Genomic DNA, 70,650 nt, shown 5'->3' on the forward strand with positions numbered 1-70,650 from the left:
AGTCCCTTCAGAGCCTTTTTTTTTTTTTTTTTTGGCTGCGTTGGGTCTTCGTTGCTGCGTGTGGGTTTCCTCTAATTGTGGCACATGGGCTCAGTAGTTGTGGCTCGTGGGCTGTAGAGCACACGCTCAGTAGTTGTGGCACAGGGGCTTAGCTGCTCCTTGGCGTGTGGGATCTTCCCAGACCAGGGCTCAAACCTGTGTCCCCTGCATTGGCAGGCGGATTCTTAACCACTGCGCCACCAGGGAAGCCTGTCATTTGTTTTGAATCTCAAAATTTCCCAGATTTGAGTCCATGGGAGTTCCCTTATGCTGGTTTGTCCCATTTTCATGTCACCATCACATTTTGTGCACTTAGCTCTGATATAAAAGATATTACAGTTTCATCCTGCAAATTTCCTTTCTCTGCCAGGAATCAGTCTTTTCTCTAAGGAGATTTTCTTCTTGGTTGAGAAAGGTATTGAGAAATCAAGAACTGGGTCTTGGATGTGCTCAAGGACATAGGTGAACCGCTGCTTCCGGGTCTTCTTTGACTACACTGCATTTAGGTTCACAAACACTACCCATGCCATGGCAAGATCCAAGCCATTAACTAAAGTTCAGGAAGTGTTTTAAACTTTTTCAATGTAAAGTTTATTTGAGGGGAATACACGAACATCAACTGTACAATCTGATGACTGATAAATGCATTTATCCATGAAAAAACTTCCCAATTTGGTATAGAACAATTCTATGATGATGAAAAATGCCCACTTGCCTGATTCCGTGAGTCTCTGAGAGTCATTCACTTTCTGATTTTTTTCAATGTTGTTGTTTTGCCTATTCTTTCATTGGCATCTAAATTTAGCCTGTACTGGGGAATTCCCTGGCAGTCCAGTGGTTAGGACTGGGTGCTTTCACTGCTAAGGTTCAATCCCTGGTCGGGGAACTAAGATCCCACAAGTTCTGCAGAGTGGAAAAAAAAAAAAAAATTTAGCCTGTACTAGTTTTATGAAATAGAAGTATTTTATTGGAAATGTTAAATATATTTATCAGTTTTAATTAAGGTTTTTATTGATACTTTTCCTGGGTTTTTAAATTAATTACCCAGGCATAACAAAATTATGCATACCATCTAGTCAGTTCATGGCTGTCCTTGTGTACACATACTTTGGTCTCCTTATTCAGGAACATGGTTTGCACCTTCATCTTACAGCGTTAGGCATCTCTTCCTGTGGGCCTTGCACTAAAGGATTCTATTTTGGGTTTTCCTCACAGCCTCCCCATGAAGCAGGTGCCTGACAGGCATCATTTTCCATAAGAGGAAATCGAGGCTCAGGGAGATAAATGTACTTGCTGAAAGGCAGGGAACTGATGAGCAGCTGAACCAAGCTGGAGACCCAGTTTGGCTGTACGTGGTGTTTGTGCTGTATAACCATAAAGCTATGTCACATGGCTCCAGAATGGGCCAAGATCTGGCACGATGGTGACCATGATGATGATGGTGATGGTGATGACAATGACGTTGATGATGGCAGCTGGAATTGTAACCATCAACAGACCCATTCATTAGGGAGCACCAGGTGCTGCCCTATGCACTTTTCATACATTAACCAATAGACCCTCCTACAGCCCTGAGCAGTAGCTACAACATTATCCTATTTTACCACGGAGGAAATTGACACACAAACAGCTCATTGACTACCACAGGGTCACACAGCGCATAAGCAGTGAAGCTGGAATTTGACGCATCATTCGGCCTCCAGAACTGGATTCTTGGGTGCTACACAAAGGAGGAAAGGACATGCAGCAGGAAGGGGAAAGTACAGGTGAGGGGGTAGTGGGATAGGGAGAATTTAATGGGATAACAGAGGGAGCCTATGGGGGGGGGGATAATTTGGTGATTCCCAGATGTTAGCAGTTCACGAACCACTAAAAAATTTTTTTTAACTAGAAAGCTCACACAGATTTGGTTAAAAAAAGGACATTTCACACCCACATTTCAAAAAATAAAGGACTTTTACTGGGAAAGAAGGCAGAGGATAGCATCTCACAATGGAGGGGCATCTTCTAATGTAAGTTGAGCTTAATGAGAGACTTACTGCATTAGCTGTATTTTCCTGACTTTGAGAGCACGGGGGTGTCAGAATTAAACGTGTGGTAATCGACAGTGCCTGGAACAGGCCTGACATGTGCTCAGTGTCAGTGGACATTAGTGATGGCCATTGATACCAGTGCTTTCAATTTAAATGGATGTACCTTTTATTTAACTTAAGTAGATTTATTCCAAGAGGGAAACATGCATTACTCTGGTAAATTGGAAAACCAGTTTGATTGGCTACAAATGGAGACTTGCCCTCAAAACACAAAAATGAAATTGAAATAATGAAATCAAGTCCCAGGGAGCTCATGCTGCCTTCTAAAGCCTGTGAGTATAAAATTGTTCTCTCATAAAAAAGGGAAATTATTCACAGTCAGAGGAGTATCAACAACCAAGCACGAATGGAGACTTCCTTTTGAAAACGTTAAGGCAGAAAAAAGGGAAAACGTTCGTCTTCTCAGTGTGTCCATCATGGCATGTGAAGAGGGTAATTATAATCCAGGCAAACAATCAGAAATATAATACATGTTAGCAGAAAGAAAAAAAAAATCCAATTGACCGTGCGTCCACTGCCGGGGGCCCGGGTTCGATCCCTGGTCAGGGAGCTAAGATCCCCAACCCACGCTGTGCGGCCACAACAAACATACAAACAAACAAAATCCAATTGAATAGTAACATACAAGGATAAGTAGACGATGTTAAAATAGCTTTTACAAATATCCTACATTTGTTCTTGGAAGTCTACAAAAGAAAGGTCTTGATAAAGGTAATCCATGTACCTCAGTCTGAGCAATCAACACTTTATTTTATTTTTTCATATTTATATATTTATTTAAGTCCCCACACACAGTTCTTTATGTCAGAGAAAAAAATGCAGTAGAAAAGATGACTTAGGAAAAATGCTCTTTGTTTTTGGTTAAGGGTAAGGATTATTTAAAAACACAAAGGTGGGACTTCCCTGGTGGCACAGTGGTTAAGAATCCACCTGCCAATGCAGGGGACAAAGGTTCGATCCCCGGGAAGATCCTACATGCCGCGGAGCAACTAAGCCTGTGTGCCACAAGTACTGAGCCTGCACTCTAGAGCCCGGTAGCCACAACTACTCAGCCCTCACGCCTCCAGTCCGTGCTCCGCAACAAGAGAAGCCACCGCAATGAGAAGCCTGCGCGCCGCAAGGAAGAGTAGCCCCTGCTCTCCACAGCTAGAAATAGCCCCCGCACAGCAACGAAGACCCAATGCAGCCAAAAATAAATTAATTTATAAAAAGAAATTAAAGAAATAAAAACACAAAGGTCATTAACCAAAGAAAAGAAATTAATTGAAGCTTAATCAAAATTAAAGCTTTACTTTTCAAGAGATAGTTAAGAAAGTGAAAACTCAAGTCACAACCTAGAGAAAGATATTTGTAAGAACTATCTCTGAAAAATGACTGTGATTCTCAATATGTAAATGGTTCTTATAACAATAACGAAAAATAACGCAATTCAAAATATTCGCAAAACTTCTGAAGGCATGTGTCACCAAAGAAGTATAAATGGTAAATAAGAAAATGAAAATATGCTTCTCCTTATTACTCAGCATTGTAAACACATTTTAAAGCCACAGTGAGGGACTACTACATACTCATTGGAATGACTAAAATTCAAGCACTGACAATTTCAAATTAATGAAGAGATGAAACAGCTACAACTCATATATTTCTTGAGGGAACACAAATTGATAAATAACTTTAGAAAATACTGTTGTACTCTCTTGTAATGCTATACATACACATATCATACGACACGGTAATCTCAATTGTAGGATATCCTTAAGAAAAATTAAGTCTTATGACTCAGGAATACTTCGGTGGAAATATTCACAGTAACAGCAGCTTTATTCATAAAAGCCAAAAAACAATATAACGTTTGTGATTTTACTTTTTTTTCCCCCCGTCATGTGTTAAAATATCTAAACTAGTACCAAGACAGAGTGGCTCATGCTATGACCCAAATCTGAATGCTGAAACTTACTTCAATATCTATTTCTTGCAAATATCTGGCTCTTTCAGGAGCAGATACCTAAGGCCAGCCAATCAGAATATGCCTGGTCAGCTTTAGTTTTTCACAACCTTGTTCCAAAACTTCCCTGTGCCCCACATAAAGAAAATTAACCTTGCTATGACCAATCAGCTATTGCCTAGTATGAATTCCTTGTTCTCAAGTATTTTTGTCTATGTAATCTGTGCATTCTGAATAGCTCTTCAGAGCTCCTCTCTATTTTCTAGACCGGATGCTTTCTAGTTCATGAGTCACTACGTAAAAGCAAACTATATCCCAAAATTAAAGTCTGTGAAATTTTAACACATGTATTAAGTTTTTTTTTCATAATTGTATAGGTTTGCATGGTCTGAATTTTTAAAACTTATTTATTTTTGGCTGCTTTGGGTCTTCATTGCTGCACGCGGGCTTTTCTCTAGTTGCGGCGAGCAGGAGCTACTCTTCGTTATGGTGCTCAGGCTTCTCATTGCGGTGGCTTCTCTTGTTGCGGAGCACGGGCTCTAGGTGCGTGGGCTTCAGTAGTTGTGGCACGTGGGCTCAGTAGTTGTGGCTCCCGGGCTCTAGAGAGCAGGCTCAGTAGTTGTGGTGCATGGGCTTAGTTGCTCTGCGGCATTGAATTTTTTTAATTCAATTTTACATTCATATCTTGAAATCTTTCTTTGCTTCTTTTTTTTCATGCTTTTGGCAGGTATAGCAGTGCTACTTAGAGATATCTGACATGTTTTCTTATTGATACACTGGTTTATGTAGTGCATGTATCAATAGAAAGTATTTTTTGCACAAAGGGGCAGAGGTTTAAAGTAACTGCATAATGCTAAACACTTCTGCAAAGTAATTTTAATAGATACCCAATGGCTGTTTGTGATATTTACTAATTTCTTTAGTTTTACCAACATTTGGTAATGTCATACTTCCTTAGGCTCATCAGTCTGATTGGTTTCATTTTCATTTTCCTAATGGAAAATAAGACTATTTTTTAAAAAATGTTGTTTGCTTTCATAACTCTAATCTGAAGTGGCATAGAAGAATTTTGCCTTCTCAGGTTTTAAATCTTTCATTTGCAGTACTTATCGAATTTATTATTTATATATTAAATCTTTAATAATTTATAGATGTCTCAATATCTTCCTAAGTGTTTTCTTGTCATTTCAATTTTTACGTTTTTTTTAAAGAAGTCTGCTATTATCATATAGTTTGTGTATATGCTGTGATAATTTTTATATTTGCTTTGAGAAGTCCTGCAAGGCATGCCAAATTAATAGTGTTGTGAAATGTGAAATAAAAAGGAGTCACTTCTGTCAAGGGATTTTTTTTTTAATTATATATTTATTTATTTATGGCTGCATTGGGTCTTCGTTGCTGTGCGCGGGCTTTCTCTAGTTGCGGCGAGCGGAGGCTACTCTTCGTTGTGGTGCACGGGCTTCTCATTGCGGTGGCTTCTCTTGCTGTGGAGCACGGGCTCTAGGTGCGCGGGCTTCAGTAGTTGTGGCACGTGGGCTTCAGTAGTTGTGGCTCCCGGGCTCTAGAGCGCAGGCTCAGTAGTTGTGGCGCACGGGTTTAGTTGCTCAGCGGCATGTGGGATCTTCCCGGACCAGGGCTCGAACCCGCGTCCCCTGCATTGGCAGGTGGATTCTTAACCACTGCGCCACAAGGGAAGTCCCCTGTCAAGAGATTTTTAACATGGAGCTGGGAGGCTATTAATTAGTGGACCTCCTGCACTTCCCCATCTTGTGAAACCATGAACTTTTGATCTGGGTGAACCTGCAAATATTCCAAGGATTCTGCCAGAACACCTGCAACTTGTCACACTAATGGACTATTACTTCCCTGTAGTGATAGCCTTAGCACTCAGTCCTGTTCGGCCGAGACTAGCTTCTGCCTCCAACTCCAATTAAAATCCTTTGTAATGCAAACCTCTCTTTGTCTTTAAAAGCTCCTTACTTTTATTCCCCAGCCCACCCCCGCGCCCCACCCCCACCCATCCCCCCCCACCCCAGTGAAAAATTGTCTTCCACGAAACCGGTCCCCGGTGCCAAAAGTGTTGGGGGCCGATGTCCTAGCCCGACATCTTTTTTGTTGCTACTTAAATGTGTGCCCCGAATTGCAATTCTTTGATCCCAAGGTAACGCGTTGTGCTTGATTATTGCCTCTCAGGTTAATTTAGGTTGACAGTATCCACTATACAGTTATGTTTTCTAATTTCATGTATTTTTTTTAGCCAATAATCAACATACTTTATTGCACATAATTCCCTTTTTTATTCCAAAATCTTATTAACTTGGTTTTTCCTATTTGAAAATACTTCCAAGGTTTTCATAAAAAACAAAAACAACAAATAAGGACTCTGGCTACTCTCAGTCTTTACACAACTGGAATGCTTTTTTTCTAATCTTGTATCAACTTTTATGTTGAGAAATGAGAGTTAAATAAGAATTTTAAAAAGATTATACATACAGGGTTTGATGGGTCTGCTTTGATGTGTTGTTCTTCCCGCACGGACTTGGCCCATTATTGTCCCGGAGTTTGGGGGAGGGTCTCCTCCGCACCCGACTCGGTGGACCGAGGGGAACTACATTACCCAGGAGACTGTGTGCGGACCGGCCTTGTTCTCCACACCAGTGAAGGCCCCGAACAGGGGCTCTTCCAGGATTGTGAACTAGGAGTGGGCGGGACTTCCAGCTCTTTCCTGATGGAGGTCGTTTGGCTGCTTTTGCTGCCGTCTGCAGGACTCGGGGCTCAGGATCACTCCGTGGAACCGAGCTTAGAGAAACTGGAAAGAGCCCGAGGGGCGCCGTCGACACTGCCCAGGAGTGAGCGGGTTGCGGAACCCGCTTCCGGGATTTTCGGCCTAGGTCTCCGCCATTATCCTGCGCGTCTCCTGGCACCACCGCGCCAACGGGGTCCTATGTCAACCAACGCGGTGCAGGACCCGGCCCAGGTGACTCTTCCGCCCCCCCCCCCCCCCGCCCACACACCCCCGATCCTGACCCAAATCCTCAAGCCCCCAGGGAGGGTCTCCTGCTCAGGGCACTGGGGTTCAGTCCCCTGCTTCCAGAACTTTAGGTGTGCGTGTGTGGTGGTCCCATTTCTGACAGGCTGTGTGACGCAGTGTGGAGCGTGTTAAAGGCTGTGGGCTTGGCCCGTGCAAAGCCTTGGAGGTGCTCAAGAGCCGGGAGCATTTGGGAAACCTGGAGTTCGAGTCATTTCTGCAGGGGACAGAGAATTTAGGGAGGAGTCAACAGTCTGGGTCAACTGTCAGCATTCTGGGAGCTGTGGAGGGTTGTGAATAAATCAGGAACACGGTCTGAGTTAGAGTTTTAAAGTATTCCAAAGGCTGCTCAGGGGAGAACAGACTGGAACAGACTGGGTTCTGAGGGTGGAGGCAGGGAGACCTGGGAGAGCCCAGTGCATTCCACTCTAGAGAGTAAGGTGGCTTCTGGACCAGAGTGGTGCCTATGGAAGTTGTTAACCTGAAACAAATAGACTGATGGCTATTTCTCTTGCAAAGATGGTTCCCCCCTCTCCGCCCCTGTCCTCCCCCCCACATCCTCCCCACCCACCATCATTAGGGAATTGCAATTGGGGTGTGCAGCCATGGTGAGCTATCACTTTTATGGAGATTAAAGAAGGAAGTTAGAAGGGCTGTAGCCACCAAAGAGTCCATGGTTTTTTGTTTTTAAAGAGTCCATGGCTTCTCATTGGCTGAGTCCTTTCCAGGAAAGAAGGAGTCTTCATCCTTTTGGATTCCGTTATTGTTTCAGGTTAGTGAGGGCTGACCCCTTCTGGTGTGCCAACTCTAATTGAGGTTTCTGTTTACTAATTTTTTTACGAAGGAATATAAGTAATAAGATTCTCAGTAATTCTTAAAGATAATTGGCAGGATTTCCTGGTGCAGTGAATGTGGCTCTGACCTAAGGACAGAGTAAAGGACAATAAACACTTTCTTTTGGCTGAGCATCTGGAAGACGAGACCAGCAACTGATGTGAGAAGTCAGTTTTAGGGGAGAGATTAAAAGTTAGATTTGGGACATGCTGCTTCTGAGATTCCAAAGTTGAGGTAACATAGGGGCTGGTGGAATCTGTAGTCTGGAATTGAAGGAGGAGGTCTGTGGCTCACTGATGTCCATGTGGTTACAGACTAAGTCCTGGACTCCAGCCAAGTCAGAATCTCAAATTTAGGAGGGAAAGTTTGGTCACTTTTTTGGGAAAGGGGACCTGAGATGAAAGAAGAGAGACCTGGGGCTGGCGGGCAAGGCAGAGTAGGTGAGACTTTCTGAGGCTACCTGAAGATGGGAGGGTCCTGTAGTTCCAGAGCTTTCTGGGGAAGCAAAAGTATAAGGAGTAAGGAGTCTTGCCTGGGATGGAGATGGAGAAGGAGGTGTGAGGTTATGTAGATTCACTCCTCTGAACACTTAGCCAACTGTGCATTCATTTTTGAGCCAGCAAAAAGTGGGTAATGTTGACCAGTCATTGAAGCCCAGGCCCAGTCAAGGGCAGAGGTGCCTCAGCTCTCCCAGGAAACTACAAAGTTAAAAAGGTATAGATTTAACAAGTTAATCTTGTGTAAGCAAATAATAACTGCTTAATATGTCTGTGTATAATAATAATAATTAATAAATACATATATATATATAATTTAGTTTTTGCCTTGGGCTCTTTGCATAGACCTCTGAACCCCTTGGAATTTCCTGGGGGTTAGGACTTTTTTTCACAACTAGCCCCTTTTGTCACACAGGAGTTTATTACGATGAGGTGACTTAGGGCAGGGCCCCTAGGTAGACTCAGGATGGGACTGGTCACCAGAAAAACCAAGCAATTAGAAGTTTATACACTCCCCCACCCCCCCAACCCTGGGGCCTCCCAAGGATCAGAAGGAAATTAGAGATTAGGTATAAAAACTGCTGAAGAATGAATTTCAAGGTTCCTTCAGATTGGTGAACACATTGAAATTGTGGAAGTGCTGGGAGGGTGGCATGTACTGAAAGGGCCTGGAAACACCCTGGTGCCCTCCAGCACCCCACCCCCCCAGACCTAGATATCTCTTCCATTGGGCTGTTCCTAAGTTGTATCCATTATAATAAACCAGAAAAATAAGAAAACTGTTTTCCTAACTTTTGTGGGTCCTTTTAGCAAATTATCATAACTTAGGAAAGGTTCATGGGAAATCCTGAATTTGTAGTTAAGTAGAACAGAAGTACCGTTAACCTGGGAACCAGAGATTGGAACTGGCCTCTCTAAAGAGGGCAGTCTTGTGGGACTGAGTCCTTAAACCTTCAAATTCTGTCCCTAACCTCAGGTAGTGTTAGAATATGATTAAATGTCGGTCACCCAGTTGATATCACAGAATCAGATCATTGGTGGTGGAAGAGACATCATATATTTGGTGTCAGATAGGGAATCACAGAAATCTCAAGGTATTGATTAAAAGTCACATTTATATAATGACTTGAAAGACATGTAGGAAATACCCAGTTTTCAAAAACATTTACAGAAATGTTAATCCTGTGTTCTGTAATAGCTCAGTCTTAGCATCAGATATGCACTAATGCATTTGATGTCTACACTAACATCATGAGATAGGCACCATAAATGTTACCATTTTACGCATAAAGACACTGAGTCTCAGGGAGGTTGAGTCTTTTTGTTCAGGACCATAGAGTTGTCAAGTTATATCTCTGAAGACTGAGGATCCGAGGTCAGAGGTCAGCCTGAGATCACTCATCTCCAGGAAAAGGAAGGGAGGAAACAGTTCAGCCTTTACATCCACCCCATGATCACCTTTATCTCAGATACTCCCTCTTTTCACAGGTTCGCATGGTAGCAGCAGCATTTATGGTCCCTGGACAGGTAAGTGGAAGAAACCCCAGTACCTACCCAGACGTCATCCCTACCCCTGGTCCTGACTTACAGATATAGGAGACAGTGTTGTCCTGGGATTGTGGGCCCTTAGGTCTGGGCCCTGGCATCATCTCAGGCACAGGACCATTAATCAAAGCCAGAAGTTGTACAGAGGTGTTCCCATGTGTCCAGTGGAGAAGGTCAAGTGGTGACGTGTCCTTGGGCACAGCCTGGAGATGAGACTGAGAGGGGAGTGTTCAGGGAACTGCAGGACCCATGACGTGGGCTGATAAAGACTGAGGGCATGAGTCATTCCTGGGATGGCAGCCTGAGGAGCTGGGTCTCTCCTGAGGGGGCGGGTCCATGCCACGTTGGCCGCAGAGGAGGGAAGTGATCTGACGCTGGGTCTGAAGAGGCTGCTCTGCCTGCCAAGAGGAGGGAGACTGGGGATGAGGGTGGAGCCGGGGGCCCAGTGGAGGGCACAGTCCTGGTAAATGTCGATTGTGACTGGATCCTGGCAATGGCTCTGTAGCAGGAGAGGAGGCGAGTCTCTCATTCTCGTTTGTGGTAGAGCTGATTTTCTGCTGTACAGGATGAGAGAGAGTAGTCTGACATGACCCCAGGATGTTTGCCTCTAGGTGACGGTGGAGACTCCATGTCTGAGACGGGAAGTCAGAAGTAGGAGTAATGGACAGAAGGACTGTCCAGAGTTCCATGTCCCCATGCTGAGTCTGAGATATTGCCGGGGTGTCTTGCCAGAGGTGTCAAGTGGGCCACTGGAAACACACACCTGGAGTTCAGGGAAGGTGGGGTTCAGAACTGAAGATACCCCTGAGCAGGTGGATGGCATGTGGACCAGGTCAGATTCCAGGCCCTCAGGTCATGTGTGGGTGCCATGAAATTTGTAGGCTGGGGAGGGTGTTCTCCGTGGACTGGCTCACCTCCCTGGGCACAGGGACAGGGGTGACTGTCATCACTAAGATGGATGAGGCAGTGCAGTGACCATGAGTGTGTGGGGGGTGGGAGTGGCCTCGGGGGAGGTCCTGGTCATGGCACAGGATTCGAAGGGGTGGATAAGGTATGGATTGAGAGGCAAAGCAGGAATGGAGGTGAGATGACAGGGAGGTAAGGCCTGGGGCATTGTTTCCCCTCCACAGGCTCAGAGTCTTGTGATGACTGCGGTTGGAGCGTGAAGAGAGTGAGACTGGACGACAGACCAGCTGAGGGCAGATGACCGCAGCTGGGACAGGGTCTTGGGCTGGGGGGCTGGGTGGCTGGGCTTGGAATGAGAGGAGCAGAGAGAGGAAGGGGTGAGTGGTGTGGGGTCAGCACGTGGGACACTGTGGAGGACGAGGGCTCTGGGCATCTGACCCTGCACAAGGTCTGGGTGCTGACTTGGGAACAGGGATCAAGGCCAGGTTGGGGGACGGAAAGCAGTGCTGGGACCGCCTGTAGCAGCGGGTCCCACAGAGGCCTGGGGAAGCACCGCGTGCTGGGTGGCACGTGGGGAACACGGTGAGGTGCTAAAGGCCTGAGGCCGAGGTGGTGGCCTGGGGTGGGGTGGGTGTCACGGTCTGGCACGTGAGGGAGCTGTGACCCTGCAGGGCTGGGCAATGGAGAGGGAGCGAGTGTGAGCACAGACTCAGGGCCCTTGTCCCCAGGCTTTACTCCAGGGGGCTGAGCACAAGTGTCATCTTATGTGGGGTGGTCTGTGTGATCTCAGGAGAGTCGACTCTGAGGAGAGTGGCTGGGGGTCTGTGTGGCAACCACAGAGCGTCTGTGAGACTGCTTGTCTCCCTCTCTGTTTTCACGGAATGATGTAACGCTAGCAGGTTCCTGTGGCATCAGGACCTGATGTGTCCTCTGAGCTGGGTCACTGGGGTGGACGACCATGACCTGGGGGTCCTGGTTGCAGAAGCTGCTGTGAACTCACTTGTCCCCCTCATGACAGGGCCATGTGATCTTTGAGGATGTGGCTGTGTCCTTCTCCCAGGAGGAGTGGGGTCTCCTTAACGATGCTCAGAGACTCCTCTACTGTGACGTGATGCTGGAGAACCTGTCACTTATAGCCTCCCTGGGTAAGGACCCATGTTCCCACACCATCGCCCCATACGGGACTCTGCCCTTCTTTTTGCATGGCTCAGTCTGTCCTTCCCAGCCTGGACCTTGGACACTGCTTACTTCCCTGATTTCCTGGCACTTGAGCTGCGTTCCCCCACCCTGTGTGTGTTCAGCCCTATACCATAGGTGCTGAAGCCTTTCACAGAAGGCTTTGGTTTCATAGGCTTGAAGCCTGCCCGACTGATACCACTTAGCTTTGCCACCGCTTGTTGTGTTGACTGTTCAGATGTGTGCAAGATCCGTATCACACGTTCTAACCCTTTTTTTTTGCACTGCCTGTGTCAGAAATTACAGACACTTACATGGTCAACATTTGTGGTCAACCCTAGATTATGTTTGCAAGACTCCTTAAGGTTCTTCTAGTGATACCTTTTTTTTCCTGAAGTCTGTCATTGTTTGGTTCGCTCTGGGCCAGTGTCTTTCTCCTAATAGCCCTATTTTCCTCTGAGGACTTTGATCTGGTAGGGTTCATAGTCACCCAGCCTGAGCTGAGGGGTGGAGGCAACCCTAGGTGCCTGACGAGGTAGGCCCCTCTCTAGTCATAGGAGGAGGGTTAATTGCATCCTGGGCCTGGTGAGTAGGAGCTGTAGGAAGGCGTGATACATTGATGAGTTCTAATCCTACAGGGAAATGTCCTTTCTCCACGACTGTTTTAGTTAAACTCATCATGGCTGTACCTCATTCTATCGTTCTTCCCCATTTTGACACTTTGCCCCTTTTATGTATCTACTGTGAGTTCTTTCTCCTGGCTCTTTCTATCTCAGTGTCATCCACATTTCTCCTTTTCCTCTCACTCTGCAATGTTGTCTAGTAGTCTCTTCTTAATGTATCTTGGGAGGTGAAAGTACTTATATAGTCCTTGAACTCTTGGTAGTCAGGTGTGAAGGGTGTGAATGCCTTTTCCTGGAGTGGGACACACATTCTACCCAGTACACTTGTCACCACCGAAAAATCCTGCTGAACACCGTTGGCCGAGGAGTGGGTTGTTCCAGGCCTCTACTCCTACTACAGTGCCATATCCTGGTGTCCTGTTTTCTTGCTGTTATAAGATCTCTCCCTCTTCTGTGACCATCAGAAGTCTAGTACTCACAGTAGCCCCTTCTGCCACCTGTCTGCCTCCCTTGTTTGAATCCTACACCATGGACTTCTTCTCTGATGTGTCATACAAAAAGCTGTAATGGGCTCCTGTCCCACAAAAGTCTCCGTGCACTTTATCAGTATTTTTTTGTTTTCTTTTCAGGTTGTTGGCATGGAGTAGAAGTTGAGGAGGCCGTTTATGAACAATGTGTTTCTGTAGAACACGTGACAGAAGACAGGAATCCAAAACTGGAGCCATCTATCCTGAAGCCTCTGACTTCTGATACGAGTGCCCTGGTGGAGAAAGATGTTTTGTACTTGGCTGACAATATGTTCACATGCGGAGAGGTTGAGAAGACTTTCCTAGGCAGCTTGGGCTTTCCCCAGCACCAGCCCTCCCACGATGGAGAGCATCCACGTAGAAGCAGACAGAGCAGGGAGGTCTCTCACCCTGGGCAAGGGCATCACGAGTGCAGCGAATGTGGCAAAGCCTTCAGTAAAAAGTTTAAATTCACAGAGCACCTGAGAGTTCACACTGGAGAAAAACCTTATGAGTGCAGTGACTGCGGGAAGTTCTTTAGACACAGCTCCAGTCTTATTCATCATCGGAAAGTTCACACAGGAGAAAGGCCTTATGAGTGCTGTAATTGTGGGAAAGTCTTTGCCCACAAATATAAACTTTTTGAACACCAGAGAATCCACACTGGAAAAAGACCATATGAGTGTAATGAATGCGGGAAAGCCTTCCTTCGCAAGGATTCACTTGTTCAGCACCAAAAAATCCACACTGGAGAAAATCCTCATAAGTGCAGTGAATGTGGAAAGTGCTTCCTTTACAAAAATAACCTTCTTGTGCACCAGAAGATCCACAGTGGAGAAAGGCCTTATGGGTGTAGCAAATGTGGAAAGTCCTTTGTCTTCAAAAAAAGGCTTCTTTATCACCAGCGAATCCACACTGGAGAAAGGCCTTACATGTGCAGTGAATGTGGGAAAGCCTATGTCTACAAAGGAAGTCTTATTGTGCATAAGAGAATTCACACTTTAGAAAAGGCTTATGGGTGTAACAAATGTGGGAAATTCTTTACAAGCAGCTTTGCCCTCAATAGACATGAGAATGTTCACACTGCACGAAGGCGTTATGAGTGCAGCGAATGTGGGAAAGCTCTCAACGGCAAAGTTAAACTTGCTGAGCACCAGAGAATCCATACTGGAGAAAGACCCTATAAGTGTAATGAATGTGAAAAAGCCTTCATGCGCAAGTATACACTTGTTCAGCACCAAAAAGTCCACACTGGAGTAAAGCCTTTTAAATGCAGCGAATGTGGGAAGCCCTTCACTTACAAAACAAGTCTTGTTGTCCACCAGAGAATCCACACTGGAGAAAGGCCTTATATGTGCAGTGAATGTGGGGAAGTCTTTGTCTACAGAAGAAGTCTTGTTGTCCATCAGAGAATCCACACTAGAGAAAAGCCTTATGAATGTAGTTCTTTGTAGGTAGCTCCAAGCTCATAAAAAACAAAGTTCACACTGGGGCAATGCCTTCTGGACTTATGCTTTCCTTCACTTGAGTTAATATCTAGCAGCACAATTCCTATGTAGTAGAGTAGGTGAATGTATACCTTATATGTGGCCAGTCAGACTTTTCTAAAATGGTAGTATTTTTTATAGTCTCACAAGAAGCACCAGTACATGAGTTCCTGTTCTTTACATTTTTACCAACACTTGGTATGTTCAGGCTTTCTAATTTCAGTGATGTCATAGGTGTATCTAGTGATTTTAACTAACATTTCCCTATTGACACAATGTGAGTGGTTTTCCATGTGTTAATTTCCAACCGTATTTCTTTTTTTTTTTTTTTAATTTTTATTGGAGTATAGCTAATTTACAATGTTGTGTTTCAGGTGTGCAGCAAAATGAATCAGACATCCATATTTCTTTTTTGAAATTTCTGTTCATATAATTTTGTCATCTTAATTACTGAGTTTTGATGCTTCTTCATGGATTATTGATTAAGGTCCTCTAATGGAAATATTTACCAATATTCTTCCAGACTTGGTCTCATTTTAGTCACTTTTCCAGAGAAGGACTTTATTTATTTATTTATTTATTTATTGGGTTTTTTTTCTGGCCATGCTGTGGCATGCAGGATCTTACTTCCCCAACCAGGGATTGAACCCGTGCCCCCTGCAGTGGAAGCGCAGAGTCCTAACCACTGGATCGCCAGGGAATTCCTCAATATGAAGCTTAGAATCCACTTTTCAATTTGTGCATCACAAAAAAATCCTACTAGAATTTTGACTGGGATTGCATTTAATCTTCAAGTTAGAAAGAGATACTGAGTGTCCCAATCTATAAACTTGATAGATCTCCTTTTATTTAGATCTTGCTTAATTTCTGTTAGCAGTCTTTTTTAGTTTTCTGTTTGTAGGTCTTAAACATCTCCAGGTAACTTAAACATCTCCAGGTATTTTCTACATCTTATGATATTGTGAAAGGGAATGTAAAAAAAGAAATCTTCAATTTATGAATTGTTCATACCTATTACACTTAGAGAGATATAAAACTAAGAATAGAAGTGATTTTTTTTTTTTCTTTTTGGGCGACCTGTGGGACCTCAGTTCCCTGACCAGGGATTGGACCTGGGCCACGGCAGCGAAAGCCCGGAATCCTAACCACTAGGTCACCACGGAACTCCCTAGTAGTGATCCTTCTTAATCTTATAAATAACATCTACAAAGAGCTATTAGAAATACTATCCCTTTGAACCATTATTAAAGTATTCCCATTAGAATAAAAGAAGGACAGCTGCTCTTTGTTCTCTTATTCAGTATCATCCTGGAGTTCCAATTTCATTCAATACGAAAAAAAAAAATGGCAAAATAATGAATATGTAGCAATTGGAAGGGAAGAAATAAACCACCTAAAATATGTCCACAGTTTTCATCTTCACTATGAGTCCAAATATGGACACTCAGTTTAGTGTCTGGACCCATCATAAATTAATTTTTTCATCACCCATTTGCTGCCCTTCTTACTTCCTTAGAACCCATCACCTTCTATTACACTATGCAATTTAATATCATAGATGAACTGTTTATTGTATATTTCTATCAAATACAGACTAAGTTCCAGTAGGGGAATATGTATTTACATGTTGTGCACTGATATATTCCATATTCCTAGAAACATGTCTGAAACACCTATGGTACATATTGATGTCTTGAAATACATAACAAAACGACAACGCTGATTTAACGTTCAATTGCACAACTGTGGGTATACTTTCTAACTCTCCTTACCCTGCCTTTCTCCTCACCCTGCCTTTTCATTCAGTTTCACTACCCTCAATGCTCTGAGTTATGGGACAAATCATATTTTGCAAAAAGCCTTTAAATCAACTAAAAAGTCCCAATAGTTATTTTATTGGCTTCCTTCTCTTATTAGATCTCAGAGGGTTTTTTTTCTCACATTCCATTGGGATTTTGATTGTTTATTTCAAAAACTGGTTTTCCGCTATCAATTTCTGCCACTCCTGATGCATATCTATCTTTTTTTTTTTTTTGGCTATGCGACATGCGGGATATTAGTTCCCCGACCAGGGATCGAACCCGCTCTCCTTGCAGTGGAAGGATAACCTTCCTGGATCACCAGGGAAATCCTGATATCTATCTCATTAAGCACTTTTAATAGCTCTTGGTAGTTACACAGTCCCAAATGTTTTTCAGAGTTTGTCTCCTCTCTGTCTGCAGACACTGTCAGTGCACTTACAAGTGATGTGGTAATCACTTCCAAGAGCAGATGACATCATTGGGTTCTGAACATTTATCTCGGGCTTTCGTGTCCCCGTTGCAGACTCTCAGTTTCTGCCACGGCAGTCCTTGTTACGGGAGCGAATACGCATTTGGTAAGTATCTCTTCAGGTATCTGATTCTTAGAAAACATTTATGTCAGGAAACCCGAGAATATTCTTAAAATAAATTTCACTTCCTGATGTCAGGACAATAAAAAAAGGAACCGCCTTAGGTAGGTTATATATATAGATACATAGATATAGACAGACAGATAAGAACAAAGCCATAAAATCAGGAGAGGAATTTGCTGAGGAAACCAGAGGCATGTTGCCCCTCATCAACGTACATCAGGAGAGCCTGACACTTCCCCTCTCTCCTCAGTTGCATTGTTTTGAAACTTGTCTCACTGGCTTCTCACTAAACACACTGACCATAAACAGGGTTCACTGTAGAGGCTTCAAGATAAGGTAGGTTGTGAGTAATAAGATGAAGAAGATGAGTTCCTACTCTGAGTAGACGCCTAGTGTCTGTGTGGTATCTGCTGATGAGGGGCATGTTCTGTCATGGAGACTTTAATGATGTGTCTCTAAATTTTTATCCTTGGTGGAAGACTGTTCATTGCATCTCAAGTATCTGGATGTTCTCTTTATCATAGTAATCAACACTCTACCCTCCTAGGGCCTCGGCTTCCATTCCTCACCTATAAAAATGGATCCATTCTTCTGTCATCTATCTGTCTATCGTCTACCTCTATATCGATCCTCTTTGCCTTATTGTGATTTCATCTCAATGACATAATTTTTTTTAAAGATTTTCTTGGTTTGATGTGGACAATTTTTAAAGTCTTTATTGAATTTGTTACAATATTGCTTCTGTTTTTATGTTTTGGTTTTTTTGGCACAAGGCATGTGGATCTATGCTCCCTGACCAGGGATCGAACCCGCGCCCACTGCATTGGAAAGCGAAGTCTTAACCACTGGACCACCAGGGAAGTCCCCCATTTATAATTTTTTTAGAGAGAAAAAAAATTGGACCAGACACCCTCTTAGGAGAATTGAATCAACCTACACTCAGTGAGAACAGGGCATTTAAATTAGACCCTACCTGTGTCTCCACAGAACCTCTATGATAAGGGGAAGTTATCAATCATTACTACCTGTAACTCACTGGAGGTCATTATGAGTGGATTGACCCATGACCTCAACAATGTCATGGTTGTCAGACTCTCAGGTTTATGCAAACTTCCAAATTCCCATGCTGAACTCTGTTGACATATGTTTTTGTTATTTAACTTCACCTTGTGGTTCCTCTCAATATTCCTGGTTATTTCCCTTGTCCATTTTCTTATTCTGCTTCATTTTCTAATTCTGTAACCTATTTTCATTATACTTGTGGAATTTTTTTTTACTTTAAGAATTATGACTAATAGAACATAGTCAAATTTTAGAAATTTCATATAATATCTAGAATATTTATATCAAAGGCATTTACCCATACATTATAACCTGAGAGGGTTTATCACCACTCATTTGGCAATGCTTCCCATGTAATTTAACATAGCAAATAATCCTAATTAGCTTAATATCTCTGGCTCTGAGATTCTTCAGAGGCCCACTAGAGGTCAGAAGAAACTGAATTAGAATTTGATCCTTGGGAATTTTGTCAAAAATATCAAAAAGGTTTTAAAACACTTGACTAAGAAGTATCATAAGTCACTGTCAAACGTGTTTAAGTATTCACTTTACCAAAGTGACAATAAATAAAAGATTTCAAAGGCAAATACAGGAAGTTATAATAGATTACTTAAAAGATAAAGAAGCTTTACAATCTGCTATCAATAGCTGATCAATATATGTATATATTTGTCTTTATTGAATTTACTATATTGCTTCTTTTTTTTTATGTTTTGGTTTTTTGGCCATGAGGCATGTAGGATCTAAGCTCCCCAACCAGGGATTGAACCTGCACCCTCTACTTTGGAAGGCAGAGTCTTAACCACTGAACTGCGAGGGAAGTCCCAATAGCTGAACAGTATTCTAAGAAAACACTGTCCTCAACAGAGACGAAACCAAATTTAGGTTTTAGCACCATCTTACTCTTAAAATTCATTTACTCAATTAAATTTATTCTATTCTTACTCCTGACCACACACAAAGCCCTCCCCCCTTCCCCCAGGGTTTCTTTTCCACAGACCTTCTATAACTTCCTTTTTTACCTTCAGATTTTGTCCTATGCCTTCTCTTTATCTCTCTCTTTTTAACCTCTCTTTAGGTCAAAATTACTTTCTCTTAACTAAGTGTATTTCCTTTCCTTGTACCTTCTTTTTTCTTGCATACAAAGATGTTTTCCTGACTAATTTTTAGTGTTTTTCATTACATATGTTAATTAGAATTATTCATCTTTAAAACCTTAATTTCTAGTGACAACTAAGAAGCAAGCAATTTTGAACTATCTCTTACATTAGCATTCTGTAAGTTGGCAAACTTATAAATACTATTTATAAGTGCTTTCTTATAGAAAATGTCTCCTGTGGCACCAAACATATATATTTTTTAAGTTTATTTTTGGCTGTGTTGTGTCTTCATTGCTGTGCGTGGGCTTTCTCTACTTGTGGCGAGTAGGGACTACTTTTCGCTGGGGTACGCGGGCTTCTCATTGCGGTGGCTTCTCGTTGCGGAGCACAGGCTCTAGGCGTGTGAGCTTCAGTAGTTGAAGCACGCGGGCTCAGTAGTTGTGGCACGCGGGCTTAGTTGCTCCGCAGCATGTGGGATCTTCCCAGACCAGGGATCGAACCTGTGTCCCCTGCATTGGCAGGCGGATTCTTAACCATTGCGCCACCAGGAAAGTCCCTGGCCAAACATATTTATTAATAGTCCTAAATATCTTTAATTTCCCTGTAGAAGGAAGCCTATGTTCAGTAATTAATTTCCCAGTGTCTTATTTGGGAATGATCTAGATAGTCAATAAACTTCCATCATTTAACTTAACTTAGCAAAACTCGAAAGTTTCAAGTTACCAAAATCTGGAGAGACTTTTTTCTTTTTTAAAATTGATTTATTTATTTATTTTTGGCTGTGTTGGGTCTTTGTTGCTGCGCGCAGACTTTCTCTAGTTGCGGCGAGTGGGGCTATTCTTCACTGCGGTGTGCAGGCTTCTCATTACAGTGGCTTCTCTTTTTGCGGAGCATGGGCTCTAGGTGCGCGGGCTTCAGCAGTTGTGGCTCACGGGCTTAGTTGCTCTGCGGCATGTGGGATCTTCCCAGACTAGGGCTCGATCTTGTGTTCCCTGCATTGGCAGGCGGATTCTTAACCACTGCACCACCAGGGAAGCTCTTTTTTTTTTTTTATTGAAATATAGTTGATTTACAATATTGTGTTAGTTTCAGGTATACAGCAAAGTGATTCAGTTACATATATATAATTTTTTCAGATTCTTTTCTATTATAACTTATTACAAGATACTGAATATAGTTCCCTGTGCTATACAATAAATCTTTGTTGTTTATCTGTATTAGTGTGTATCTGTTAATCCCATACTCCTAATTTCCCCCTCTCCCCCCATCCCCTTTGGTAACCATAAGTTTGTTTTCTATGTCTGTGAGTCTGTTCCTGTTTTGTAAATAAATTCATTTATATTTTTCTTTAGATTCCACATATAAGTGATATCCTATAATATTTTTCTTTCTGTCTGACTTACTTCACTCAGTATGATAATCTCTAGGTCCATCCATGTTGCTGCAAATGGCAATATTTCATTCTTGTTTTATGGCTGAGTAATACTCCATTGTGTATATATACCACAACTTGTTTATCCATTCATCTGTTGATGGACACTTGGGTTGCTTCCATGTCTTGGCTATTATGAATAGTGCTGCTATGAACATTCAGGTGCATGTATCCTTTTGAATTAGAGTTTTCATCTTTTCTTGATATATGCCCAGGAGCGGGATTGTTGGATCATATGGTAGCTTTGTTTTTAGTTTTTTTAAGGAACCTCCATACTGTTTTCCATAGTGGCTGCACCAGTTGACATTCCCACCAACAGTGAAGGAGGGTCCCCTTTTCTCTACACCCTCTCTAGCGTTTATTATTTGTAGACTTTTTAATGATAGCCATTTTGACTGGTGTGAGGTGATACCTTATTATAGTTTTGATTTGCATTTCTCTAATAATTAGCAGTGTTGAGCATCTTTTCATCTGCCTGTTTGCCATCTTTAGGTCTTCTTGGAGAAATGTCTATTTTGGTCTTCTGCACATTTTTTATTGTGTTGTTTATTTGTTTGTTTTTTTATATTGAGTTTTTTGAGCTGTTTGTATATTTTGTAAATTAACCCCTTGTCAGTTGCATCATTTGCAAATATTTTCTCCCAGTTGTAGATTGTCTTTTCTTTTTGTTTATGGTTTCCTTTGCTGTGCAAATGCTTATAAGTTTGATTAGGTCCCATTTGTTTATTTTTGCTTTTATTTCTTTTGCCTTGGGAGAATGACCTAAGAAAACATTAATATGATTTATGTCAGAGAATGTTTTGCCTATGTTCTGTTATAGGAGTTTTATGGTATCATATGCTTAAGCCTTTAAGCCTTTTTTTTTTTTTTTCTGCACCTCAAAGCATGCAGGATCTTAATTCCCCAACCAGGGATCAAACCCGTGCCTCCTGTAGTGGAGGCACAAAGTCTTAACCACTGGACTGCCAGGAAGTCCCAGCCTTTAAGCCATTTTGAGTTTATTTTTGTGTATGGTGTAAGGGTGTGTTCTAACTTCATTGATTTACATGCAGCTGTCCACCTTTCCCAACATCCTTTGCTGAAGAGCTTGTCTGCTTCCCATTATATATTCTTACCTCCTTTGTTGAAGATTAATTGACTGTGGGTGTGTGGGTTTATTTTGGGCTCTCTATTCTGTTGCATTGATCTATGTGTCTGTTTTTGTGTCAATACCACACTGTGTTGATTACTATAGCTTTATAGTATTGTCTGAAGTCCAGTGGGTTATGCCTCCAGCTTTGTTCTTTTTACTCAGGATTGCTTTTGCAATTCTGGGTCTTTTGTGGGTCCATATAAATTTTAGGATTATTTGTTCTAATTATGTGAAAAATGTCATGGGTAATTTGATAGGGATCACATTAAATCTGTAGACTGCTTTGGCTAGTATGGCAATTTTAACACTATTAATTCTTCCAATCCAAGAGCATGGGATATCTTTCCATTCCTTTGAATCATCTTCAGTTTCCTTTATTAATGTTTTATAGTATCAGTATCTTTCACTTCCTTGGTCAGGTTTATTCCTAGGTATTTTATTTTATTTTATTTTTGATGTGATTTTAAATAGGATTTTGTTTTTTTACTTTCTGATACTTCATTGTTATTGTAAAGAAATGCAACAGGTTTCTGTATATTACTCTTGTATCCTGCTACCTTGCTGAATTAATTAATTAGTCCTCATAGTTTTTGTGTGGAATCTTTAGGGTTTTCTATATAGAGTATCATGTCATCTGCATATAATGACCATTTTACCTCTTTACCTTTTTCTTGTCTGATTGCTGTAGCTAGGACTTCCAATATTATGTTGAATAGAAGTGGTGAGTGTGGGCATCCTTGTCTTTTTCCAGAATTTAGTGGGAAGGCTTTCAGCTTTTCACCATTGAGTATTATACTGGCTGTGGGTTTGTCATAAGTGGTTTTTATTATGTTGAGATATGTTCCCTCTATACCCAGTTTGGTGAGAGTTTTTTTTATCATGAATGGACATTGAATTTTATCAAATGCTTTTTTTGTATCTATTGAGATGATCTGTGGTTTTTGTCTTTTCTTTTTTGATGTGATGTATCACATTGCTTGATTTGTATATGTTGAACCATCCTTGTGACTCTGGGATGAATCCAACTAGATCATGGTGTATGATCTTTTTTATGTGTTGTTGGATTTGGTTGCTAACAGTTTGTTGAGAATTTTTGTATCTATATTCATCAAATATATTGGCCTGTGATTTTCTTTTCTTTCTTTTTTCTTCTTTTTCAAAGTCATTTAAATTGGTAGAATGCTTAGACGTTTACAAAATGCTTTTACATCACCACACTTAAAAACCTTCCCAGGGGGTTTGATCCCTGGTCCGTGAAGATCCCACGTGCCGTGGAGCAACTAAGCCTGTGTGCCACAACTCCTGAGCCTGCGCTGTAGAGTCTGCGAGCCACAACTACTGAAGCCCACACACCACAACTACTGAAATCCGTGTGCCTAGAGCCCATGCTCTGCAATGAGAAGCCACTGCAATGAGAAGCCTGCGCACCGCAACAAAGAGTTGCTCCTGCTCACCACAACTAGAGAAAGCCCACGTGCAGCAACAAAGGCCAAACACATCCAAAATTAAATAAATAAATAAATAAATAAATAAATAATTTTTTAAAAAACCTTCCCAGGTAGGCAGGGCAAATGAATGAGCATTTTGTAGATGAGAACATGGGGCACAGGTAGATGGGGTGACATACAGCTCATATTGCTTGGAAGTGGTGGGACCATGGTAGAGCCATAGATTGCAAGTCTCTGTCACTCCAGACTATTATGGGTTTTACCCTGGGGGATTTTCTTTTTTGGTATTGTCTGTCTGATTTTGGTATCAGGGTGTTGGTAACTTTGGGAGGGTTCCCTCTTCACTCTTTCAGAAGAGTTTGAGAATGATCAGTATAGGTTCTTCTGTGTATGTTTGGTAGAATTCCACAGTGAAGCCTTCTGGTCCTGTACCTCTGTTTGCAGGGAATTTTTTTTTTTAAACTACAGATTGTATTTCACTTCTAGTGATTGGTCTGGTCAAATTATCTTTCTTCTTGTCAATTTTGGCAGGCTCTGTGTTTCTAGAAACTTGTCCATTTCTTCTAAGTTTTCCAATTTGTTGGCATATCATAGTAATTTCTTATTTTTTTTTTTCTGTGGTATCAGTGGTTATTTCTCCTCTTTGATTTCTTCTTTTGTTTATTTGGGTTGTTTCTCTTTTCTTCTTGGTGAGTCTGACTAGAGGTTTTCAATTTTGTTTATCCTTTCAAAAAACCATCTCATGGTCTTATGGATCTTTTCTCTTGTTTTTTGTTTGTTTAATCTCTATTTATTTCCTCTCTTACTTTTATAATTTCGTTCCTTCTGCTGACTTTGGGTTTTGCTTGTTCTACTTTTTCTAATTCTTTTAGGTGGTAGGTTAGGTTGGGGGTTTTTTTTGAGATTTTGTTTGTTTGCTTGTTGAGGAAAGCCTGTATCACTATCAACTTCCCTCTTAGGATTGCTTTTGCTACATCTCAGATTTTGTAAGGCTGTGTTTTCATTGTCATTCGTCTCAAGGTATTTTCTGATTTCCTGTTTGATTTCATCGTTGACCCATTGCTTTTTTAGTAGCATTGTTGTTTAGTCTCCGGTAATCATTTTTTTTCTCATTTTTCTTTCTGTGGTTGATTTCTAACTTTATACCATTGTGGTAAAAAAAAGACACTTTAAATAATTTCTATCTTCTTAAATTTGTTGAGGCTTGTTTTGTGTCCTAGTATGTGGTCTATCCTAGAGAATGTTCCATGCGCACTTGAAAAGTATGTATATTTTGGTTTTTTGGAATTTAAAAAAATCCCAGGAAACAAAACTTCAGGACTGGACAGCTTCACAGGGGAATTCTACCAAACATATAAAGAAGAGCTAATACAAGTCCTTTTCAAACTATTCCCAAAAATTGAAGAGGATGGAACACTCCCAAATTTATTCTACAAGGCCACCATTGCCCTGATACCAAAACCAGACAAAGTCACTCTAAAAGAAGAGAATTACATGCAGGGACAGGGGGAGAAACTATGGTTCTGGGTGTTGTTTGTGGTTGAAATCTTACTGCATGGTTTGGCCACGTAAGTTGTGGTTTTATTCTGTTGTCTTTGCGAAACAACTGAGTATCTTGTTACAAACAGGATAGGGCCAGTTTTAGTCTGATTCTGCAGTTACACATTTAAGGCAGGTTACCTGGCCTTTGCTCATATTCTCATGGAAAAGAAACTTAATATCACTGACATACTTAACATGATGAATATTTTAGGTTTGACCAAATGTGTTCTGCCTAAGGTTGGGTTTTGCAAAAGCAGAACCTGACATAGGGTTCAACGACATATGATTTATTTAGGGGAAATTATCAGGAGAAGTTTAATGATAGAGTACAAGGCAAGGAAAAGAGCTAAGTAAGGGTGTAGGCTCAACTGGAATCTCCCTCAGCCTGATCACTTTTGGAGATCTGGAATGTAAATGGTGCCACACATTTGTCCCACCTTGAGACAAGGGAGTGTCTTTTTGTAACTCCAGGTCAGACAGTCCTTAAATATTTCCCAGATAGACTGCTTTCTTTGTTTACTTTTTCTAAAACATTGGACTTACCTGTAACTGCAGGAATCCATATATGAGGCATTTTACTTGGTGTTATTTCTTTTATTTATTTACTTATTTATTTATTTTATTATTATTTTTTGGCTGTGTTGGGTCTTCATTGCTGCGCACAGGTTTTCTCTAGTTGCAGCGAGCGGGGGCTACTCTTCATTGCGGTGCACAGGCTTCTCATTGTGGTGGCTTCTATTGTTGCGGAGCACGGGCTCTAGGCACGCGGGCTTCAGTAGTTGTGGCACGTGGGCTTCAGTAGTTGTGGCTCGCGGGCTCTAGAGCGCAGGCTCAGTAGTTGTGGTGCATGGGCTTAGTTGCTCCATGGCATGTGGGATCTTCCCAGACCAGGGCTTGAACCCATGTCCCCTGCATTGGCAGGCAGATTCTTAACCATTATGCCACTAGGGAAGTCTCATTTGGTGTTATTTCTGAACATGAATTTCTTCTTCTGTGGCAGAGTCTAGATTGCATAGCTATGATCATTCTAAAAAAGTCCATCAAAGGGCTTCCCTGGTAGCGCAGTGGTTAAGAATCCACCTGCCAGTGCAGGGGACAAGGGTTTGATCCCTGGTCCAGGAAGATCCCACATGCCGTGGAGCAACTAAAGCCCATGCACCACAACTACTGAGCCTGTGCTCTACAGCCTGCAAGCCACAACTACTGAGCCCACGTGCCACAACTACTGAAGTCCGTGCACATAGAGCCTGTGCTCCACAACAAGAGAAGCCACTGCAGTGAGAAGCCCATGCACTGCAATGAAAAGTAGCCCCTGCTCGCCACAACCAGAGAAGGCCCATGCACAGCAGTAAAGACCCAATGCAGCCAAAAATAAATAAATTTATTTTTAAAATAAAATAAAATAAAAAAGTCCATCAAAGGGCTTCCCTAGTGGTGCAGTGGTTGAGAATCTGCCTGCCAATGCAGGGGACACAGGTTCAAGCCCTGGTCTGGGAAGATCCCACATGCCGCGGAGCAACTAGACCCGTGAGCCACAATTACTGAGCCTGCGTGTCTGGTGCTTGTGCTCCACAACAAGAGAGGCCGTGATAGTGAGAGGCCTGCGCACCACGATGAAGAGTGGCCCCCACTTGCCACAACTAGAGAAAGCCCTCGCACAGAAACGAAGACCCAACATAGACTTAAATAAATAAATAAATAAATAAATAAAATTTTAAAATAGCAACACATTTTTAAAAAAAAGTCCATCAAAGAATAAAACTTCTCACTTGTTTTACAATAAATAAATAAATCAGAGTCTTACATTGAAATGCCTAACGTCTGTTTCACTTGGCTGTTTGATTGACTCTAAAACAAAATATGTTCAAAAGTGAGACTCTAATGTTTCCTCCTAACCTCCTCCATGTACACCACCACTACCCTTTCCATCTCAGTTAATGACAAATCCATCCTTCCGGCTTGGACAAAAACCTTGAGTCATCTTGATTACTGTAGTGTGAGGCTGATTAGGAGGTGAAGCCATGTTCTGATCTGAGGACTTGGAGCTGTGTAACCACAATCATGTGCAGATCCTCAGTAATAAAGATACTATATAATGAAAACACATGGCATCTTCTTAGTGAATTTTTATTGGATAAAGGTTAATGTATAGAATGAAGTAATTGTGCATAATCTTGCTAGTAGACTGAAACTGGTGGGGAGTCACCTGCCTTTCACAAATGTTTTTCAGAGATACTTTCAAATCCTTTGGCAGATGTTATTGCCATTAGAGCAAACAGATCGAAATCAAGAAAACCAGAATGTTTATCTCAGAGTTTAGGTGGCCATTTTCTACACAATTCCACCACTGCAGGAAATGTCGTAGCAGGAAATGAAATCTGGTGATATCTCTCCTTTTCAAATAGGTCTCAGGTGTCACACTACTAAAAGAAATGAACATGCCTTGTAAAATGGTGTAAGAAATACTATCTTGATATAACAGCTGGGTTGGATACAAATACAATCAGTGAGTATAGAGGCAGAGGTGTTTCCTGACGGAAAAGCAGACAGCACCTTGCCCACGTGATTCAAAGCTGCCTAATATCTCTGCCTTTTTCTCCTCTATGGAGTCTTTTCCCTCTCGTCCCTCACCAGTATTGGAGCTCACAGAATGACTCTCAAGCTTCAGTCTCCCTGAAATTGAAGAGCAGCAAGATAATATTAGGTCGAATCTTTGAATGGACTCACTTTCTATCTGCATGATATCATGGTCTGGTGTGTCCCTTGGGGATTTTAGCCTTTGGGCACGTATGAAATAACACGTCTAAGCATTTTCCTTAGCTGCAGAAGACACAACCCGTAAATGGGGTGGTGGCCGTTTAAGAAGCGAAGAAGCCTCGCTCCGCCTCTAGAGCCCGATGACATCGTTTCCCAGAGGCTCTCACGCGGACACCTCTGACCCTTCGCAGGGATTCCTGGAAGGGCGCCTTTCGAGGTGCCAGGCCGTGCTGCGGAAGCAATATTACCCAGGAGGCTCTGCGGCAAGAGGCGGTAGCTCCGGGCCAATGACTGTGCAGGACTGGGATCCCGCGTCGGGCGAGACTTACGGCGGCATTCTCGTGGCGGTTGTATTGGCTGCGCCTGCGTCTGTCCTCGGGATCGCACGCAGCTCCCGAGCCATAAGCGGGCTCGAGGGCCGGGTCCAGTAAGTCTCAGGAAGAGGCTTCCTCCCCTCCCTTCACGGAGGCAGGGCTGAGGGTGGGCGAGGCAGCGGAGGGGCGTCAGCTGAACCGTTGGGACCCTCCCTGGTCTCCTGCGTTGCAAGGCCCAGGTCCCTGGAAAGGGCCTCATGGCCGCGGCAGAGGCACAGACAGACCCGGCACTGGTGAGTGGATGGCCCCTCAGGCCCTTTGGACCTCCAGCCACATTATCCCGGCGCCCCCATATAGAGCGAAGTTGTCCTGGGTCTCTTCACTTCCCCTTAGTCTGCCTTTGAGTCTGGGGGCCGTGGAGGCCGGTCAGTCAGTCCCAGACTAGTGCCCTGAATCCAGGCCAGGGTTGATATGGAAGAGTTCCCAACTCAGTTAATCGATGATCTGTGCAGGGCTGTCCCAGGCACTTGAACCACTAGGTGAAAATGCTGGGAGGTGAGGCTGAGCTGGGTGGAATTGCGAATCTCCATTTTGCCTGTTGGGGACAGAGTGGCGAGACAGAAGTCAGGTCTGGAATGGCAGGGTGAGGAACGGGGTCTCTTTTTGGGGTTTTTTTTTTTTTTGGTTATTTATTTATTTAGCTATTTATTATTTATTTTTGTCTGTGCTGGGTATTTGTTGCTGCGCGTGGGCTTTCTCTAGTGGCGGCGAGCGGGGGCAACTTTTCGTTGCGGTGCGTGGACTTCTCATTGCGGTGGCTTCTCTTGTTGTGGAGCACAGGCTCTAGGTGTGCGGGCTTCAGTAGTTTTGGCACGTGGGCTCAGTAGTTGTGGCGCTCAGGCTCTACAGCGCAGGTTCTGTAGTCGTGGCGCACGGGCTTAGTTGCTCCGCGGCATGTGGGATCTTCCCGGATCAGGGCTCAAACCCGTGTCCCCTGCATTAGCAGGCGGATTCTTAACCACTGCGCCACCAGGGAAGTCCCGGGGTCTCTTTTTGGGTTGATGGAAACGATAGAGGATTTGGAGGCAAGGAGGGAAGGGATCTGATCCAGGTTTTAATAGGTTTCCTCTAGCTGTCAAGTGGAGAGCAGGCTTGAGAATGAGTGGAGTCAGCAGCAGCGAGGGAACTCCCTGCAACCCCCACACATACATGGAGCTCCCCGTTACACGTAGTGTCTTCAGCCATCCTCCCAGCCCAAGTGTGTGTTGCAGGTGTGCAAAGCAGGTTTTGGAGCCCACAGCCTGGGTGCAGCTCCAGGCTCTGCCACTGCCCAGTAGCAGGAAAGTCTGCTACGTCCTGACCGCTCAGTTTCCTCTGCTGTGAAATGGAGCTGATCCCAGCGTCTTCTCTTTGGGGTCCTTGTGAGAGATGAGTGGGGCAGGGAGTGAAAAACCACTGAATGCAGCACAGTGTACCCAGGAATGCTCAGGAAATGCTAGTTGGGCTATTCGTTACTCTGATTTCTAGGGTCCAAGGAGGCCATTTCCCTGGTTTTGTCCTGAAGGCAGTACAAGCGAGAGAGAAATGGGACGTCTCAGAATCCCCTCTGTACCTGCACCATCTGAATGGACTGAGCCTTAGGAAAGAGCTCAAGCAACAGCGTGGAGACTTCAGTGTACATTCTGTCCATGCCCTTCCCAGGGCTGTGACCTTGAGCAAGTGTCATCGCTGCCCTTGTCTCCCATCTCTTGGGGTTAATGAGAATGTTAACATTTCCTACCCCGGCTTGAGGTGATCAGAGAGGGCATATGTGTGATATGTGTTCCCCAGTATCCAACCAGGTAGCATAACTCCAGACACTTTTCAGGGAGCAGAGCCCCTTGTCCTATGATGATCTTAGGGACTCACCCAGGGGAATCTGGTCTTGTATTCAGTTGAGGCCTGGAGGGAGAGGGAGAGCCTGTGGACCAAGGCACAGTGGGTGCAATATTTTTGGAATCACTGCTCCTCTGCTAGGAGTACCCTTGGGCAGGCTAGGAGCCAGGGAAGTCACTGGATTCATCTTGGCAGTTGCCATCTGTTTACAGTATGCAAAGCTGGCTTGCCATTTACAGCAGTAAATTCAGTTTCCTGTTTAAGACATTTCCTTTTATGTGAAAAGTGAGTCCATTAAAGATTGGGTGGTGGTGCTGTGTGGGAATGTGGTGTGCGTTTGAATGTCAACACACAGCAGGCCACAGGCTTCTCTCCAGCATGTGACCCTGTTTACTCTTGTCATACCCCAGTCACCATCAGGAGTTGTGTATTTGCTTTTTGTTCCTTCATTCCAGTCGTGTGGCCCCTCCTCAGAGAGGCCTTTCCGGATTTGCCCCCAGGCTCTCTAATCTCCCCACTCTTTTTTTCTTGTCACCAGAACCCTTAGGGCCATCTGACATTGTCTTGCTCAGTTACTTGTTGAGGATCTGTGCATCGCTGTTTGCTGCTCTATATCTAGACCTAGAACAGGGCCAGCCCTGTATGGAACAGGGGCTCAGTAGCTGGTTGGAGAGCTGGTGGGCGCTCATTACACTTAGAATCAGTTCAAACCCCCACCATGGCCCGCTGCAGCTGTCCCTCTGACTACCTCTGTGCTGTCTGTGTGTCCTTCTCCCCTCCCATCCTTCCCCGGCTCACTGCCCTCCCAGCTACACCATCCTCCACTTGCCAAGCTCTTACCCACTTCCCAGCCTTTGCCTTTGTAGTCCCCTCCGCCTGGAACACTGTCTCCCTGTGCATTGTTCAGGCCTCTGCTCAAATGCCACCTCTTCATTGAGGTAGGTCCTGGTCTTTTTTTTTTTTAATTAATTTATTTAGTTTTTATTTATTTATTTTTGTCTGTGTTGGGTCTTCATTGCTGCGCACGGGCTTTCTCTAGTTGCAACAAGTGGGGGCTACTCTTCATTGCTGTGAGTGTGCTTCTCATTGATGTGGCTTTTCTTTGTTGAGGAGTACAGGCTCTAGGTGCGCGGGCTTCAGTAGTTGTGGCACATGGGCTCAGTAGTTGTGGCTCGTGGGCTCTAGAGCTCAGGCTCAGTAGTCGTGGTGCATGGGCTTAGTTGCTCCGCGGCATGTGGGATCTTCCCAGAGCAGGGCTCGAACCCGTGTCCCCTGCATTGGCAGGTGGATTCTTAACCACTGCACCACTACGGAAGTCCCTCCTGGTCTTTTTAATCCTAGCTAAAGTACCCGCTGCACCCACATGCTTGGGATCTGGCTTGGGATCATGCTTGGGATTTTCCAGGGTGTTTGAGGAGCAAAGAGGAAAAATAATCATAACGAAACAATGGTTGGGGGTGGGATGAATTGGGAGATTGGGACTGACATATACACACTAATATGTATAAAATAGATAACTAATAAGAACCTGCTATATAGCAAAAAACAAGAAAAAACAACAATGGTAACAGTGGGCTTCCACTGGGCCCTTGATTTGCTCTGAGGGACTGTGGTTATGTTTCATTTCATTCAATCCCCCCACCTCCTCAGAGTTAGTTTCTGTTATTATACAGAATGCTTTACAGAAGAGGAACTTGAGGCTCAGAGACATTGTTACCTGCCCAAGGTCACACAGCTCTCAAGTAGTTGAAACTCACACCTTGTCCATTGGCCACCAGAGCCTGTGTTCCCAACTATAGTAGGCTGGGAAGGACAACACCTAAATTAAACAGGCTCTGATCCCATCCAACAGCCCCAAAGCGCATGATGCTACTCTATTTGACTTTTGAGGCACCAGTGACCTTCAAGGATGTGGTTGTGACCTTCACCCCGGAGGAGTGGGAATTACTGGATCCAGCTCAGAGGACCCTGTACCAGAAGGTGATGCTGGTGACCTACAGGCTCCTGGTCTCACTGGGTAAGGCTTCTCCTCACCTCCATGGGGGTTCGGGGGGGAGACCTGCAGCCTCCTTCTCTGTTCCATCCTCTCTCTTAAGGCCCGGATGGTGGAGAAGTTCTCTGGAGCTGCCCACCCTCCTCTCCATTGCCCCTGCCATGTTCTGGCCTCGCCTTCTCCTGCCTGCTCTCCCTTTGTCTCCACCACGGATCATCGGGCAAGAAGCATGGTCCCCCTCATGGAAGGAAGCGGGGATCCCAGGAACAGTATGTCCTGAGGAGCTGTCCTCAGGAACGTGTGCCTGTGCCCTGGCTCTGGGTTTCCTCCTGGCTTCTCTCTGTGGCTCTGCTCGTGTCACTCTCTTTTCACAACAGCTTTGGGTAGAAGTGGGCATCTCAGTCCTTGCTCTCTGAGACCCTCAAATTTCTTATCTCTACTTTTCTCTGCGTGTTTCTGTCATGCATTTTCTGTGTAGGTGTTTTGTTTGTTTGTTTGTGTTTGTGCTGTGTGGCTTGTGGGACCAGGGATTGAACCTGGGCCCTTGGCATTGAAAGTGCAGCATCCTAACCACTGGACTACCAGGGAATTCCCCTGTGTAGGTGTTTTTGTGACAGGAAGTGACCACTTGAGCCCACACTTCCCACAACCTCTCGCTCCAGCACTCAGCCCAGGCTCAGCCTGGGACCCTTATGAAAGATTCCCATGAGGGGAATCTGACCGGCCCAACCTGGTTGGGTCAGGTGACCCCACTGCCCAGTTAGCAGGGTCGTGGATGATGGACTGATTCTCCAAGAAGGGGGAGAGTCAGGCAGGTCCCTAGGAGGCGTCTGCCATCCATGCCGCCCATCATCTTTGTAACAACACAATATCATTTGGAAGTCTTCTTTGGCCTCAGTGTCTGTATGACCATCCCTTCCTCCGGCCTCCCCACACTCTCTGCTGGGACCACAGATGATTTTAGAGGACACACAGAGTATCACCAGATGGCTTTGATGGACACCCTGAGAAAGCTGTTTCCCTCCTGACTCATGGCAGGAAAAATGTCTCAGCTCATGCTTCGTTCATTGCCTTCCACCCATGACCGTTGCTGATTTCCCTTTCAGCAGAGGGAGCGGCCTGCAACTTTCACACCCTGAGCAGGCTGATGAGCTCTCTGGACTTAATCACCTTATTTTGATTTCATTGTTGTGTTTTGATGGTAACCTTTTATTTGTAGCAAGGGAAATGTTTTCCCATTTTTCTAGAGTGATTAGAGATTCCCTTTTTGAAGAAATTGATTTAAGAGGTTTGGTTGGAAGAAAAGCCTTTAGTAACAATTAGTCACAGCTAATGTCCCCCGAGCACTGATGCTGCGTCAGGCCTGTTCCAGGCACTTGCCCTGCTCTGCTCACTGGATCCTGTGAGGTGCTGGGTTTTCCTGAAGCTGCCTGACTCTGAATCCAGTTCTCTCCCCTCTGGGGACCTCCTGCCCAAAGGAATCAATCAGATTTTGGAGCAAAATACTTTATTGTGATAATTTAAACTCTCTTATATATTATTCAGTGATATTATTACATTCTTAATGTTATTACTTTAGTAAAATGCACAGTCTTATGCCCAGTGCATGTTTTACTCATGTACCGACTACTGTGGCTTCCACCAGATCCATCTTTGGAGCATCTCCAGCCCCCAGCAGGCTCCCCTGCCCCACGGTATAAGGAAAACACAGCCGTGGCAGTGTTTAGTTTCTCGGGAAGATAAAATGCTAACATTTGAGCTCAACCTTAGAAGATGCCCCTTCGTGATGAGATGCAATCCTCTGCCTTTCTTGGTGGTCAAAGCCCTTTCCTTTGTGAAATGACGCTGAAAGGAGATGAAAGGTGATGTCTGTGGGAATGTCCACAGTTACCCAAATCACCATGTGGGTTTCCCCGTGTCTGCCTCTTTTGTGGTTCCTACAATGCACAAGTTGGGGAATCACCAAGAAGACCCCTCGCACCATCCCCTGGTCCCCGACAGTTAAATCCTCACACTCACATTCCCCCCAAGTCAGCAGCCCACTTTTCCCAGCTGCTGACCCCACACAGGGCTTCTGAGCCGTCTTCTCCCCAGTGCGATGCTCAGCAGGCCGGGCTTCGGAACCGGGCTGCCTGGTGTTGAATCCCAGCTCAGTTGCCTTTGGACTGTGGCAGGTACTGAGGCCAACCTTATTCTCTGTTTTCCTGCTCCTTCTCCCAGTGCACGGGTCTGCTTGGGCCTCATCCGGGTCCCTCACCAGCCACAAGATGCTGCAGCAGTAACTGAAGCAGTCGAACACCCAGTTCACCCCTTCCTTCTCCCACAGTCAAGGCTGTCCCTTCTGCCTGAGCCACAGACTTAAGTCACTGGTCTGCTTGAGACTGCTGATGGTTGGGGGTACCATTTGCAAGTTGATGGAGACCAGGGCTTTCATTACTCCCAGGTGCCAGAATTACCCAGGGAGCCTTGGAAACTACTAATGCCCAGGCCTTACCCCAGAGATCTAGTTTGAACTGGTCTGTGGTGAGAATCAGGCGTCATTTGGTGAGACACACTGACTTAGATTAATTAGAAAACAGCTGCAGAAGGAGTGGGTGACTTTTCCAGTGTCCCGTGGTTGCATGTGAGTGGGGTGTACACCTGCCCAGTGTTGGGTTCTATAGGATGGAGACTATTGGGTAGACATTGTCCTAGGCTGGTGTTTGCGCCTTGGTTTCAGGATCCAGGTCAGCATTTTTTTTCTTTTTTTTTGCTTGCATGGGAGCACCATTATTCTGAAATATTCCCTGTCCTGAATACCACACTCTATAGAGAGGGTCCTCGTGGTTTTTAAAAAACACCTTTGTCCTTTATCTCCATAAACAGGGCATCCTGTTCCCAAACCAGAACTGACCTACCTGTTGAATCCTGGGCAAAAGCTATGGATGGTGAAGAGAGGCTTTTCCCAAAGCTCTTCCTCAGGTGGGTTGCCAAGAGCCAGGCAGTGGGGGTCACTACAGCATGCAGACCGGGAGGGACTGCTGCCTCTGAAATTCCGTGGAAGCTTCTTGTTGGGACCTCCCTGGGGACACCAGTCACATCCAAGATGTTGAGAAGGCCAGAACCAACCTTGAACAATCATTAGATCCCTCATCCAGCCATCTCCAAGTCCTGTCCATTTTATACCCCGCATCCATTTCCTGAGTCCATCCCCTTTCTGAGCGTCACCATTACCACCATTATCAACTCTCTCGTCATCTCTTGTCTGCGTAATGCTGCACACCCTGTTGTCTCTGTTCATCTGCTCTGTGCATCCGCCCAGCTCTGTCTCCTGCAGCAGCTCTCCCAGCCATTCACCTTATTCCAAACCTTCACCACTCCCCAGCTGCTGGGGCCTCATCCTATGAGAAAATTCATGTTGGAAATAAAGATTGCTTACTTCTCTTTCTCTTTCCTCAGTCCTTTCAGACTCATCTGTATCTGATTGCTGCCTACAGCTTCTGTTCTCACCTCCCTCTGAAGCTGTGACCAGTTCCTGCACCAGGAACATCTCCCGCCTTCTTGGGAATTCTTTTCATCTCCTAGTTCCTTCCTGAGCTCTAGAATGGCCTCTAATTGGTGTGACTATCTGTACAACCAGCTTCTTGGAGGAGGTGTTTCATTCTTAGAAGAAAGGTCTACACTAGACTTCCATGCATCCCCTTCACTCTTTATTTTTTTCTGCTTTTTCAAAACTGAAGTGCAACTGACACATATCAGTATTCATGAATCTTAAAGGACTTAACCTGATGATTTTTTAAAAATTTTTTAAGATTAATTTTATTTTTGGCTGTGTTGGGTCTTTGTTGCTGTGCATGGGGTTTCTTTAGTTGCGGCAAGCAGGGGCTACTCTTCATTGAGGTGTGCAGGCTTCTCATTGCAGTGGCTTCTCTTGCTGTGGAATACAGGCTCTAGGTGCAGGCTCTAGGCTTCAGTTGTTGTGGCATGCAGGCTCAGTAGTTGTGGCACACGGGCTTAGTTGCTCCACGGCATGTGGGATCTTCCTGGACCAGGGCTCAAACCTATATCCCCTGCATTGGCAGGTAGATTCTTAACCACTGCGCCACCAGGGAAGTCCCAACCTGATGAATTTTTACACATGAATAAATCCAAGTAACCACCATTCAGGTCAAGATACAGACCTTAGGAGGCTCCTTGTGAGCCCTCCTAGTCCATACTACCACCTACGAAGGTAACCTCCAATACTCAGACACCGTCAGTGAGTTTTCACTGTCCTCGAGTCGATAAAACAGAACTTCATAGTATGTTTTCTGCCCATCTTCTGTTGATCATCAGGATGTCTATGAGAGTCATTAATGTGGTTGCAAATAGTTGGAGTGTGATATTTTCATACTTTGTAATATCTCATTACAGTAATATATTGCAGTTTATCCATTCTCCTGTTGATGGACATCAGAGTTGTTACCCTTTTTTTGGATGTCATGAACAAAACTGCTATGAGCTGGTCTGTTGGGCATATACCCAGGATTGGACTGGCTCAGACATGGGATAGGTGTATATTCAACTTTAAGAGAAACCGCCAGACAATTTCCAGTGTGGTTGACCATCCCGCACTCCCACCAGCCATGTATGAGAGTTCCCATTGCTCCACATTCTCATCAGTGCTTGGTGTCATCTCCTTACTCTTTGTGGCACTCTAGAGGAGAGTCTCAGGACCACAACACTGAAGCTGAAGTCTTTCTTTCTTATCCCCATACCTCCAGCACAGAGATAACCATTTTGCATAATTTGGATTTATTATTCATTCCTTGTTTTGTGGTAACTTATTACAAAATCTATTTCCTTGTAGATGTAGAGCTATTCAGATACTGTTTCTTATGTTAGTTTTGGTATGTTGTGTCTTTCAATCGGTCCACTTCATCTAAATGTTCAATCCATTACTTTTTTTAAAAAATAAATTTATTTATTTATTTATTTTTGGCTGCATTGGGTCTTTGTTGCTACGCGCGGGCTTTTCTCTAGTTGCGGTGAGCAGGGGCTACTCTTTGTTTCCGTGCGTGGGCTACTCATTGTGGTGGCTTCTTTTGTTGCAGAGCATGGGCTCTAGGTGTGTGGGCTTCAGTAGTTGTGGTACGTAGGCTCAGTAGTTGTGGCTCATGGGCTCTAGAGCACAGGCTCAGTAGTTGTGGTGCACAGGCTTAGTTGCTCCGTGGCATGTGGGATCTTCCCAGACCAGGACTCGAACCCATGTACCCTGCATTGGCAGGCGGATTCTTAACCACTGCACTACCAGAGAAGTCCCAATCCATTAGTTTTTTGTGTTTTTTTTTCAACATCTTTATTGAAGTATAATTGCTTTACAGTGGTGTATTAGTTTCTGCTTTATAACAAAGTAAATCAGTTATACATATACATATGTTCCCATATCTCTTCCCTCTTGCATCTCCCTCCCTCCCACCCTCCCCATCGCACCCCTCCAGGTGGTCACAAAGCACCGAGCTGATCTCCCTGTGCTATGTGGCTGCTTCCCACTAGCTATCTATTTTACATTTGGTAGTGTATATATGTCCATGACACTCTCTCACCCTGTCACATCTCACCCCCCCCCCTCCCCATATCCTCAAGTCCCTTCTCTCGTAGGTCTGTGTCTTTATTCCCATCTTGCCACTAGGTTCTTCATGGCCTTTTTTTTTTTCCTTAGATTCTATATATATGTGTTAGCATACTGTATTTGTTTTTCTCTTTGTGACTTACTTCACTCTGTATGACAGACTCTAACTCCATCCACCTCATTACAAATACCTCCATTTCATTTCTTTTTATGGCTGAGTAATATTCCATTGTATATATGTGCCACATCTTCTTTATCCATTCATCCGATGATGGACACTTAGGTTGCTTCCATGTCCTGGCTATTGTAAATAGAGCTGCAATGAACATTTTGGTACATGACTCTTTTGAACTATGGTTTTCTCAGGGTATATGCCCAGTAGTGGGATTGCTGGGTCGTATGGTAGTTCTATTTGTAGTTTTTTAAGGAACCTCCATACTGTTCTCCATAGTGGCTGTATCAATTTACATTCCCACCAACAGTGCAAGAGTGTTCCCTTTCCTCCACACCCTCTCCAGCATTTATTGTTTCTAGATATTTTGATGATGGCCATTCTGACCGGTGTGAGATGATATCTCATTGTAGTTTTGATTTGCATTTCTCTAATGATTAATGATGTTGAGCATTCTTTCATGTGTCTGTTGGCAATCTGTATATCTTCTTTGGAGAAATGTCTATTTAGGTCTTCTGCCCATTTTTGGGTTGGGTTGTTCGTTTTTTTGTTATTGAGCTGCATGAGCTGCTTATAAATCTTGGAGATTAATCCTTTGTCAGTTGCTTCATTTGCAAATATTTTCTCCCATTCTGAGGGTTGTCTTTTGGTCTTGTTTATGGGTTCCTTTGCTGTGCAAAAGCTTTTAAGTTTCATTAGGTCCCATTTGTTTATTTGTGTTTTTATTTCCATTTCTCTAGGAGCTGGGTCAAAAAGAATCTTGCTGTGATTTATGTCAGAGTGTTCTGCCTATGTTTTCCTCTAAGAGTTTGATAGTGTCTGGCCTTACAGTTAGGTCTTTAATCCATTTTGAGTTTATTTTTGTGTATGGTGTCAGGGAGTGTTCTAATTTCATACTTTTACATGTATCTGTCCAATTTTCCCAGCACCACTTATTGAAGAGGCTGTCTTTTCTCCACTGTATATGCTTGCCTCCTTTATCAAAGATAAGGTGACCATATGTGCGTGGGTTTATCTCTGGGCTTTCTATCCTGTTCCATTGATCTATATTTCTGTTTTTGTGCCAGTACCAAACTGTCTTGATTACTGTAGCTTTGTAATATAGCCTGAAGTCAGGGAGCCTGATTCCTCCAGCTCCATTTTTCGTTCTCAAGATTGCTTTGGCTATTCGGGGTCTTTTGTGTCTCCATACAAATTGTGAAATTTTTTGTTCTAGTTCTGTGAAAAATGCCAGTGGTAGTTTGATAGGGATTGCACTGAATGTGTAGATTGCTTTGGGTAGTAGAGTCATTTTCACAATGTCGATTCTTCCAATCCAAGAACATGGTATATCTCTCCATCTATTTGTATCATCTTTAATTTCTTTCATCAGTGTCCTATACTTTTCTGCATACAGGTCTTTTGTCTCCTTAGGTAGGTTTATTCCTAGATATTTTATTCTTTTTGTTGCAATGGTAAACGGGAGTGTTTTCTTAATTTCACTTCCAGATTTTTCGTCATTAGTGTATAGGAATGCAAGAGATTTCTGTGCATTCATTTTGTATCCTGCTACTTTACCAAATTCATTGATTAGCTCTAGTAGCTTTCTGGTAGAACTTTAGGATTCTCTATGTATAGTATCATGTCATCTGCAAACAGTGACAGCTTTACTTCTTCTTTTCCGCTTTGGATTCCTTTTATTTCTTTTTCTTCTCTGATTGCTGTGACTAAAACTTCCAAAACTATGTTGAATAATAGTGGTGAGAGTGGGCAACCTTGTCTTGTTCCTGATCTTAGTGGAAATGGTTTCAGTTTTTCACCATTGAGGACAATGTTGGCTGTGGGCTTGTCATATATGGCCTTTATTATGTTGAGGAAAGTTCCCTCTATGCCTACTTTCCGCAGGGCTTTTATCATAAATGGGTGTTGAATTTTGTCGAAAGCTTTCTCTGCATCTATTGAGATGATCATATGGTTTTTCTCCTTCAATTTGTTAATATGATGTATCACGTTGATTGATTTGCGTATATTGAAGAATCCTTGCATTCCTGGGATAAACCCCACTTGATCTTGGTGTATGATCCTTTTAATGTGCTGTTGGATTCTGTTTGCTAGTATTTTGTTGAGGATTTTTGCATCTATGTTCATCAGTGATACTGGCCTGTAGTTTTCTTTCTTTGTGACATCTTTGCCTGGTTTTGGTATCAGGGTGATGCTGGCCTCGTAGAATGAGTTTGGGAGTGTTCCTCCCTCTGCAATATTTTGGAAGAGTTTGAGAAGGATAGGTGTTAGCTCCTCTCTAAATGTTTGATAGAATTCACCTGTGAAGCCATCTGGTCCTGGGCTTTTGTTTGTTGGAAGATTTTTAATCACAGTTTCAATTTCAGTGCTTGTGATTGGTCTGTTCATATTTCCTATTTCTTCCTGGTTCAGTCTCGGTAGGTTGTCCATTTCTACGAATCTGTCCATTTCTTCCAGGTTGTCCATTTTATTGGCATAGAGTTGCTTGTAGTACTCTCTCATGATCGTTTGTATTTCTGCAGTGTCAGTGGTTACTGCTCCTTTTTCATTTCTAATTCTATTGATTTGAGTCTTCTCCCTTTTTCTCTTGATGAGTCTGGCTAATGGTTTATCAATTTTGTTTATCTTCTCGAGGAACCAGCTTTTAGTTTCATTGATTTTTGCTATTGTTTCCTTCATTTCTTTTTCATTTATTTCTGATCTGATCTTTATGGTTTCTTTCCTTCTGCTAGCTTTGGGGGTTTTTTTTGCTCTTCTTTCTCTAATTGCTTTAGGTGCAAGGTTAGGTTGTTTATTCGAGATGTTTCCTGTTTCTTGATGTAGGCTTGTATTGCTATAAACTTCCCTCTTAGAACTGCTTTTGCTGCATCCCATAGGTTTTGGGTCGTCGTGTCTCCATTGTCATTTGTTTCTAGGTATTTTTTGATTTCCCCTTTGATTTCTTCAGTGATCACTTCATTATTAAGTAGTGTATTGTGTAGCCTCCATGTGTTTGTATTTTTTACAGATCTTTTCCTGTAATTGATATCTAGCCTCATAGCGTTGTGGTCGGAAAAGATACTTGATATGATATCAATTTTCTTAAATTTACCAAGGCTTGATTTGTGACCCAAGATATGATCTATCCTGGAGAATGTTCCATGAGCACTTGAGAAAAATGTGTATTCTGTTGTTTTTGGGTGGAATGTCCTATAAATATCAATTAAGTCCATGTTGTTTAATGTATCATTTAAAGCTTGTGTTTCCTTATTTATTTTCATTTTGGATGATCTGTCCATTGGTGAAAGTGGGGTGTTAAAGTCCCTTACTATGATTGTGTTACTGTCGATTTCCCCTTTTATGGCTGTTAGTATTTGCCTTATGTATCGAGGTGCTCCTATGTTGGGTGCATAGATATTTACAATTGTTATACCTTCCTCTTGGATCGATCCCTTGATCATTATATAGTGTCCTTCTTTGTCTCTTGTAATAGTCTTTATGTTAAAGTCTGTTTTGTCTGATATGAGAATTGCTACTCCAGCTTTCTTTTGATTTCCATTTGCATGGAATATCTTTTTCCATCCCCTCACATTCAGTCTGTATGTGTCTCTAGGTCTGAAGTGGGTCTCTTGTAGACAGCATATATATGGGTCTTGTTTTTGTATCCATTCAGCCAGTCTGTGTCTTTTGGTGGGAGCATTTAATCCATTTACATTTAAGGTAATTATCAATATGTATGTTCCTATTCCCATTTTCTTAAATATTTTGGGTTTGTTATTGTAGGTGTTTTCCTTCTCTTGTGTTTCTTGCCTAGAGAAGGTCCTGTAGCATTTGTTGTAGAGCTGGTTTGGTGGTGCTGAACTCTCTCAGCTTTTGCTTGTCTGTAAAGGTTTTAATTTCTCCATCAAATCTGAATGAGATCCTTGCTGCGTAGATTAATCTTGGTTGTAGGTTTTTCTCCTTCATCACTTTAAGTATATCCTGCCACTCCCTTCTGGCTTGCAGAGTTTCTGCTGAAAGATCAGCTGTTAACCTTATGGGGATTCCCTTGTGCGTGATTTGTTGTTTTTCCCTTGCTGCTTTTAATATGTTTTCTTTATGTTTAATTTTTGACAGTTTGATTAATATGTGTCTTGGCGTGTTTCTCCTTGGGTTTATCCTGTATGGGACTCTCTGTGCTTCCAGGACTTGATTAACCATTTCCTTTCCCATATTAGGGAAGTTTTCAATATAATCTCTTCAAATATTTTCTCAGTCCCTTTCTTTTTCTCTTCTTCTTCTGGGACCCCTATAATTCGAATGTTGGTGCATTTAATGTTGTCCCAGAGGTCTCTGAGACTGTCCTCAGTTCTTTTCATTCTTTTTTCTTTATTCTGCTCTGCAGTAGTTATTTCCACTCTTTTATCTTCCAGGTCACTTATCCGTTCTTCTGCCTCAGTTATTCTACTATTGATCCTGTCTAGAGTATTTTTAATTTCATTTATTGTGTTTTTCATCGTTGCTTGGTTCCTCTTTAGTTCTTCTACATCCTTGTTAAATGTTTCTTGCATTTTGTCTATTCTATTTCCAAGATTTTGGATCATCTTTACTATCATTATTCTGAATTCTTTTTCAGGTAGACTGCCTATTTCCTCTTCATTTGTTAGGTCTGGTGTGTTTTGACCCTGCTCCTTCACCTGCTGTGTGTTTTTTTGTCTTCTCATTTTGCTTATCTTACTGTGTTTGGGGTCTCCTTTTCACAGGCTTCAGGTTCCTAGTTCCCGTTGTTTTTGGTATCTGTCCCCAGTGGCTAAGGTTGGTTCAGTGGGTTGTGTAGGCTTCCTGGTGGAGGGGCCTAGTGCCTGTGTTCTGGTGGATGAGGTTGGATCTTGTCTTTCTGGTGGGCACGTCCACATCTGGTGGTGTGTTTTGGGGTGTCTGTGGCCTTATTATGATTTTAGGCAGCCTCTCTGCTAATGGAAGGGGCTGTGTTCCTGTCTTGCTAGTTGTTTGGCATAGGGTGTCCAGCACTGTAGCTTGCTGGTTGTTGAGTGAAGCTAGGTCTTGATGTTGAGATGGAGATCTCTGAGAGATTTTCGCTGTTTGGTATTACGTGGAGCTGGGAGGTCTCTTGTGGACCAGTGTCCTGAAGTTGGCTCTCCCACCTCAGAGGCACAGCCCTGATGCCTGGCTGGAGCACCAAGAGCCTTTCATCCACATGGCTCAGAATAAAAGGGAGAAAAAATAGAAAGAAAGAAAGAGGATCAAATAAAATAAAATAAAGGTATTATAATAAAAAATAAGAAAAAAATTATTAAGAATAAATTTATTAAGAAAAAAAATTTTTTAATTTTTAAAAATAGATTTATAAATTTTTTATAATAAAAATTAAAAAATTAAGAAGAAAATTTATTAAGAAAAATTTTTTTTAATTTTTTAAAATAAAAAATATGAAAAAACTTATTAAAAATTTTTTTTTAATTTTTTTAAAAATAGAAAATAAGGAAAAAATTATTAAGAAAACATTTATTAGGAAAAAAAAATTTTTTAAGTAAAAAAGAAAAAAAAAAACGGACGGACCTAACCCTAGGACTAATGGTGAAAGCAAAGCTATACAGACAAAATCTCACCCAGAAGCATACACGTATACACTCACTAAAAAGGAAAAGGGAAAAAATTAATATATCCTGCTCCCAAAATCCACCTCCTGAATTTGCCAATCCATTAGTTTTTAAAATTGTTTTATCATACCTGTGTGTATATATGTGTGTATACCTAGGCAATATATTGTGTAGTTTTTTTTTTTCCTCAAACTTTATAAAAGGAGTATTCTCTAGCCATCTGAGCTGGCTTTTTTATTCAGTGTTATGTTACTAATATTTATCATACATATAGTTGTAGTTCACTCATGTTCTTCAGCTGTAAAATATGCTGTTGCATGAATATACCACAGAATATTCATTCTCTTGGACATTTACTTTTTCCCAGTTTTTCACTCTTACAAACAATGCTGCTGTGAAAATTCTTCCACATGTGTCCTTGTGCACATGTGCAGGAGTTTCTCTCTTTTTTTAAAATAAATTTATTTATTTTATTTTTGACGGCATTGGGTCTTCGTTGCTGCGTGCGGGCTTTCTCTAGTTGCGGTGAGTGGAGGCTTCTCTTTGTTGTGGTGCACAGGCTTCTCATTGCAGTGGCTTCTCTTGTTGCGGAGCACAGGCTCTAGGCGCGCGGGCTTCAGTAGTTGTGGCACGCGGGCTCAGTAGTTGTGGCACACGGGCTTAGTTGCTCTGCAGCATGTGGGATCTTCCCAGACCAGGGCTCGAACCCGTGTCCCCTGCATTGGCAGGTGGATTCTTAACTGCTGCGCCACCAGGTACACCCAGGAGTTTCTCCTGATATTGTTCCTAGGAGTGGAATTTTGGATAACTAGGTGCCTGGAACATTAAGATGATACCCAGTTGTTTTCTTTTTCTTTTTTTGTTTTTTGGTCGCACTGCACAGCATGTGGGATCTTAGTTCCCAGACCAGGGATTGAACCCATGCCCCTTGCATTGGAAGCGTGGAGTCTTAATCACTGGGCCACCAGGGAAGTCCTATCCAGTTGTTTTCTGAAAGTGGATATAATAATTTTCACTTCCAGTGTCTGAGCGATTTCATTGGCCCATATCCTCTCCAATATCTGATATTGCCAGGCTCCTTAATTGTTGCCAGTCAAGTGGATGTAAGAGTATCTCAGCGTAGTTTGTTTTGCAGCCCTTCATTACTAAGAAAGTTGAGCAACTCTTTATTTGTTTAGTGGCCACACGTGTGTTGTCTTTTACTAATGTCAGTTTATGAATTTTTTTGCCACAACTTTCTATTAAGATGGTTGCTCTCCTCTTTTAGATTTATCAGATTTTTTACATATTCCTGACACTAATCTTTTACCCATCATATGTGCTGCAGTTGTTTTCTACTAGCATTAAGCTTGCATTTTTATTTTCTTTAAAGTATCTTTTGGTGAAAAGAAATTCATATTTTGTTTAGTCATGTCAATTTATCTTTTGTTTTATGATTTCTGCTTTTCATGTCTTGCTAGGAAATCTTTTCCTACACCAAAGTAAAAAAGATATTCTATTTTTCTATTGCTTACGAAAATATTTTGAAATTTAGCTTCTGCCATTTAAGTTGTAACGAATCTGGAATTAACTTTCTGTGTGGTGTGAAGTGGAAATGCAAGAACTTTTTTCCTCATCTGGGAAATCAGTTTTTTAGCTGCATATTTTGTATAGTCCCTTCTTTTCCCACTAATCTGCTATGCCACCTCTGCTGTATCTCTGTCTGTACCTCCACCATCCTCGCATTGCCCTGCAGTTTCCTGGACATCCAGTATTCTCTCTAGACTCTGCACCTTTGTACACTCTGTCTCCTTTGGCTGTGATGCCTTCTTACTTTCTGTATCTGGTAACTACTCCTAGTTATTTAGAACTCAGACCTCAAGACACCTCTTCTGGGAATCCTCCCCTGACATCTTTTTCTCATCTGGGCTGGGTTAGATGCCCCCTTTTCAGTGTTCTTGTAGCACCACGTGACGTCCTTTCTTAGAACAAATACAGCACACACAGTATCATCATTACCCTCTCCTTGGACAGTGAGGAGGGGACTCCACTCTACCTTCTCTGGCCCCTGCCCCAATTCTCCTTGAGGCTGTCCCTTTAAAGGTGTCATGAATCCAAGGACTAGCAAAAAAACAAAACAAAACAAAACAAAACCATGAGTTTCAGAAATGTGAAAACCCAGCTGGTGTCAGGTATCAGGGGCACATCTCCATCTTCCTTTTCCTGCTGGCTTGGTGATTTTTATTTCTTCTGTGTTGGTATTGCTAATATGTGTCTTTTGTGTATTGGATTCCCTTCAGGTGACAAAGCAAAAACCAAGACCACAGAGACTACTGCTTCTCAGCCAGCCTTGTTTGATGGATGCTTAGTCCAAACGTCACTGACTCAGGAAGGCTTCAGTGTTTCTACTTCGGGGCAAGCCAGGAAACCAGAAGGAGTATCAGAAAAGCAGGGAGGGCACATGAGGACAGGAACAGTCCTTCACAAGAAAACCCTCCCTGGAAAGGTGAACCCTGACTGTGGTGATTTGGAAATATGTGACAGTCTGTGTTCAAAAGATTTACAGGATAGAGTGTCTACAGCAAATGCTTCTCATGAGTGTGAGTCACGTGGATCAAGGGAAGACCCGTTGTTTCATGGAGGGAAGAATGCCTACAGATGCAAAGCATGTGGGAAAGGGTTTGTCAAGAATCACTTCCTTGTTCGACATCAGCGAATTCACACTAGAGTACAACCCTATAAATGCAAAAAATGTGGGAAGCCCTTTCTCAAGAAAGCAGACCTCACTGGACACTACAGCATTCACATTGGGGAGAAACGCTATGGGTGCGTCGAGTGTGGGAAAGCCTTCAGCCACAGGTCACACCTCACGGAGCACCAGCGGATTCACAGTGGAGAGAAACCCTTTGTATGCATCGAGTGTGCGAAAGCCTTCAGCCGCAGGTCACACCTCACGGAGCACCAGCGGATTCACAGTGGAGAGAAGCCCTTTGTGTGCCTCGAGTGTGGGAAAGCCTTCAGCCGCAAGTCACACCTCACGGAGCACCAGCGGATTCACAGTGGAGAGAAGCCCTATGTGTGCGGTGAATGCGGAAGGGCCTTCGCCCACCAGTCTGATTTCATTTGGCATAAGAGAACCCACGCTGGAGAGAAACCCTCTGAGTGCAAAGAATGTGGGAAAGCGTTTAGTGACAGCTCTTCTGTAACTCGACACATGAGGTGTCACTCTAGGGAGAAGCCTTATGAGTGCAGTGAGTGTGGAAAGATCTACAGCTACAGCTCAACCCTCACCACCCATCAAAAGATTCATAGTGGGGTGAAATCCTACGAGTGTAAGAGATGTGGAAAGGCCTTTTACCAGAAGGCAGAGCTCAGACAACATCAGAGATCTCATACTGGGGACAGACTTTTCTGAAGTAACTATTGTGGCAAATAGTTTGGCCAGAGGAAAAATGTTCCTTGGCATATGAGAGTTCATACCCAAGAGAAGCCCTGGCCTCCCTCACATGCTCAGTTCTTGCTTGACTGTGGTGTTACCTTTAGCTAGAGCTGAGCCCTTGCACTGCAGAAATGGAGGCCAGTCTCTCCCAAAACATGACTTGGTTCTCAGCAGAGGGACCTTCTTTCCACACCTGAAAGCTCTTTGCTATGACGTGGCCCATACAGAGACCTGGGACTATTTGTCCCAGAGCAGGAGTGGTATGCATTTCAGTGGATGAAGGACCCCCTTCCCTAATGGCCTGTGTCTCCCTATCTAATTTTCTGTGTACAGAGGGGCCTGCTGTGTTCTTGCTAGTATGATGGGCAGGAGTCATGAGAACCCCATCCTTTATCCCCATTACCTCACACAGTGTCCTGGGTCCTGGGTCATGGAGACACATCGGTGATTGAGACGTGGGTTTTGCTGTTTAGAATGGGAAATACACATGATTACACACAGGTGAGGTATATCAACTCTGTTGCCGTGACAGTAACATGCTTATGATCCCCATCCAGCATAATGAAGAACAAGGTCAAAACTTAGGTATGGAGGGGCTCCCCTGGTGGCTCAGTGGTTAAGAATCCGCCTGCCAATGCAGGGGACATGGGTTTGAGCCCTGGTCCAGGAAGATCCCACATGCCGTGGAGCAACTAAGCCCATGTGCCACAGCTACTGAGCCTGCACTCTCGAGCCCATGAGCCACAATTACTGAGCCCGCATGCCACAACTACTGAAGCCCGCACCTACAGCCTGTGCTCTGCAACAAGAGAAGCCACCGCAATGAGAAGCCGGCGTACCTCAATGAAGAGTAGCCCCTGCTTGCCACAACTAGGGAAAGCCCACGTGCAGCAATGAAGACTCAACACAGCCAAAAATAAATAAATAAATTAAATAAATTTAAGACTTAGGCATGGAGGACAGATGTGATCAGGAAGAGTGGTCTAGTGGCTGGCTACAAGCTTGGACTCTGGGGACAATTGGGATTCCAATGCTCCTGAGCTGTGCCCATCACCAGCTGGATGACCTTGGTCATGTTGCTTCCTCACAAGCCTCTCTTCATGTCTGTAAAAGTGGAAAGATGTATGTTAAACTGTAAAGCATGGGAAGAGGAACAGATGGTATACAAGGATGATATCGTGCAGACCCATGAGGGATGGAAGAGCCCCAGCCATGTTTGAAGATGGAGAAGAGCACTCCTTGCAAAGGGAACAACATGTACCAAGATCCTGAGGCAGGCAAGAGCCGGAATTGTTGGGGGAAATAGCTGAAGACCAGTGTGTCCAAGGGAGACAAGTGGGCAGTGAGATGGAGGGTGCAGGGCCCAACACACATCATGAGAAATGTGGATTTTATTGCAACTGCTCTGGGAGGCTCAGGAAGGGACTCAGCAGGACAGTGGAATGATGTTATTTGTCTCTAAATCTCCCTTTGGCTGCTCTGTGGGGAATGAGGAGAATCAAAAACTGATGTGGGAGAGAGGAAAGAGGCCACTGTAGTCCAGGAGTATGTTGACAGTGGACTGGCCCAGGATGGTGGCATTGGAGATGATGGGATGAGGATGACCTGGGACACGTTAAGAAGCAGAGCTGACATTACATGTGCATCATTTGGATGCTGGGGTGAGCCCCAGGGAATGACTTTTCCCCCTCAGTCCTCAAGAGAGAGCCTTCTGCATTCATGGGAAACGTGAGTCATGGCTTGGCCTTGTGTTCCATTTTCTTGAGCAGCACCTAGCAAGTGTGTTGAGTGAGCAAGTGAAGCTGAAGGTCCCTTTCTGGGACACAGAAAAGGCAGGATGATTCCTTGTCCCCATGATGGTAGTATGGGCAGTTGAATTTTCCATGACCTTATTTCTCTGACCAAGGAGGGGCCCTGGCCCTGCCCAGATTAGATGACTTTAGGCAGGAGGGTGCGTAGAGCAGTGATGAGACTTGAATCACTTCAGGCACTATTCTCAACTGTGCTACTTACTGGTGGCCATTACTCAGGGCAACTCAGGGACCTTTTGGGTTCTTGGTTTCCTCCCCTGTATACTGGGAGATCGAATAACCGTTTGAACTCTCATTTTCATTATTTACGGAACAAGTGTGTTGGCCATCCCACTTTACCAGGTTGTGCAGGTTAAAGGATAGTGTTGTAAAGTGCCTGTCACAGTGTTGGGTATGTGTATATGCTTAAAAGTCAGCTATTGTAACTCATATGTTACTCCTTTGGGTTATCCTATTCCTTCCTCACCAGAAGATGTGCTGATGGGATTTCTAGTACAAATATACTGCAGTTCCTGATGGCATCTCAGCAGATTTTAGTTCTTAAGAAGCTTGATAATGGGCTCTAGTGACATTCTGCATAAGGTCTTGGTTCCCCGTCAGGCAAAGCCAAGAGTTTTCCCTGCCCCTCGTTTTTTTTTCACTGGTGGAGATGGTGTGGCTGAGGATGCCATGGAATATTAGTTGTGCTTTGAATGGACATTTAAACCTCCCCTTGACAATCCCTTGTGAAGGGAATTTTGAGCCATCAAAAAGTACTTACTGCTAATTTAATTTATTCCATATTTATTTAATGTAATAGTTGATATACGTAATTTGGGTTTAAATATGTCCTCTTATTTTTCAGATTTCTTTGTGTCACTTGTTCTTTCTGTGCCTACCCCCCTCCACACCAAAAAAAACTTTCTATTACTTACAGATTTTCTTTATTCTAGTTTGGAAAGCATATACTCTAATTCTGTTTGTTATTGTCTAAGCTGAGATTTACAAGCACTTATTTAAAGAGTACAGAGTTATACATACTTTTTCCTCTTCCCAGGCTATATAAGGACTTGGAACATTAACCAATACGTCCTATCTCAGTATATGTGTTGAGACTTTGTGTTAATTCCATTATTGTAACTCCAAAAGGAAGTGTTATTACTGTTTAATACAAATCCTGAGCAGTTGTATCCATCCACATATGCATTCCCCTCTTGGATCCTCTATTGCAGATCTTTCATCTGGGATCAGTTTCCAAATTCTTAAATATAAACCTTAGGATTTCATTTTATGATTGCTAATCTTCCATTAAATTTCCCATTTGGGGCTCAAAATAGTCATACTCTTTCTTGAAAGACAGCTTTGCTGTGTATGGAAATCTAGATTGGCAGGTTTTTTTCTTCATCAGGTCCTCGAATAGTTCCTTCCACTGTATTCCAGAACCATAATTATATTGGGAGTGAGTGGCAACTTACTTTGTTTATAGCCTTCTGGTCTTAGTTTAGATTATTAACAGAAATACTAACATTAACATGGAGGAATGGGGTTTGGGGTTATCACCCCCAAAGTAATAAATAGTGCTGAATGTGTAAGAATAATAATAAAATGGATTATCTGGTGACTAAACTGATGGATTGTGTTAGAAACTGGGTAGATGCTCTCCTATCGAATTTTCTCTTTATGGACGCCCTGCTTCCCTTGTATGGGCCATGTAAATGAGCTTGGGGCAATGGAATATGGGCAGAAGTGATCATGAAATTATGTCTTCTAATTTTTGCTCCTCCAGCGGGATATCCCCTTGGGTATTAGTGGTTTCAGTTCTCACACTTGCTCAGGAGTTAGTGCCCTCTTGGGAACTGCAGTTTCAGGCTACCTATGGACTGATGGTGGGGTGGGACCCTTGTACTGGCAATATTAGCAAATTCCCTGATGATACTGATGCTACTGCTGGTTTGGGAACAACTGAATTAGAGCGGGCTCTAGAGCGCAGGCTCAGTAGTTGTGGCGCACCTGGTTAGTTGCTCCGAGGCATGTGGGATCTTCCCAGACCAGGGATTGAATCCCTGTCCCCTGCAGGTGGATTCTTAGCCACTGTGCCACCAGGGAAGTCCCTCGTTTTGTTTTTTAATTATATATTTTTCCTGAGGTTCTGACAGGTTGAGGTTTGCCTAAGGCTGCACAGGCAGAGGTCTCCAGTTAGATACCTTTCAGGATGGGGCTTCGCCCAACGTGGCCACAAAACCCTGGCGTGGTCCCTGTCTTTGGAACCGCAGAGCATTATTTCTCAGGGTCCCTCGCAGGGCTGTTTGGCCTTTGCCATGGAGAATGGGAAGGGCCTATCCTTACCTGGCGGGAGGTAGGACAGAAACTACATTACCCGGAAGGCTGTGCTTGTGCGTGCACGAAGGGCGCTCATCCAATGACTACCCAGGAAAGAAGCGTTGCCTCCTGGGGAGGTGGAGGCGGGACTTCCGATGATGTCACAGAGGCTCTTGTGGGGTCAGCATGCCTCGTCGGTGGAGACCCGATCCTGCTTCCCAGGCGGCTCTTAGGGATCAAGTAAGGAAGGAGGGGAAAAGAGACTAGGACCTACCTCTGCGCCTTTGTACGAGCCGTGACCCCCGCCTGGCGGCGTGCTTTTCCGGCTCTGCACCAATCCGCTTTCCTCCAGGTCCCTGGAGTCGGTGTCCTTGGCCTTGTGTGCCTTTTACACGTGGGAAACTGAGGATTGGAGTGCGGGGTCAGCCAAGGTCACTCCCCGACCAGGGCCGGACGACTGGGGAGTCCACTAAGCTTGAAGGACCCGCCTGGGTCCCTGCCCAGTTCACAGGGTGGACTGGCGACAGGTAGCCGGGTCGGACACAGGTGAGTGGGTGGGCTTCTGGCCGCCAGCCATTGGGACCCTCGTCCTATTAGCCCCAGAGCCCCCATATAGAGGATGCTGTTGTCCTAGGACTTTTTCGCCCTCCGCTTTCTCTGCCCTGGAGTTTGGGGTACTCAGAGGTGAGTTATTCTTGGCCTATGGATCCTTAATCGAAACGGGGATTGTGTGGCGCACTTCCAATTTCTGGAACCCAGTAGGATGAGGTAAGCGTTGCCAGGCACAAGAACTAGCATGTGCATATGCTTTGTTGTGGCACTGACCTGAGAATGTTCTAGAAACCACAAGTCTACTCTGTCTTTTGGGACCAGAGAGCAGGTGGGCAGGAATCAGCCGTGAAATGGCAAATGAGGAGCTGGGCCTTCTGAGGGTGGTGGGAGCCATAGACGGTTTAGAGCTGATGGAGGTGCCCTGATTCAGGTCGTAACAAGCTCTCTCTGGCTACAGAACACACTGTGGGGGTGATTGTTTTCCTAGTATTTGGTCAGCTGTATTTTCCTCTGACAAGCTCTAATGATACATATTTTATTATTTTTACTTTTTTTTAGATTTAATTTGCTCTGTATTTTGTTAAGGATTTTTTTCACCTGTATTAATTAGGACTATAGTTCTGTAATTACTATTTTTTTGTACTCATTATGTTTTTATATCAATTAGGTTGGTCTCTTAAAATAAGTTGGAAAGCATTTGATCCTTCTCTTATTTTTGAAAGGACATGTTATTTTAGTATTATTTACCCTTTAAATGTTTTATAGAATTTGCCAGCAGTGTTTGATAATTTCTTATTGTTTTTGAACATATTTTATTCAATTTATTTCTAAATACTTCATATTTTGATGGTATTGTAACGGATTTCTTCTTTTCAATTTCCAAACATTCATTGCTAGTATATGGAAACACAAGTAATTTTTGTATATTGGCCTTTTTATCCTGGGACCTTGTTAAACTCAATCATTCTCAATCATTAGACCTAGTAGCTTTTTGGTGAATGAGTTGTAATTTTCAACATAATCATGTCTTACATGAATAGACAGTTTTGGTTCTACCTTTACAATCTTCAGAAGTTTTTTTTTTTTTTTATGTTACTAACACAGACCACTAGTACAATGTTAAGTGATGAGCATAGACATACTTGCATTATTCCCAATATCAGGGCAAAAGCATTAGGCTTTCACCATCACATATATTAGTTGTTGTTTTTTTCATAGATACCCTACATCACGTTGAGGAAGTTCCCATCTAATCCTAATTTGCTGAGAATTTGTATCATTCACTGGTTTTGAATTCTGTGAAATTCTTCCACTACATCTTTGAGATGATTGTTTTTATTTTAGTCTATTAATATAGATTACATTATAGATTCAGTTGTTAAATCATCTTTGCATTCCTGATAAACAGCACTAGGTTATGATTTATGTGTTTTCATATGTATATGGCTGGATTCAGTGCTAAAATTTTGTTAAGGTTTCTGTTGTATCTATGATCACGTGGGTATTGGTCCATAGTGTTTTGTTTTGTTTTGTTTTGTTTTTTATTTATTTTATTTATGGCTGTATTAGGTCTTCGTTTCTGTGCGAGGGCTTTCTCTAGTTGCGGCAAGTGGGGACCACTCTTCATCGCGGTGCACGGGCCTTTCACTGTCGCGGCCTCTCTTGTTGCGGAGCACAGGCTCCAGACGCGCAGGCTCAGTAATTGTGGCTCACGTGCCTAGTTGCTCCGCGGCATGTGGGATCTTCCCAGACCAAGGCTCGAACCCGTGTCCCCTGCATTGGCAGGCAGATTCTCAACCACTGCGCCACCAGGGAAGCCCGGTCCATAGTGTTTTAATAGCATCATTCACTTAACTAGTTGGGAAATGTTTGAATCTTGTTTTAGAAGAATTTCTGTGTAATTGGTACTGTTTCATCTTTAAATATTCTTTAAGAGTTTTTACATGTTCCAGGGATGACCTGGTAGCTGACAGCCACCAAGAAAACAGGAATATCAGCCCTACAACCACAAGGAACTGAAATTGCCCAACGACTCAAATGAGCAGGAAACAGAATTTCCTCCACTCCACGAAAAAAACCACAACCCTGCCAACAACTTGAGTTTAGCACAGTGAGCCCATCCCAGGTCTGAGTGGGCATATGACATATAGAACTATAATATAAATTTGTGTTGTTTAAGCCATAAGTTTGTGGTAATTTGTTAGGACAGCAATAGAAAGCTAATACATCAACATTATGCTTCAAGTACTTTTTTTTTTTTTTTTTTTTTTGGCCGTGCTACGCAGCTTGTGGGATCTTAGTTCCCTGACCAGAGACTGAACCTGGGCCACAGCAGTGAGAGCACTGAGTCCTCACCATTGGATCACCAGGAAATTCCCTTCAAGTACTTTACTTTCTAATGCAAGAATATTTCCTATGCTCGTGTTATACTTTTCCAGCTCCAACCTGGAAATAGCCTCTTATCTAAGGAGTTCTGATTCTTTTTATTGAAATATCGTATTCATAAGCCAATAACTGGACAATAAATATGCTCACAGCTGCTGGAATGCCACTTCTTTCTAGGCTGTCTCAGAAGAGATAGGGAATGTGTTCATATGTAAACATTTCTACATACATTGAGTTTTTTATGTGTATTTAATTTTACAGAGATTTCACAAGATTGGATATTTATTTATTTTTAAAATTTATTTATTTTTGGCTGCGTTGGGTCTTTGTTGCTGTGCATGGGCTTTCTCTAGTTGTGGCGAGCAGGGGCTACTCTTCATTGTGTATTGCGGTGGCTTCTCTTGTTGTGGAGCACGGGCTCTAGGCATGCAGGCTTCAGTAATTGTGGCTTGCGGGCTCTAGAGCATGGGCTCTAGATCGCAGGCTCAATAGTTGTGGCACACGGGCTTAGTTGCTCCGCGGCATGTGGGATCTACCCGGACCAGGGCTCAAATCTGTGTCCCCTGCATCGGCGGGTGGATTCTTAACCACTGTGCTGCCAGGAAAGTCCCAAGACTGGATATTTAAAAGGGTCTTAAGACTCCAATAGTATACTCAGATAAGGCTCTTTTTACAGGCAAAGATAAGAGAAAGAGTACAATACCAAAAGTACAATCAATAAAAAACAAATGGGTAAATTGGATTTCATGAAAATTAAGAAATTCTACTCTAGGAAAGATAACGTTAAGAAATGAAAGCCAAAGCCACAGACTGTGAGGAAATATTGGTAAAGCATATATCAAATGAGTAACTTGCACCCAGAATATATTAAGAAATTGCAAGACAATTCCTTAATAGCAGGCAAAAAACTTTGAACAGATAATTCACTAAAGATATATGGATGGCAAATACACAGGGAGTCATTAGGGAAATGCAAATTAAAACCACAGTGAAATACTACTACATACCTACTAGAATGGCTAAAATGAATGGCCAGTGTCTTACATACAAAGGTCAGGAAGGATGTGAAGAAACTGGAAAACGAATACACTCCAGGAAATGTGAGATGGCATAACCATTCAGAACACAAGGTGGCAAGTTCTTAAAAAGTTAAATATTTGGATCAACTTCCAGCATGACAGTGTGAGGAGCTCTGCAAGCCCTGCTTCCCAATGAAACTGGTGAAAAATTATAAAAACACCATCTAAAGCCTCTAGAAATGATCCTAAGGCTACACAGCAAATGAAGAAACATTTAAGGAAATCTAATACTCAGGATGAACAGCAAGAGCCAGTCACATCTGAACCAAGGCCACACCCTCTCTCCCTGCTTCGAACTCAGAGATGAAAACTCCAGACTGAGGCAGCCAAGAACACAGGGCTCCCTCTCACTAGAGCTGCCAGGCAGAGGACTAGCCTCTCAAGAGGGGCAGGATGTCAGCAATTCTCATCCTGCTCCAGTGTGCATGTTTGGATGAATGATATTCAATTGTTGGCTCACTCATAAAGGCTGCTCTCAGAGCTTCTATGTTTAAGTTAGGTTGACCAGGAGACAGCACATGCCCTGCACTCTTAAGACCTTTCTCCGATCTGAACTTTCTGGTGCCAAACAGGGTTAAGACTTTGGCTGCAACCTTTCTTCATGTCCCCGTATTCATAAGGCCTGTTTGAGCTGTGAAGTTTCTGTTGCTGAATCAGAGTAGACCTTTGGTTAAAGACTTTTCCACATTAGCTGCATTCAAGACTTTTCTCCACTGTGAACTTTATGGTGTTGAATGAGGTTGAAACGCTGGCTAAACGATTTCCCACAACTGCTGCATTCATAGGGCATTTCTCCAGTGTGAATCCTCCGATGCTTAACAAGGCTGGAGCTGTGGCGGAACAATTTCCCACATTCCCTGCACTCATAAGGCCTTGCTCCAGTGTGAACCCTCTGGTGTTTAACGAGGCTAGAATTCTCACTAAAGAATCTTCCACATTCATTGCACTTAAAAGGCTTTTCTCCAGTGTGAACTTTTCGGTGTTGCATGAGGCTAGAGCTTTGGCTAAAGAATTTCCCACATTCACTGCACTCGTAAGGCCTTTCTCCAGTGTGAACTCGCCAGTGATTAATAAGGCTTGACTTGTGGCTATAGAATTTCCCACACTCACTGCACTTATAAGGCCTTTCTCCAGTGTGAACTCTCTGATGTTTCATGAGGCTTGAGTTAAAGCTAAAGAATTTCCCACATTCACTGCACTCATAAGGCCTCACTCCAGTGTGGATTCTGTGATGCTGAACAAGTGTGGAATTATGCCTGAAGGCTTTTCCACATTCACTGCATTTAAAAGGCTTTTCTCCAGTGTGAACTCTCCGGTGTTGAATGAGGTCAGCATTGCGACTAAAAGATTTTCCACATTCACTACACCCGTAAGGCCTTTCACCAGTATGAACTATTTGGTGTATAAAAAGGTTGGATTTATGGCTAAATAATTTGCCACATTCGCTGCATTCATAAGGCTTTTCTCCAGTGTGTAGTCTCTGGTGCTGAACAAGTAAGTATTTCTGACCAAAGGCTTTCCCACACTCGCTGCATCTGTAATGCCTTTTTCCAGGGTGAAAGCCCTCCCCACTTTCGGTGCTCCTATGTGGCTCCCCTCTGCTGTGAGCCACCTGATGCTTGGGAAGACCAGAGCTAGCTGGGGAGACCTTCCCACCCTCCTCACCCTCTTCTCTTCTTGAGGGTTTCTCTCCGGAGCTCAGCTTCTGGTGTTGGTGAAGGTTTGCTCTGAGCACTCCCTCTACATAAACACCTGGCTCAGGTGCCACGTCCTCAGCCTCCGCTCCACACCAACAACCTGAAAGCAGAGAAATGCTGATGAAGAGTATGTAGACTTTGGCGGGATGGGGCAGCACCCTCACAAACGTGTCTGACAGCCAGTATGGAGTCCCTGGGATTACTGGCAGGGTGAGGGAGAGCTCGCTGTGCAGTGCAGGACCTGACAACTTCACAGATCAGGGGGACTCATGAGTAGCAAGGATACAGGATGGGGTGCAGCCCAGGGAGGAAAGGCAGGGTCTCCAACACACTCCTCTGCAAATGGCTTTCAGCAGGGCTTCAGCTGCTGGTGACACAGGAACACAGTGCAGAAGGGTGTGTCCAGGCCCAGAAAAGTTGAAGGCAACTGAGTAGCTGGTGTTCAAGGACTATTAAGGATATGTGTACACCTCCTGACACATGGAGTGAGAGCTTGTATTGTGACCTGGAAAACTTCCCATTCTGTTGCCTCAACAGCCCCACAAACAAGCTGTAAACTATGCCACCATGTGCACCAGTGTGAGAAGGTGGGCCCCTGCCACAAGTTCTCTTACCTACCCTCCTGACTGAGACCCAGGGCCATTTAAACTCACCAGTGAAATCCCCTCGCACCTCCCTCATGTTCCTCTCCTCAGTCCTAACCAGTGATGCTGCATCCCCTTCAGAGAAGTCCACCATGGCACTCTGTGAAGGTCGATGGTGCTGGCAACCGCTTCTTCACTGCTGTCACTCCGTCTCCTGATCCCATGGGTATTAGGGGCCCCATTCCTGGACATCAGTGGCTCAAGATCTTACGGGCCAGGATCTTAGCAGGAACATTTAATTCCAGCAACTCCCAATAACCAGAGAAGGTGAGCCAATTATTCAAGAAAAGTAAAACATCTTTGCAACATTGCTGGGCTCTACTTAGTGCCACTGCCTATCAACATGCCAACTACTGCTCAGCTCCCAAGGTCTAGGAACGATCGGAAAAGGAGATCTGGCCACCAGAGCTGTCCTGAATGGATCCCGACCCAGCTGAAGTCACCTTAGAAAGGGAAGCTGCTGCCTATGAGAGGGGCCACAGAAAGGAAGCATCCAAGGTCTTCTCAGACCCAGCGGCTCAAGAACACAGGAGATCACAAGGAATTATAAGGTGAAACTTGCAATTTCACAAGACTAGAAATACCAATGATTCTTAAAGATTTCATTCAAAGAGGTGGGGAAAGGGAGCTGATTGGTTACTGAGAGCATTTAACATGGGTGCACATTCAGCCCCAGAAATGAGGCAGCTGCCAGCATTTGGAAAGAGGCTAAGATGCATAACTAAAGATTCTTTGGCCCTCCAAGTTCAATTCTCACCTGATATTTTGGGGCTGAAGGACCTCAGGAAGGACAGAGGGTATGCCAAACGTCAGGGTAGGTGTGACAGAGACCAAAACTTTTGATGGGATTATAAAGGCCTCAGATGAGGAATCTGAAGCCTCTACCACCACTTGGGACTCAGAAACCCTGCCGTTAACTGAATTGGATTTTCATGGCCTGGAGATGCCCAATGGGAAACGGTCAAGGAAGCCCATGTGCTCCTCTGCAAAAACTGGAATGGTTCAATGGATCTATCATTTTGGGCATTCAGACAAGGAGAACCCTGAGCACGTTTCTAAATCAGGAGGCCCTCTTTGTCACAGAGTCCAGGACTTGTTCTTGCAGGCTCGCATCCCGATACAGAGCTTTGTTGCTTAACCTTATTGGTATATCTCACACCAAATGGGAGGCCACGGATGGAACTATCTCCAGATGTGCCATGAGAGCTCCGCGCACCCTGACTCACAAATTCTGACGTATCACATCCGCCGCCTGGTGTGCGGTAGGTGTGTGGGTAACCACCCCCACACCTAGCATTCTTTCCCGACTTGCTGACGCCCCCTACTGCCTCCAGGGTGATACTGGTAGAACTAGTCATGGCAAACAAACTGCACCAGGTGTCAACAATCTTTATCAAACAGCTGCCCATGATGGTGACCCCTGATGCTTTTGAGTTTTCCTATGAGAGACAGATGTGTATGGCATCTGAACAAGCTCAAGTCCCTCTCACAAAGTGAGAACCTGTGGAGTTGCCCCTGCTGGTGAAGGTAGTAAACATGCCATAGTATCACCTGAAACAAGGTACTGGCCTTTGGCTGGTTGTTCAAGATCTACTAAAAGAAGGGGAGATTATTCCTGCTATTTCTCCTTAACAGGAGCGGCACTTAACTGTTGATTATCGAAACCTTAAAGCTCAAGTTCCCCCCATCAGGGGTCCAACACCTAACAATCCAGTTAACTGAAGACATCAAGAGGGCACCAGTGACTACTTAGCCATGGTGGATCTGGCCCAGTACATTTTATTCTGGGCCTATGACCCCTTAGTCACAGCCCCAGTTCACCTTTACCTTTGAAGGAACCCAACATACATTTACCAAGTTGTCCGTGAGTTATTTAAACAGCCCAGCCCACAATTACTGCCAGGACCCGGACCGGGTCCCCTCCCCACTCCAGTTCTTTATCCACCAGGTACTCCCTTTTTCCATCAACCCAAGGACGCTGGGCAGAACAGGCAATTATGTATTCCCATCTTATTTTTTTATTTTTATTTTTTTGGCTATGTCGTGTGGCATGCGGGATCTTAATTCCCCACCCAGGGATCGGGCCCGTGCCCCCAGCAGCAGAAGCGTGGAGTCTTAACCACTGGACCACCAGGGAAGTCCCTATTTATTCCCATCTTAATCAGACTTGTGATAGCCGCAGGAGACACCAGCTTTGGCACCAGTACAGCAGCCTTTGTCAAACAAGATCAGATCATGTCTGCCAACCAGCGCCTTTCAGTGGCCCTTTCAGATCACGTACAAAGGCTGCAGGAAACCTTGGCCCTTATTCAACAAACCTACAAGTCTCTGAGCCCAAATGGTCATGGATAACAGACTGGCTCGTGATTGTTTACTAGCCAGGAAAGGTGGCTCAGGACAGCTACAGGCCAAGCTACGAGGATTAGTACAAGTGGTAAAAATCTTTCGTAACATAACCAAAAGCTTCCAAAAGACTCCCTTAAACCCAGAGGTGCCTGATCTGTTCTCTTGCCTTTCCCCTACTACCTGCCGTGCTAGCTGCGGCCTGGGTTTCAAACCCTCATTATATACCTGGTAGGACCCTTCTTAGTTGTCACCTTTGTCAAAGGTTGCCTTTGGTGGCAAGAACAAACTATTCCTGTCACCTCTAACATCGCCACAACCCAGGTGGCAAGCGTCACCCATCCCAATGAGAGTTGATAATGATGATGAGACACCACAGGGTCAACTGTATTGCAACCTTTGAAGCTCCCTGTTTTCCTGCTCCCTCGGCATCCCCACAAAGAGGTTGTGAGCACCCCGCCAGTGGCACCAGTGTGAGGAGGCTGGTCCCTGCCACAAGTTGCCCTTCTGGTCCTCCCCTGAGTGTGACCTAGTACGTTTAAATGCACCAATAAAATCCCCTTGTGTTGGGACTTCCCTGGTGGTGTAGTGGTTAAGAATCCCCCTGCCAATGCAGGGGACACAGGTTCGAGCCCTGGTCTGGGAAGATCCCACATGCCACGGAGCAGCTAAGCCCGTGCACCACAGCTACTGGGCCTGCGCTCTAGAGCCTGCGAGCCACAACTACCGAGCCCATATGCCACAACTACTGAAGCCCGTGTGCCTAGAGCCCGCACTCTGCAACAAGAGAAGTCACCGCAATGAGAAACCCACGCACCGCAACAAAGAGCAGCCCCCACTCGCCGCAACTAGAGAAAGCCCGTGCGCAGCAATGAAGACCCAACGCAGCAATCAATCAATCAATCAATCAGTCCCCTCGTGCCTTTTCTTGCATTCTCCCCCCAACCACCAACAGAGACACTTGCCAACAGGTCCTCACCCTCTGCTTCCCCCCTGCTCCATTGAGCCTGCTCCCTCGCGCTCCTCCCACGTGACCCCCCTCTCGGCGTGCAGTGACTGTCTCTCTGGACCTGTGAGCATAATAAACTTTGGTTTTTTCCTTAGGCTGTCCTGTGTTTCCTCTTGTGGCTGCACCTGCCTGGCCATGTCATAAAAGAGCACAAAACGGGTCTACTGTTGGCGAGCACTGCAGAGGGAGCAGTGGAGGACAGGTGGGGGACAGCCCTGGGTCAGAAACCAGAGCAGCCCTGAGAAGCGGGCAGAGCTGAGGAAGAAAAGAAGAAAATCAGCCTTGGCCCCTTGTTTGACACCAAAACATCAGGGCACCATGGAGAGACTCCTGGTATGATTTGAACCCATCCCTGAGTTTCCTCTTCCCCACTTCCTCCCTCCAAGCACCTCTTGGCGTGGCTGTGATCACGACTCCACAGGCAGGCACAAAGGGCTCTCCCCACTGCTCCAACTGAGTAACTTCATGGGTCCTGGAACATGTAAGTCCTAAGGGAGGGACAAGGCAGGCAGGTCAAAGCAACCCCCTCCACGGCAGCCCAGAGGGACGAAGACTGTATATTACAAACAGGAAGCTTGGAGAAGGATCTTGCAGGAACAACCCAGTCAAGCAGTGGCCGTGTTGGTACCTCAATTCCTGGCACAGGCAGATCCCATGTCAGCCAAAGGAAGAGGGCAGAACTGGGGGCACAGGACTGCCATGGATCTCCACAGCATCACCAGGCCAGGGAGAGGCCAGTAGCATGTGATCCATCAGTCGGACTACAACACTCCCGATCCCCAAACCCTTTCCTGCACAACTTTGGGGCAGCAGCAGCTTGGGGACAGAAGGGGTAGTGTACCCAGCCCAGGCTTTCACTCACAACACCTACTACAGGACACAGGGAAGGACGCAGTACCCATGGACCAGCTTTGGGAAGGACAGACCTGCCCTTGGAGAAGGGGAAGAGCAGAGCTCCGCCTAAGCTGTGGGGTGCAAGGAACTTACCCAGAGAGGCCATCAGTGAGAAGTTCTCCAGCATCACACTGCGGTACAGGAGTCTCTGGGCTTCATCAAGGAGCCCCCACTCCTCCTGTGAGAAGTAGACAGCCACATCCTCAAATGTCACTTGGCCCTGCCAAGATGGGGATGGTTCAGTTTATGTGCAGCCTCCTTTCCCAGGACTCTAAGCATCTCCCCAAATATCCACCCTCCTCACAAGCTCCCCACCTCAGAGGAGATCCCAGGCCCTGGTGCCATTGATGCCCACCCTCTGCTGGCCGTCCCATCGATCACTGTGTTCAGCCCTCATCAACAACAGGCAGGGGGGCACGTGTCGTCTGAGCCCTGGTGCTGGCCTGCAGAGCCTCACCCTTCTGCCAGACAGCTTACCTGGGATCCTCTAGATTGTGCTTCCCAAACACAACCAAAACTGAGTCACCGTTCTCCCCTCAGGCCCCAGTCCAAGGGCCTGGGGCCATCAGTTGACACTCCCTCCCAACATGTACATCGTTCTTTTTTTTAAATATAAATTTATTTATCTTATTTTTGGCTGCGTTGGGTCTTTGTTGCTGCACGCGGGCTTTCTGTAGTTGCGGTGAGCGGGGGCTACTCTTCATTGCGGTGCACGGGCTTCTTATTGCACTGGCTTCTCCTGTTGTGGAGCACAGGCTCTAGGCAAGAGGGCTTCAGTAGTTGTGGAACACAGGCTCAGTATTTGTGGCTTGCGGGCTCTAGAGCGCAGGCTCAGTAGTTGTGGCTCAGTAGTTGCTCCACGGCATGTGGGATCTTCCCGGACCAGGGCTCAAACCCATGTCCCCTGCATTGGCAGGCGGATTCTTAATCACTGCGCCACCAGGGAAGCCCTGTACATTGTTCTTTACACCACACCTCCCTTCACAGCCTCAACCCCTCACTGCCACCACCACCCCCTACACCACATCTTGCATCTCCCTGGCCTCACCACGTGCCAGTGTGCACATGGCATCCTGAGGGTGCTTGGCAAGTGCAATCAGAATCCTACCCTGTCCCAGTGTTCCAAAGGCACTAACTGCCAGGGGCAACCCCCAGGCCTGCTTTGAAGGCCTCCTTACTTGGCCCTTATCCTTGCTTCATCGTCAGCCACCCGAAACGACGTGCAGATCTCAGGTACACTCAGCCCTCTTCCACTTCTGTGTTGCAAAGCTGTCCCCTCACCAGTCTCAGCTTCCTCTGACACTTATTCAAAGCCCAGGTCCAGGGACTTCCCTGGTGGTCCAGTGGTTAAGACTCTGTGCTTCCAATGCAGGGGGCTCGGGTTCCATCCCTGGTCGGGGAACTAAGATCCCACATGCGCGCAGCGTGGCCAAAAAATTAAAAACAAAAAAAAGCCTAGGTCCACCTGTCTCTCACATCAGGCCTAACAGCTGTCCCAGAGGACCCTGTGTGATCTTGTGCTAACCTCCAGGTCACAGTGGGGATAAGAACAAGAGCCTGGGGAGCCCATAGCTGGGTGAATAAGCAATAGCACCAGGTTTGCTGTCATCTCACTGCCTTGTCTCATGTCCACTCCCCAAGGAAACCCCGGCCACCTGCCAGATCCTCCTCACTCCTACAACGCCTCCCCATGGCCACTACATTCCCTCATGTGTTTCTGTGAAGCCCACCACCCCATCTAGCAAGAGACCCAGTCCTCGGCCCCATACTCTCCTCCCTTGTCACCTAACACACTGCCACAGGACCTGAAGGTGCCCCCTGCCAAATCTGATCGCAGTTCCATCCTGGTCCACATACCATCCATATTGGGGGTGAATCCAATCTGAACGCTTCACCTGAACTCAAAATGTGTGTGTCCAGGTATCCACTGGATGAATCCACTCAAGGGTTTCTGGAGCATCTCAGTTCAACAGCCAGAACCTAGCTCCTAATATTCCCACTGAAAATTACTCTTGCCGCCGACTTCGACATGGTAGTACTAACCCTGCTTCTAGCTACTAAGGCCAAACATCTCAGAGTCACCCGACTCTTCCTCTTCTCTCTCCCACCCTCCACATCAGAAAGTCTGCTCAGACCTACTTAAAAAAACAGACACGGGCTCCAACATGTCTCCCACCTCCACTGCCACTACTCTGGTCCAGCTACCAACACTCACCTGGACTATTGCAGTAGCCTCCTCCCTGGTCTCCCTGTAACCCAACAGTCTGCTTTCTACTCTGCAGCAGAAAATGCTTGTTAAGCCTGGGTCAGATCAGTTCCCTCCTCTGCTCCAAACCTTCTATGGCTCCCACCACCCTCCGAATAGAGGCCCACCTCTTCAGCCCACCATTCCAGGTCTAAAGCCTGCTTCCTGCTGTTTCCACCAGACATAATGGAGACCTAAGGTTGCCTGAGCATTCCCAGCTCAACCTCACCTCTAGCATCTTCTAATGTTGACCACTGTGAATGGAATTTCTTCTAAGCATCATGCCACTGGTTGCCAGAAATGGAAACCAAGCCGTATAATTCCTGGTCTGGACTCAGGGACCTGACCTTGGATGACCACCTTCCAGGGATCTCAGATGGCAGGGTAGGGAGAGTAGCAGGTAGAGTCCCAAGACACTACAATCCTGGAGCCCATGCAGGTGGGAGGTGAAAAGGGTGAAGACCGAGGACACCTTTCACTTACCTCTTCATGGTCTGCAAGTGATTCTGCAGCCACAGCAACCTATGGAAAAGCAAGGCTGTGAGAAGCAGGCAATAATGTTGGGCCCCAAAGGCTCAATCAAGGTGCCTTACACCATCTGGGCCTCAGTCCTCAGTGATGCCTCTTACCAGCTGTGTGACCTTGGACAAATACTCGACCTCCCTGTGCCTCAGTGTTGTGATCTGTCAAATGGGGATAACAATGATGTCCACTCAGTGGGGCTATTGTCTGCATCAAACTCATTCCTATGCAACAAGTTCTAAATATCAATTCTTACTGTCCTCATAAGTGATGCTTCTGTCAAGATTTCCTGGTAGGTATTTAAAATGCAGTTTTTTAACATGCCTTTTAACTAAGAAAATACAATATTGAAGATGTTTGATTTAATTGAATGCTTAGCAGTATATTGAAATTTCAACCAATTATTAAGTGTTTATATCCGTTAACTTGTTAAAGCCATGTTATTTTAATTGCCTATGTAAGTGTGTATGTATATACATACATATTTATGTACACACGTATATATGTATCTTTACCAGTTAGTGTTAAATGAGTATTTATTTCATAAACTCACGATTTAATAAACTGGGGGCTTGGGCCTGAGAAAATTGAGTAGATACTAGTCCTACTGGCAACCTAACTGCCTGCTATACACTCTCCTGAAGGGAATCCTGCTAGGGGCCTTTGCACTGGAGCAGCTGCTCATCCCTCCTGCCCTAAAAGCTGGGGGAACTTAGGCACCAAAGGAGATGCTCTACTAGCCTCGCTGAGTATTCTTTTTCTCCACAAGGAGTGGAAATGAGGGCCTGCTGAGCCTGGAGTGGCAAATCTACACCACTGAACATCTCAGTCTCCACCCCAGACCTGGGTCTTTATACCCTATAACCCTCCATTCCTGCACACACCAGCCAGAACCACTTTGGAGCACAGGACTCCACCCCTCTGGAGGCAGCCCCACCTTCCAGGCTCATCTGAAGTAAAAACTTTGATTCTCCCTCCTAAATAGGACCCACAGTCCTTGCGCTGGTCCAGGCCACCACCCATCATCCCTTGGATATCTCCAGCGCAGATCCCTCCGCAGAACCCCATGAGTGAGTGAGCAAGCTACCCACACGACACCTCCACTCTGGCACATCTCAGGGTTACCATGTCCAAAATCCAACTCCCAATCTTATCCCTGAAGCCTGCTCCCTGCAAACCAAAAAACAGGATCGTCCTTCCTTCCCTACTTTTTCACAGCCACATCTGGTGCAGCAGGAAATCCTGTCTGTTCAATGTTTAAAGCCCATAAGAAATCTGATCAATCCTACCCCCTCTTGCCACCAGCAATGGTCCAGTCCGCACCAGAACTCTCTATTAGTCTATTGTACTTACTTACTCACAGGTCTCCTAGTCTCCACTCGTATCACCCCAACCCCCGTCTGTTTTCCCTGAGAAGCCTTTGGAAAACTTTGACACATAGACTGAGTCTCTCCACTTCACAACCCTCCGTGGCCACCAGCGGCCGCAGAATGAAGGCCCAGCTGCTCCGGCTGCCTTTTCACGTGGGACTCATCCCCTTAAGCTGCTCCGTGCAGACTCGAGAGAAACCTCAAGTTTAAGACTCTCAGTTCGGTTACTGTTCGAAGTCTTTGATTGTGCCGGTCCCTCTGCCTGTAACCCTCTCCCACACCCCATCATACTGGCTGGCAGAAATGGGGACCCCCCCACCCACGAGCTCCCTACAGACCTGGACCCAGGGGCTCGAGCAGGGGACGATCAGTGGGGCCTTTGGTGTCCGGCGGGGTGAGGGCGGTGAGAGATCGGAGGACGAGTGTTTACCTGAGCCGGGACTCTAGCCGCTGCCGCAGCCATCGGAGTCTGTGGGCGGAGCCGGGCCGGGAGCGGCGGACCAGGTCGGGCCCCAGGCATCCCTGTCCCCGACCCAGAATGGGGTCACCCCCGGGCGCTGCTGCCCGAACGTGAGACCCGCCTCACTGCAGTGCAGCGCCTGCCTCCTCTCGCGCCTTCCCGCTCTCGTCACCCCAGTTCAAACTAGCTTTCCGGAGCCTCAGATCAGGCGGAGAGACCCAACAGACCCCAAAACGACCGCCCCTAAGCGGACGCCTAAAGTCCCGCCCAGCGGGTTCCGCGAGCGCGCGGAAATGTCTGTTTTCTTGGCCGAGCACAGCCACCGGGGAGAGCAGCGCCTGCTGGGTAATGTAGTTCACACACCTCCAAACCTTGAGGAAGTGGACACGTAATAGGGGAGGGGCGGGCACGCCGCTGTTTGCACGCGCCGTTACCGCGCGACCGTTACCGGGCAACCGTTACCGCCTGAACGCTAGGGGTGACTGTTAGCGCCAGACCTGAGCGGGGCGGTTAGAGGTCCCGCTGGACTAACGGTATGACTGGTGGTGGTCCTCCAGCGGAGACTGTGGTAAGAGGCGGATCCCGGACTCCCCCGCCCCCAGGCCCTCTGGCCTTAGGCGGGCGGGTGAGCTGGGGGACCCTGGCGGGGAAGGCTGGGGGCTGTGTCCTGCAGAGCTCCAGAGCCCTTGCCACCGCCGCGCACTGGCGGGGCCCAGGCCTTGACGCAACGGCAAACGTCTCCCCTCATCCCCACCTCCGTGACCTAGTGGTGGCGGCAGTCTGCATGGATCGCGGTTTGCAGAACCCTGCAGACATGCACACACACGTCCCACCACCCCGTTTGGGCAGCCTGAGGAGCCCGAGGGCCAGTTGGGTCCTTGGTGCTTTGCTCCCCCAGTGATGACGACGGGGCAGGGTCTGTGGACCTGGCCCTGAGGGCACCGCCAGCTAAGATCTGCCTCTTCCCCAGACAGGGTAACTGGCCGGAGCAGGGACCCCCTTCTCTTAGCCAGGACCTGGACCTCAGAGGGTCAAAGTTGTGCCTTGGGACCTTGCCCTTTCTTGTCAGAACAGAGGATAAGAAACACAGGCCAATCTTGTTTGGTGGAGCTTTACAGGAACACCGTTACCTGACCTCAAGAACAAAGGATCTGATACCAAGAAGTTTGCAACAACTAACCACGCCCTCCCTCACCTTTCCTATAAAAGGTCTTTGCTGACAGCTTTCAGAGAGTTCGGGGTTTTTGTTTTTGTTTTTGTTTTTTAATCTCTCCTTTTAAAAAAAAAAAATATTTATTTATTTTTGGCTGTGTTGGGTCTTCGTTCGGGGTTTTTAAGGCATGAGCCACCCGTCTCCTTGCATCGCCCTGCAATAAGCCTTTTTCTGCCCCAAACTCCGATGTTTTGGTATTGTTTGGCCTCACTCAGTGTCAGGCACAAGGACTTGAGTTCAGTAACAGACAGAGCTGCAGAGATGGAGGTGGAGGGAAATCAGGGTCAAGAACTCTGCCAGACTCTCATCTAGAGACGATCCTTATTGTAGATTGGCCTGTATTTTAATGTTCCTGCACAGCTGGTGCTCCAGTCTTTCCTTCCCTTAAGGATTTAAAGAGGATTTTGAGGGCCACAATAAAGCAGTTTCCTTGGAATGAACCAGTTATACATCACCAATTTCCTTTGACAATGGGACGCCCAATGTAAAAAACAATGGTGGTGAAGCGAAGACTCTGAGTTCTGGATGTAGGTGATGAGATAGTCGAGGATCCCAAGTGTTCACCTTCCTTCTTCACCCCAAACTCATCTGTGCCCTTTGCCTTCTTAAGGGCTCAGCATTGTTGTCCAAGCAGGACAATAAGCCTCAAACCCATAAGCCAACACTCCTCTCCCACCAGATTTCTCCCCTTCATCCCTTATTACTCTTTTTGTTCCACTACCCTACCATTTCGAGATACAAAGCTAACTCCCTGCAGGTGGGAAGGATGCTGGACCATTGTTGACACCAGGCAGCTGTTGATAAAAGAGATGCCAACACTTTATTATGTGTTCTCCTACCACCTACTTTACCACTGACTCCTTCTTTCGTGTCAATCTTCATTTCCCTCATTTTTCTCCTGTAAGTTTCATCTGTGGACTGAGCAGTGACCAACTTCATCACAGCTTTGAAATGACTCATGAGGACGAAAGATGATGAAGACTTCACTCCTTCCTGCAACTTTCTGGAAGGGGGTGTTCAGTACTAGCTGATTCCATTGTATATAGTCTTGCCTCCTTTGTCATAGATTAATTGACCATAAGTGCATGGGCCACCATCTTTTTCTTAATCACCGGTAAGCAGGGACTCAGGGGTTCGGTCACTGGGAAGGGCTCTATATAGGTCTGTTCAGTTTCAAGACCAGTCTCCTCAAGGAGGCATTCAGATTACCCCTGGGTCGCCAATGATGAGGTGAAAGTTGTCCACTCAGGCAAAGCCTCCTGTGGCCAATACCTTGGTGAGTGGATCCTCACAAAGAGATGGTGTGTCAAACTGACAGTCCCAGCTCACCCATATTGATAGCACATTATCTCCAAGACCAGATATTCATTTTGGGAGGGGGAGAGTTTCTAATGCCAGCTGTGTCACCTCAGGTCAGCTTGGCAGGAGATCCCCAAAATATCTGCCTCTTCTTATCAGCATGCATGGATCAATCGTGGCTCAGTTACAGCAATGACTGAAAGGGAAGCCTAAAAAAAAAAAAAAAAAGTGAAGGCTCCTAAGACATGGAGTCAGCCTCCAGACAAGGCTTTATTTCATGCTTGATGGAACTGACACCCATACCTCAAAAGGCTCCTTCCAATTGTATACTTTATACACACATCACATCAGAAATCACACACATCACAAAAGGAGTCAATATTGGAGTTAAGAACATAGGATGATAGAAACCCAAGTTACATTAGTTATTTAGATCAGGCCACAATGTGGCATGTAAATGGGAGGGAGGAGAATCAGGAGAGATAGTCCCACCGACAAGTGTGAGATGAGGTGCAGAGAAACTCCCCTATTAAGCCAAGCACAGAAGATATGTATCATTTTCTTGAAATCACATCTTGGAAGAGTAGATTCTGGATTATTCACCCTATCAATTACTGATGAGCTGTGGAAATGAGCTGACCACCATACCATGAACCTCTGTGGATAAATCTAACAAACATGTTACAGAATCTAGTCAGAAAAATGCATACACTATGATACAATCTATGGAAAATTCAGAATTTGGCAATAAAAGACAGTCTATCATTTAGGGAAATATAGATAAGCAGTAAAACTATAAAGACATCAAAAGAATGATTATCAAAATGTCAGGTGTGGGGACTTCCTTGGCGGTCCAGTGGTGAAGACTCCATGCTTCCACTGCAGGGGTCGCAGGTTAGATCCTGGTTGGGGAACTAAGATCCCACATGCCATGCGGTGTGGCCAAAAAATTAAAAAAAAGAAAATGTCAGGTGAGCTCTAGGGGCCCAGAGGAACATGTAAAGGTAACAAGGGACAGGGGATGCCTAAAAAAAATTATATACACGAGGTGACTTTTATAGGTGTGGTCTTTGTAAAAGAAAAAAACAATTTGTACATCTCATATAAACATCCCACTGAATGTATGACAGTTTTTAAAATAAAAAAAGCTAGGTAGACAGTTTGTTTATTTTTATTTTTCTGCATTTAAAAAAAATTATTTTTTTAAATTTATTTTTGGCTGCGTTTGGGTCTTCGTTGCTGTGCGCGGGCTTTCTCTAGTTGCGGCGAGTGAGGGTTACTCTTCTTTGCGGTGCGCGGGCTTCTCATTGCGGTGGCTTCTCTTGTTGTGGAGCACGGGTTCTAGGCACGAGGGCTTCAGTAGTTGTGGCACGCGGGCTCAGTGGTGTGGCACACGGGCTTAGTTGCTCCGCAGCATGTGGGATCTTCCTGGACCAGGGCTCGAACTGTGTCCCCTGCATTGGCAGGCGTATTCTTAACCACTGCACCACCAGGGAAGTCCCTATTTTTTGCATTTTTAAAGTTTACTTTATCTGTTTATACACAACCTTGTTCCAGGAATTGTTTAAGGTGGCTTAAAAGAATCCACAAAATACACCAAGGAATTAGTAACAGAAGAACCAGTAATAAAACATGTACAAAATGTTTATACGATTCTACTCGTTTACTCTGGGTGGACCACAAATTTGGCTCTAAGCTTTTTAGCAGGCAGTCAGAAGAGGAAACTTAATTAGTTACATCATTTACAGTGTCCATAAAACAAAAACACCCAATTTCCCAAGCGAAGCACTGTTATTCCTAATATTAGGACCAGAAAGAAATTTCTCAAGAGGCTTCATAAAGAGGTCAGTGTATGATGTAATAATCAGTGTTCTCAGTAGCAACCTAATGGGAGCCTCAGAGATGAACTTCTCAGGGCTTTCTTCAATATATGCAGATGGCATCACACCAACTTGAAAATCAGGAAAAGCAATTTTATCATGAGTTTGGGGGTTGAGGGACGAACACAATATGATCCGGTCAAGGTACTCAGCTCTCTGCTCAGCAAAACCACAGTAACATTTTAGAAAACCAGAGTTGAATCCAGTACCCAGAATGACTCCAGAGAAGTCATGAAAACCCTAAAATTCTGTGCAACATTTTTTTTTCTTTTTGGCTGCACCGCTGCTTGTGGGATCTTAGCTCTCGGACCAGGGATTGAACCTGGGCCCAGGGCAGTGAAAGCGCAGACTCCTAACCACTGGACCACCAGGTAATCCCCTATACAACATCTTCAGAATAGGTGTATTTATTCTTCTTGACAGAAAACATAGTTTATCAGATACTCAATGTACCCAGTTGG

General features: G+C 44.8%; 3 protein-coding genes across 4 annotated transcripts; 2 read left to right on the forward strand and 1 right to left on the reverse strand.

Annotated features, from left to right (window-relative positions):
• Positions 1-6,789: 6,789 nt before the first annotated feature.
• LOC118885175 (zinc finger protein 883-like) lies at positions 6,790-27,691 on the forward strand. Its single transcript, XM_036833612.1, has 6 exons — positions 6,790-7,054; positions 9,925-9,963; positions 11,906-12,032; positions 13,316-14,642; positions 16,336-17,056; positions 27,611-27,691. The coding sequence occupies exons 1-5, from the start codon at positions 6,806-6,808 to the stop codon at positions 16,400-16,402; spliced, it is 1,809 nt and encodes a 602-aa protein (XP_036689507.1). The 5' UTR covers positions 6,790-6,805; the 3' UTR covers positions 16,403-17,056; positions 27,611-27,691.
• A 397-nt stretch (positions 27,692-28,088) lies between these two features.
• Positions 28,089-47,128, forward strand: LOC118885180 (zinc finger protein 599-like). The gene is made up of 4 exons (XM_036833620.1): positions 28,089-28,154; positions 31,627-31,753; positions 34,595-34,690; positions 45,350-47,128. Exons 1-4 carry the CDS (start codon positions 28,119-28,121, stop codon positions 46,462-46,464), a joined length of 1,374 nt encoding a protein of 457 aa, XP_036689515.1. The 5' UTR covers positions 28,089-28,118; the 3' UTR covers positions 46,465-47,128.
• A 6,966-nt stretch (positions 47,129-54,094) lies between these two features.
• Positions 54,095-66,057, reverse strand: LOC118885178 (zinc finger protein 773-like). Of its 2 annotated transcripts, XM_036833615.1 has the most exons (5): positions 65,768-66,057; positions 63,929-63,967; positions 61,294-61,420; positions 60,696-60,794; positions 54,095-56,410 (listed from the first exon to the last, which is right to left on the reverse strand). In XM_036833615.1, exons 1-5 carry the CDS (start codon positions 65,855-65,857, stop codon positions 55,311-55,313), a joined length of 1,455 nt encoding a protein of 484 aa, XP_036689510.1. In that variant the 5' UTR covers positions 65,858-66,057; the 3' UTR covers positions 54,095-55,310. The 2 variants fall into 2 exon arrangements, with proteins under 2 accessions (XP_036689510.1, XP_036689511.1); XM_036833616.1 differs by lacking the exon at positions 60,696-60,794.
• Positions 66,058-70,650: the final 4,593 nt, after the last annotated feature.

This window comes from Balaenoptera musculus, chromosome 19 (genome assembly GCF_009873245.2).
Source record: "Balaenoptera musculus isolate JJ_BM4_2016_0621 chromosome 19, mBalMus1.pri.v3, whole genome shotgun sequence".
In the NCBI taxonomy this organism is placed as follows: Eukaryota; Metazoa; Chordata; class Mammalia; order Artiodactyla; family Balaenopteridae; genus Balaenoptera; species Balaenoptera musculus.

Coding starts and splice junctions, on each gene's coding strand:
- LOC118885175 (XM_036833612.1), top strand. CDS start 6,806: ATGGAGGTCGTTTGGCTGCTTTTGCTGCCGTCTGCAGGACTCGGGGCT. Junction 9,964..11,905: donor CATTTATGGTCCCTGGACAG/GTAAGTGGAAGA, acceptor CCCTCATGACAG/GGCCATGTGATCTTTGAGGA. Junction 14,643..16,335: donor CCTTATGAATGTAGTTCTTT/GTAGGTAGCTCC, acceptor CCATATTCCTAG/AAACATGTCTGAAACACCTA.
- LOC118885180 (XM_036833620.1), top strand. CDS start 28,119: ATGGCCGCGGCAGAGGCACAGACAGACCCGGCACTG. Junction 28,155..31,626: donor CACAGACAGACCCGGCACTG/GTGAGTGGATGG, acceptor TTGACTTTTGAG/GCACCAGTGACCTTCAAGGA. Junction 31,754..34,594: donor CAGGCTCCTGGTCTCACTGG/GTAAGGCTTCTC, acceptor CTCCATAAACAG/GGCATCCTGTTCCCAAACCA.
- LOC118885178 (XM_036833615.1), bottom strand. CDS start 65,857: ATGCCTGGGGCCCGACCTGGTCCGCCGCTCCCGGCCCGGCTCCGCCCA. Junction 63,968..65,767: donor CGGCTAGAGTCCCGGCTCAG/GTAAACACTCGT, acceptor GCTTTTCCATAG/GTTGCTGTGGCTGCAGAATC. Junction 56,411..60,695: donor GATCACAGCCACGCCAAGAG/GTGCTTGGAGGG, acceptor CTCTGCTTTCAG/GTTGTTGGTGTGGAGCGGAG.